At 36.7% G+C, this 72,089-nt stretch overlaps 2 protein-coding genes across 2 annotated transcripts; one reads left to right on the forward strand and one right to left on the reverse strand.

The window, feature by feature from the left end:
- Positions 1-4,886: 4,886 nt before the first annotated feature.
- Positions 4,887-9,068, forward strand: LOC133033358 (phosphate transporter PHO1 homolog 3-like). The gene is made up of 12 exons (XM_061108076.1): positions 4,887-5,872; positions 5,962-6,346; positions 6,448-6,496; positions 6,619-6,690; positions 6,819-6,948; positions 7,052-7,172; positions 7,266-7,524; positions 7,654-7,758; positions 7,854-8,048; positions 8,145-8,423; positions 8,526-8,662; positions 8,746-9,068. Exons 1-12 carry the CDS (start codon positions 5,281-5,283, stop codon positions 8,843-8,845), a joined length of 2,424 nt encoding a protein of 807 aa, XP_060964059.1. The 5' UTR covers positions 4,887-5,280; the 3' UTR covers positions 8,846-9,068.
- Positions 9,069-37,631: 28,563 nt separating this feature from the next.
- On the reverse strand, positions 37,632-39,257 carry LOC133033350 (uncharacterized). Its single transcript, XM_061108060.1, has 3 exons — positions 38,963-39,257; positions 38,459-38,912; positions 37,632-38,136 (listed from the first exon to the last, which is right to left on the reverse strand). The coding sequence occupies exons 1-3, from the start codon at positions 39,255-39,257 to the stop codon at positions 37,632-37,634; spliced, it is 1,254 nt and encodes a 417-aa protein (XP_060964043.1).
- Between the last annotated feature and the right edge of the window lie 32,832 nt (positions 39,258-72,089).

The raw sequence follows: 72,089 nt of genomic DNA on the forward strand, positions 1-72,089 counted from the left end.
GTGAAGCCAAAGACATGTATCTCGAGTTCTGCGCTTCCCAAGTGGCTTATGGTGAGCCCGATGCGACTGCTTCTTCCTCTGCCAAAATGCTGATGTACCTCCCGTTCAACTCTGAGATGGTTAGGTTCTAGCTTAATTTTATTACACGTGCTCTTTGACTTGTTTGTAACCAGCTTACCAATAGGACTATCGTGTACTTACATCTTGGGAACACGCTAGTGTAATTGAGTTGTAACGCTAATGATGGATATGGAATCTATAGCTTCTATAAGTACATAGAAGTGAAACAATAGTTTCCTTAGAGCTTGGGTAAATGAGTTTAAATGGTAGAGTACTCATTTTGGAAATTATATTAGTTTCTCGAAATAATATTTACAAGTAGTCAAGTATTTTAAGGATAAAATACATTGAAGGTTAAAACGGTAATTTTCTCCCTACTCGATGTAGACTATCTATAAATGATCATTGATTGGTTAGATTAAACAATGTATAATTATAACATATTTATTCTTGGTGAAGAGAGCATTCTATGTAATAAAGAGTGCGATTTCGAATCTATAGTAGAGTCAAGAGGAATTAATAAGACAGAGAATTTGCTCTTTAAATTCTAAAACTATCTACTGGGATCTTGATTACATAGACTCATAGTCCTCACACTATCTGAGATAATCTTCTTTTGTCATCTCAATTAATTGATTTATAAATCGATTATGATTTTAAATAAGACTATGTCATATTTATGAATTTTATTAAACAAGTGATTATTTGAGAAGAAAAGAGAATTTAAGGTTTGTTTATTAATTAAAAGACCTTGAATGTCTAATTAATAAATACATATAAATAATAGTTTTGTTTAATAATTAATTATAATTATTAAATAAAGAAAGTTAGCATTTATATACTTAGAATAGAAAAATAACAATTTTGAGGAAATATAATGTTGTTCCACTTTAAGAAACAAAAGTGGTAAAAATAAAACTCGTGGGCCTTCATAAGAAGTTCGGCCAAACGGTTTTCTTTTTGAAGCTTTGGGTCTTTTTCTTCAGCCCATTTTAGTTCTAAACCTACCCTATTGTCAGTTGGTATATTGTCTTGCTATTATCTTTTTGAATTTTTTAGTTTGCTGGTCTTTTTTTTGGGCTTAATTCTCTTGTGTCTTTTTTTGTTGTATATTGTGCTTTGTCGTTGATCATAATTTTCCAAGGGGAAGATTATAAGAGCCATGTTTTTGTTTGGCAAGTTATGTTGCTTTATTTTGGTTTAGTTGTATTGTTATTCTGGTTTTTGTCTTAGCTTTTTGAATTGTTCATAGTTGATCTCAGTTGCATCTGTTTTGTCTAGCTTATCTTACCTTTGCCAGGTCCACTTTTTAGTTTGTTTCTTAATTTAGTTCAACTAGTTACCAGCTGGCTTGAGCTGTTGAGTTAGTTAGTTGGGTCGGTTTTACCGAAGTGTGAGATACATTAAGCTTATTTTGCTTTTTTTTTTTTTTTTTTTTTTTAACTAACTCTCCATCTTTGATAGAACTCTCACATAGTTCTTGCTCTGCTAGGGCAGAATATTTCTTTTTTGTTTGTTTCTTTGATTATGTATTGCAGATCGTAATTCATTGGATCATCAAGGGTTGAAAAAGGAGTGTGAATTTGTAATGTCTGAGGGGAGTTTAGACTGATCAGCTGAAGGGAATTCAACTTGGTAGAAGCAAGTGGATCTTGTCTTCTCAAATCTAAGAGTTCTTAGATTTTTGTTCTTATTTGTATTCAAGTATTCAGTATCTCTTTGTGTAAGATCATTTAGATTATGTTGTTGATTTGTAAAATAAAACTGAAAAATGTACTCTGATTGATTTTATAGTGGAGATTACTTTGTCTAATTTTTAAGAACCCAAACACTACTCGGTTAGAATATGTTTTCAATACAGAGGAAGCTTATAAATTCTGTGTTCATTGATTTATCTTTTCAGCTTTAATTCATCAAGATTCATACTTTATTCAATTACTTAGCTTTCAGAATAACTTGGACTTTCAATAATATACATACCAAAAAAATATTAACTAATTTATTAAAAAAAATTATTTTAATTTATTAAATTAGAAAGTAATACACATTTCAAAACTAAATAAAATATCTTATATTTTTATTTTCTAAATTAATAATTAAATTATAAAAACACACTCAATAAAATTCGAAACTAGAACTTAACACACACATCAGAATAAAAATTAAACTATAAATGAGAATTTGTGTTACTATTTTTTCGAATTTCGGTATTTATTAGCAACAAATTTATTTTTTTAAGTATTAATTATGTCACAAATTTTTTAATATTAAAGTTAAAATTTTAATACAATTTTATTAAGTAATTATTATTAATTAAAATACACAATTTATTTTTTTATATATAATTTAAAATATTTTATATATCCGCTGCGAAGCGCAGGATGTTTACTAGTTTATATATATGCACGCATTTTTATATAATTATGGGATCGGCCATAGAAATCGATTGAGATAGTGGTAGGAGATTGTCGTCGGCCATGGAAGTGCGGTAAAGGAGGAGATTTCTAGCCACAACTATATCTTAACGACTTTTTGCAATTATTATAGTTCAATGGAATTTTTATCATTGATAAATTTTACAAGGATAATAATTTAGGAAGAAAAAAGCTCTTTGTTCATAAATAGTAAGAGAGTAAAATACGCACAACTATAAGTTAAAAAGGTGTATTAGTACTTTCTTAAAAAAAAAAAATGTGTACTAATATAGATATTAAATATAAGAAAAATAAACATTTTGAAGAGGCATATGCCCCTACGACCGAGGATACATGTCACCAGTCGCCACTCTAGTTATTATTATTATCTTATTTTTGAAATCAGCCACTGTATTTTTATATGGAAATTTGAAAGTTTCTTTATAAAAAAGAAAAGAAAGACTATGTAGTCGCCTTTAATAATAATAATAATTAATATAATTATAAAAAAAAAATCAATGCTTTTTTATGATAAGGTCAAGGTTTCATTCTTAATTCAGAAAAAAGTTAGGGTGTGGTATAATGGGTCCAACACGATTAACAGTTTATATATTTATAATAAGGAAGAGGTTTCAATGGTTACATTTTTATTGTAACCATCATGGTTACATTTTTTTAAGCCATTGGATTACTATTAAATGGTTGTGATTAATTTGGAAATTAAATAAAAATAAATAATTAATAACTTGTAACCTGAAAGTAACCTAATCATTTATTTCCTTATTAAACTTTAATTAAGATTAATTATATTTTAGAATTAAATTAATTATAATTATTAATTAATTTTTTGCAACTTATTACTATATAAGGATCTTTTAGCAATTTAATTTTTTTATACTTAAATTATTTAAAATTTTATAGCAAAGCTTTTTATAATTTAAAATTATACACATATAATTTCATAATTTAAATTTTATTATACTTGTAATCTTAATTTTAAATTATTTCACTTAATTATTTATTTTTTTATTTAAATATTTAAAAAGTAAAAAATGAAATAAGTTAAAGGGTTTTTTAGAAAAAAAAAATGCCTGCACTTGTTATCGATTGATTAGCTTGAGGCCTCATACTTAGTTCATATAATTGTAACAAAATAATTAAATATCATTTAAAAATAATTAATTATTTGAAATTTTATTATAAGAAGAGCATTTTAATTTGTGTTAAAAGAAGTTTAATTTTTGTAAAAAAAATAAATTTTATTGTAAATATTATAATTAAATGGCTTAATTATTAAAATAATTCAAGTAAGGATTTAAATATAAATATTAATTGCTAAAAGAGGTCTTGTTGAATATTTAATTAATTATTTTAAGAAAATAGTTATTTATAATCAATTAATTCTAAAAAAAGAATGTCTACTATTTAATTAATTATTTTAAGAAAATAGTTAATTATAATTAATAAATTCTAAAAAAAGAAAGTCTACCTATTGGTAACCTGCTATTATAGGTCAAAGAAAAATGTAACCATATGGTTACAATAAAAATGTAACCATTGAATAGTCACCCTTATAATAATTAGTTAAACTTAATATTTAATGCATAAAGCTAAGAAAGGAATTGAAAATGTGGTGGTTTTGTTGAGCAATCTGTTTTTCTATTCTTCTTTTAAAAAACAATTAGGTGCGGTTGGTCTGAAAATAATACTTAGTCCGTAAGCCGTTCGCATTGAATGAGAGCGAGGGTGACACGTATATATCTAATTAAACCTCAAATCAAAAAGTGGTAAAAGCGGTAAGGTTGGGCCTCACCTTGATTTATGTGTGCACAGATACTTTTACCATTAAGCAGTAGTAGTAAATTGTTAGCAGCAACCAAAGTTGGCGTTTCTACAGCTGCCACTGCTCTGTAATTATTTTTTTTTATTGCAGATATTTAACACGTTTTGCTTGCAACTTATTATAATTAAGTAGTCTTCACTAATATCGAAACCTTGTTATTAATCTTTATTTTATTTAGCGCAGTGAAACATGCAATCATCAACCTCATGTTGATAAGAAAAAGCTTAAAAAAATACATAAATAAAGTTTGGAGTAGCTTGGTATGGTTTGGAATTTAGTAACTAGCTTCGTCATTCCCCATATAAATGGCTAAGTGCTACCCACGAGTCCACTGTATGGATATTAATTATAGTTAAAACTGAAAAAGTATGTGTGAATATGTATAAAATAAAATTGAGATGGTGAAATGAAATAATAACTGTAGGGTGCGAGAGGCAAGAGAAACATAACAAAATATAAAGAATTATGACAGAAGTCCAAAAATTTCCACACTTTTTCTTCGTAATACGAATAATGTCAACTAGTGCTACTGTAGCAGGTAAAAAAGTTTGACTAAAGAGAAGCCCTCTGGCTTGTTCATCTTGAAACCCCTCCCCTTTAAACGCTTTATTTTTTTCTTTCTTTGAATGCCCAACTTGGTTGAATTTTCTACGAAGAAACCTGTGCCTGCGAACAATAAAGAAAAGGTGCCTCTCTCAGACTCGGACCCTCTCTTCTCTCATACACATGCACGTGTATATATAGGGAGGTTCCATCTAAACCAGACCATCATCTCTCTCTGTTGCTTTCATCTTATTACAACCAACATTGTCTTAGGTTTATTCTTCTCTATGTTTATCTCTTGAAGAAAACGACTCAGCCAATAAATATTTCCGCACCCACCAGACAAGATTAGTCCCAAAGGATTTCCTTTTCTAGCAAAAAGTTGTACTAATCTACCCAGGGTGTTAAAAAGGTAGAAAAATGAAGTTCGGAAAGGAGTTTTCGAGCCAAATGGTGCCGGAATGGCAAGAAGCTTACATGAACTATGAATTTCTGAAAACCCTTTTGAAAGATATCCAAGATTTCAGACACAAAAATATGCCTCCGGCAGCAGTGCCAACAGGGCTTAAGAGAAGGCCGACCCTTTACAGATCTTTTAGTGGTCTGATACACAGACAATTCAGCACGCACCAGTATTCGCCGACCACCAGCCCAGACATCGAAAGCCAAGCTATTCTGATTAACTCAACTAGAGAAGATGGCTCCCATGGTTACCATACCACCTTTCTCAGGACAGCAGAGCAAGGAGGAGAGTACGAGCTGGTATATTTCCGAAGGCTAGACGAGGAGTTCAACAAAGTCGACCGGTTTTATAAGTCCAAAGTGGACGAAGTGATGAAGGAAGCTTCAATGCTCAACAAACAAATGGATGCTTTGATTGCTTTCCGAATTAAAGTTGAGAATCCAACAGGCTGGTTTGACAGATCTGTGGAGATGACTCGTCTCGCTTCTGATATTGCTACTTCAACTGCTGTTTTGGCCGCCACCACTCCCAGTAACATTCGAGCTAGCAGTAAGTTTACCAAATTTATCTGACATGATATATATAATTTTTTAGTTATGAATTGAATGTTTATTTATTTTTTTTTTTTCTTGTAACAGGACGAGTTGATTTCATGGACAAAATTGAAGAGGGAGGATCAAACAACCATGAGGAGCAAACTGAAGAAACTAATGGAGATGATGATAAAGATGAGATTGAGAAGACGAGCGAAAGTACTACTGAGAGCCAAACTGTGACCCAAAGTGTTGCAGTTCAGTTGCCAAGGAGTGATAGGAGAACTAGACCAGCTCCATTGGAAATTCTTGATCGTGTGACAATGAATCACACACAGGAGACTCCTCGTTCCACCATTAAAAAAATTCTTAAGGTTCCTAAGCAGACAGAGCTGACTTTTAACAGAGAAAATCTTGCGAGAGTTGAAGATCAACTTAAGAAAGCTTTCGTTGAGTTTTACCAGAAGCTTAGGCTTCTAAAGAGCTTTAGGTAAATAGAGATAGTTTTGATGCTTTGTCTTTCTTGGATTATGTTATTGTCTTTTCTTTTAACTAACTATCTGGCTAACCATTATGCTACCAATTTCTCAGTTTCTTGAATACCTTGGCATTCTCAAAGATCATGAAGAAGTATGATAAGGTAATACTTTTCTTTACCAAAAATTAAAAATGTGCTTTCTAATATCCATATACTCGTGAACCATATTTTTTTTCTTCACATTGGCATATTACTAATATATTTGGATTTTCTCACTTTCGCAGATTACTTCAAGAGATGCATCTAAAGCTTACATGAGAATGGTGGACAACTCATACCTGGGCAGCTCTGATGACGTGAGTACAATACGCATTAAGTCACAGCTCCAGTATTGTGTTAATCTTATCAGAAAATTGTTATAATTTTACTCTAACTAATTCTGCCGCTCTCTCCCTCTCTCTCATATATATATTTATATATACAGGTTACCAAGCTTATGGAAAGGGTTGAAGCTACATATATCAAGCATTTCTCCAATGCAAACCGTACTAAAGGCATGTCCATCTTAAGGCCAAAAGCAAAAAGAGAAACACATAGAACAACATTTTCGACTGGTTAGACTTCAATACTGTTGTTTATTTCGATTATTGAATACCCATTTCAGTAACAATTTTCTTTTCTTGCATACTAATTGTATTTATTGGATAATATCTACAGGTTTCTTTGCTGGCTGTACTGCTGCTCTAATACTAGCCCTTATTTTGATCATCCGTGCTCGTAATATCATGGAGGAACCAGGGAAAAATCAGTACATGGAAAACATGTTTCCTTTGTACATGTAAGTTTTATGTCATGAATTAGTTTTTCAAGCTTAACTAAAATTCTATCAATTCCCAACAAATATATACTGATGAAACGTTTTCTGTTGCAGATTATTTGCGTTTATTGTCATGCATATGATCATGTATGCTGCAAATGTGTACTTTTGGAGGAAATATAAAGTCAACTACTCCTTCATTTTTGGGTTCAAACAAGGAACAGAATTGGGCTACAGAGAAGTTCTGCTTCCCAGTTTCATTTTGTCTGCTTTAGCTCTCGGCAGTGTTCTTTCAAATCTCGACATGGAAATGGACCCAAAAACAAAAGATTACAAAGCTCTAACAGAGCTTCTCCCACTCTTGTTGCTTGTGGTAAGGGCTTAATTTCATTACAAATAAACTAAAACATCTGATCAGCTTCATTTATATACATAACACATGTACATGTATTTATCATTGTATCATTAATTGTTCTGAAAGACTATTTTTTTCACTTTGCAGTTAGTTACTGCGGTTATGCTATGTCCTTTTAACATCGCATATCGATCAAGTCGATACTTTTTCCTCACCTGCTTGTTCCACGGACTCCTTGCTCCTCTGTACAAGGTAAGAATATTTTTTGCTTATCAAACATTCTCAGTTATTTTTTTTTTCTATCTTTAAAGAAAGCTACTTATGTGTACAACTTTGTTCTATTGCAGGTTACACTACCCGATTTCTTATTGGCGGATCAGTTAACGAGTCAGGTTCAAGCTTTAAGAAGTGTCCAATTTTACATTTGCTACTACGGTTGGGGTGACTACAAACACAGAGAAACAACTTGCAAAGACCACAGTGTATACAAAATTTTTCTTTTTCTTGTTGCTGCTGTCCCATACATGTCTCGCCTCCTTCAGGTAAACTTGGTATTTCTTTTTTCTTTAATTTCTCAATTCAAACTGTTTTTATTATGAAATTATACTGAACATTAGCAATTTATTTATTTTCTTCAGTGCCTTCGTCGTTTGTTCGAAGAGAAGGACCCAATGCAAGGTTACAATGGCATTAAGTACTTCTTGACAATTGTTGCTGTAAGTGTCAGAACAGCGCATAGTATCAACCATTCACTGAGCTGGAAAGTTGCGGCCTGGGTGTTCTCAATCTCTGCGGCCGTTATTTCAACTTACTGGGATTTGGTCATCGACTGGGGCCTTCTTCAGCGTAACTCTAAGAATCGATGGTTGAGAGACAAGCTTTTAGTCCCTTACAACAGTGTTTATTTTGTTGCAATTGTAAGTTATAATGAAATATGGGATTTTCTTAACTTTTTTATGCCAAATTAACTTTCATTTGTTTACTGTTACTGATCGATTTTATTTATTCGATAAATGCAGGGCATGAATGTGTTGCTTAGATTTGCTTGGCTGCAAACTGTGCTCAATTTCCAGGTCTCTTTCTTGCATACACAGACCTTAATAGCCATTGTTGCATTGCTTGAGATCCTTCGCCGTGGTATTTGGAATTTCTTCAGGTAATTAACAAGAACACACACTCTTATGGATACATATAAATATGTACAATTTTGTAGTAACAGGGTTTTGTGTTATTTATCAGATTGGAGAATGAGCATTTGAACAATGTGGGCAAGTACAGGGCATTCAAATCAGTGCCATTACCATTCAACTATGATGAAGATGAGGACAAAGATGAGTAGAGAGAATTTGATACGACGGAAAGGGATGGGAGTTAGTAAATTTCAAATCTTCTGTGTCTAGCGTCTACAAATGAGAGCCGAACACATTGACTTCACTTTTCTCATTATACTTTTTCTTCCTTAATGGACATTAGTAACTCCAATTACTATTCTTTAATTTTATTTTTCTTAGTTGTAAATGTATATTATTAGCGTTCCAAATAAAAATTTTGTATTTACCTTCGATTTGGTTTCCGAAATGATTAGTGTGAATCATATACACAAGCCCTCAAGCTTCAAGGAACATATTTAACTTTATCTGATAATAGTTATATTAAACGACAAAGTTCATCATCTCAGCCTTACAAGAGCAATAAATAGGTTCGTTCAGCAGTCACAATCGTATTCCATGCTTTCTCACCTAAGCATGATTTTATTATGAAAAATATATTCAGCCGGCTAGAATTTCTAGCACGGGTTCATGTCAATCAGAACCGGATACTTTCAAAAGTTAGAAAATTAAAACATTGAAAAAAATTATGGTACGTAGTCCCTATCTGTTTAATTTGGATAATTTATTTATTTATTTATTCATAATTGTTTTTATGCTGTACAGTTTTAGAATATTTTATAGCCCTAAAAATAAAAATATACAAAATTTTATCATGTATAAGGAAAAAAGTACTTACGTGTGTAATAAAATAATTAAATTTTATAAACTATTTCAAAATATGTAAAAAAATGATAAGAAATCTTAAATAAAATAACATATAGGATTTTAAAAAAAAATTAAACTCCAAAATTTCTCTCATACAGAATTAAAAATATACGATAACTTCTATTTTAAGGGGTGTGCTATAAGTGCTATAAAATTGCCTTATCGTATATCATTCCCCTTGAAATTTTTTTAAGAAATAACTTGACAACTAACCAACCATGTTCATTTTAATACTAATTAGTAATTAAGCCCAAACAACCAAATACAACCTTGGAAAATATGACCGATAAATGGTATCCATATTAATTTTCCTTTGATACTACTAGCTTTGCCAATGAATGGGCAGCCCCACTAGTAATTCTCGGACAGTTAGAAAAAGACATGTCATGAAATTGCTTAATAGTAAGAGTTGGATCATTCCTTATTAAGATTGATAACAACCAGACAATTTCACTACCCCACAAAAAGCTGAAGAAAACCCTGAAGAAAACCCTATCTTCACAGTTGTAAACTCTTCAATATATCCAAAGCTTCTATCCCTTCAGGTCTATAATTGGCTACAAAGCCAAAACAACTACATCAAAAGAGTAGTTTCTAGCTATCATACCAATACAGCAATACTCACCTTAGTGAAATAATTTCACTGTTGAGAACTGCATCATCATCAAAATAATCATTCAAATACAAATCATAGAACACTTCTTAATGGGTATTACCTATGAATGGTTACTAAACAAATTTAACTATAAATATTAATTTTAAAAATATCAAACCATCGAATTTTGATCTAATAACGAATAATGAAATCACAAATTTAAATTTTTATGCTTAATTTAACTACCTAATTAAAAAAAATATCAAAAAATATCTCTTTTTACACTATATCAAAAAATATATTCATACAAAAAATATTTAACTCAAACTCAATTTTTCATTTTCTTATTTTTCTTGCTAAAACACTTTTTTTCAAATTTTTTTTTTATAGATGTAACAATCTGAACTCATATGATATAAAAATGAGAGATAATTAATTATTTTTATTAATTATATCATATCCATAATTTTATTAATTATTTTTTATTGAAATATCACATTATTTAAGATATAATTTTATCTTTTCATACAAATTTTAATTATAATGTTCTTAAACAAATACTCAAAGTGTAGTCTATTTTTGTTTTAATAAAAAGAGATCAGGTAGCAATAATATCTATATTTCTTTTATATTGTTTATTTTTTCTCTTTATATTTTATAATTTTTTAGTTTTACTATTTTATATTTTAATCTTTCATTAAAATTCTTTTATGTTGTTAATTTTTATCAAACGGTAATTTTATATAAAAATTAAATAAAGTATTCAACTATTTATATATAATAAAGCTTCTTAGTTTTTGTTTTTGAGTCGCCTCTCAACTACTTTATCTAATTATTTTTTTTTAGGAAAAAAAAAATTAAATAATAAAACTACACCATCAATCACAAGCTCAGTTTATTAAACCTATAAACTTATAATTTGGCATTTTAAAAATACCAAATTATTTTTCTAATAACTTGAAAAATGTTACATTGTTTAAAAAAATACACATCAAAATGTTATATTTTCAATTATATACCAATTAGTAAAAAAAAATCAAATTTAAAAAAAATTACAAAAATTTGGCAACATCGCACAAAGCGCGGCTTAGTTCTCTAGTAGCACAATATTTCAACAATTACCAAAAAGTTCCTCAAGTGTACAAAATAACCAATTTCCCTTAAACAAAAACGGTAATGTATACTGAGATTTTTGAAAAATAGATATTTAGGAGCTTTAGAAATAATAAAATGCAAAAATAAATGATATGGTTCAAGTGTTAATTAACATTAGTCCACGAGTCAGTCTATCAGCCTCTAAGAGCGTGTTTGATGTGTTTACAATATTTTGCAAGAAACCGTACTCTGTATCCTTAGTTTCTCTTGAAGAAGAGAAAAGCTTAGAATAGTATTAGCAGAGCTTCGGCTATTAGGTTGTGATCCCCTCTTTGTGTAGAATTAGAAGGATATTTATAGGCTAAGGGCGGGTATGGACATGTTGGAAATTATTTTACCAGGATCTTAGATCTACTCAAAAGTATGTTGATTAACACCCTAAATATGAACTTTCTAAAATGATGAAATAAACACATATAAAGTTTAGGAAACCTTACATTGGGTGCAGCGGAATATAATGACTCCTTCCGTTCAGATATCTAGCCCTTGATTCCTTTCTGTAGCAGAGCATTATCAATATCTGAACCTGGATCTCTTTCTCTGAATCTTTGATGCTGAAACTCCTTCTTGCTGAAAGTCTTTCTTCACGATCTTCCTCACTATGATTGAGGTATCACTTGCTGTGTGTGGGCACTACTCATACACTAAGAATTTCGAAATTGAAGGAAGAAAAGAAGAAAGGGAGTGGTCAGCCAGATAGGGAGAGAGAAGGCTCAGTTTTTTCTGATTCAGAAAGTGTCAGAAAAAAGTGTAAATTTCCTGAAGCCTTCACTATCTATTTATAGCATTCCACTAGGGTTAGGTTTGAATTATTTGGCATTAAAATAATAAAAAAATCAGTTTAAATTTCCTACAAAAGTGGCTGGCCCTATACAAGTGGATTTGGGCCTCACTTTTTGCAATTTTGCAGTTTTATCTTTTCTGCATCTGATTTTCTCAAAAACGTCAATTTTCTAATTCAACCATTTAAATGCCAATTCTAACTATTTAATAACTATAAATAATTATTAAATAATATTGTCATTTATCATATTTATTAATTGAACCATACAAAGTATCATAATTAACAAAGATGCCCCTATAAACTCTTTCTTTACAATTTCGCCCTTACTTAGTGAAAAATTCACAAATAGACATAGTCTAAATTGAGAATTATAATTGATTAATCAAAACCAATTACATGAGTCTTACAAGCAATATTATCTCAACTAGTGCGGGGACCATGGGTCTATATAACCGAGCTTCCAATAAGTAGATCAAGAATTTAGCACTAAAATTCACTAACTTATTAATTCTTCGTTGAATCCACGCATAGAACTTAGAATTGCACTCTCAGTATATAGAATGCTCTATATGTTCCACCATATAGACACATCATTAGTTATCCATTGTTATAATCCTAATGTGATCAATGATCCTCTATATGAATGATCTACACTGTAAAAGGGATTAAATTACCGTTACACCCTACAATGTATTTATTCCTTAAAACACTTGACCCCGTATAAATGATATTTCAGCTTATGTAAAATGAGTACTCCACCATTTATGTTCGTTTGGTCAAGCTCGAAGGAGATCATCCTTTGCTTACTATTCGCCAGATAGAAGCTATAGATTCCATGTTTATGATAGCGCTCCCACTCAATTGCACTACCGTGTTCCCAAAATGTACGTATCACCCTGACCTAAAAGTAGGCTTAACTAACAAATCAAAGAACATGAATAGCCTCTCGAGATTGAGCCTAATCATAACAGGATTAAGATCATTTGATCTAGGATCAACTAGGCGATATTGACTTGAATAGATATGACGGTAAGTTTAATAAATCTAAGTCAAAGTTCAATATCGGTCCCTTCCGATGCATACTCCATGCATCCAACCTGAGCTTTACTTTTAACCAATGCTCTGGAAAGAACATAGCATTTCTCCAAATGCAAGTAAACTCTGTTGTAGATTATCATATCAGCAAAACCCTATGTCTGATAAATCTAGGAAACTTTATTCACATAGTCATGTTTACTTTCCAATGTGTTGACAGCACAATAAACATGATCAAGTATGTGAAAAGGGTTTTAGATGAATTTATACATTATGTACATATAATCATGAAATAAATCATGTGAACCATGCAACATTAAATGTTATTTCTGATCTATATTAATAAGTAAATCTCATTATATTGAAATGAGTTTTATTTAGGGCATAAAACCCAACAAACTCCCACTTGCACTAATATAAAACAAAAAGTGCGTTTCAAATAATCTCAACACCTCGATATACAAATCAAGTGTAGTAGTAGTAAACTCCTCGTAATAGGATCTGAAAGGTTGAATTTACCACAAACTTTCCTCCACTATTACTCTTCCTTAATCACAAAATCATTGATAATCTGAAATTCCTCTCTATATGTCTACTCTCTTGGGATACTGGATTCTATACTTTTGGCAACTACTTTTGGTTAATCAGGAAATTAACACTAGTAGTTTAGGCAATTTAGAATGGTGCCAAAAATGTATAGAACTTTCCTTAGACTGAATAAGTACCTTTCCTGCAGCTTTAACATTCAGTCCCTTTCTGGTAGACCTAGAGACTTCAGATAGGTTTTTACACTTCTCCAAAATCACTATTCCACCCCCAGAGTAACCACCATCTTATCAGAAAGATTTTCTAGCACAAAGGCAAATTTCGAAATCTGATATGGTGTAGTCTAAGAGTTTTAAACACACCCTTATAGACTAACATATAGTTCCTCTTCTTAATCTTAAGATTTACTTGATTGTCTTCCAATGTTCTTCTCCTGGATTAATCTGATACCTACTCATTACTCCCACTCAACAGCAGGTGTCTGGTCTAAGGCATACAAAAGCATATCTAAGACCTCTCACTGTTGATTTAAGAAATTCTTTCATGGCTTTATCTTTTCTGGAATAGTTGAGACTTTTCCTTAGATAAAATCTATGCCTAAGAAGTTGTGAAGCTTCTATAGATTGCCATTAGAAAGAAAATGCTTCCGCATCTTACTAAAGTAAGTTGCTTGCATTAGAGTAAGTAATTACCAGGTATACCACAAGCCATAGGTTTAGATAAACTCAAACCTATAATACTAGGAATAGGAAGTTTTGTTAAGTCCATCGAATAGGCTTATAAACGAAAATTTCCTTTTATGTCCTTGTAATAGAAAACTTAAGGTTACTCCATGTGAATGGATTAAACCATAGTTCTATTGGCTTTCCTCTTAGTTTCTTATCTTGACAATCCATTACTTGTTTAAACTCACAATGGATTTTAATCACTAGTGTCTCCCAAGTCATAAGAAGGTGAGTTCCTAGAAACTCTCCCACTACGATAAGGTACTGTGAATTATGTCGAAGAAAACTAAATGGTATTGATCTCTTCGGTTGTGACAAGACAACAAATGCAGTGGGATCATCATATGTCATATAAGATGATAGAACACTTTTGGAATCAAGAAAAATATCTCCTTTATTTGCTACTTGTTTTCAGACTTAGTCATTATCTTAGAAAAGTAGTATTTATTTGAACAAATACTTTCTTATCTATTGACTATGGGATAGTCCACCCCTAATCACTTAGAATAGCTAACAAACCATGGTTAGCAGTTCTAGCTTTTCTTAAGATTTTGATTAGGTCATCCATGAATCTAGTAATGATTTACATTAAGTATACAACCATTACATCATTCTGAAATTGTATTACCATAGAAGGATTTAGGCAACGACTAGTAACTAATCATCAATATGCAAATCGAAATTTCTGGGGAGGTAAGTGTGGATATAATTCAAAAATCAATTTAATGATCTTTGAACTGTATATCTACTAACTATTTCTCCACCCCTATCAGTTCGTAAGATCTTTAACCACTTACCTTAATGGTTTTAACCATTGCTAGAAATTAATGAAATTTTTTAAACATTTCAAATTTCTTTGCTAAAAGGTATAATCTAGAGTGATCGTTTTAAGAATACAACGAAAAACTCATATCCACCCCTGAATGTACATCCATCTGCGAATGAGATGAACTACTTTCAGTGGATATAGGCATATTAACTCTTTGCAGAGATTGATCTTGTCAAATCCACTATGAACAAGATACAAATGCCATAGATAAAAAAAATGTGGTAGTGTCTATTGATGACATAGGTTTAGTTACATCAAAGAGTTCTTAGAATACTGCAAGTGGATCCTGGTCACAGAATACCTAACTCATATTCCATACAGTTTTAATCCATTAATAGAAGATGGATATTAAACACTTGAGAAAGTGTAACTGTATTGTATTCTGGAATTAGAAATATAAGAAAATTTCTGTTTGGATTCTAAAATTAAAGTCAAAGACTTAAATTCAACCAAATATAATGAGTAATTCTTTCTTGGACCACCACTACTATTTAAACTCTAAGTCAGATTTGCCCATACAAGTAGGAGATCTCTAAGATTGAGGATTTATATCAATTGGGAATAGAATTTCGGGATTATAATCATATGCGTCATTTAATTTCTTAAGAGAAAATATAATGACATGAAATGATTTATAGACCATTCATCCAATGATATATTATTGAGCTAATTCGAAATGAATAAGCTAAGAGGAATTAGGATAGTTTCGTTTATAAATAAGAATCCAACGATGCTTCGATTAGCGAAAGACAAAGTAATCTTATTTATGTAATCTTCTTGTTTCATATTGTAAAAATACTAGTCTAAGGTGTCATCAATTGATGAATAGCTAGATGTTGCATATACAATATTTATCTTTTGAGATCTTAGACTATTATGTATGTCTAATGGTGAAAATCCATTAGGGATTTATCTCATTAGAAAAACAAACATGTTAGACCAACAATGAAGATTCGAAATTAAACTACAACTTAATAACAGAAAATAACATGGTTCAATATAAATTCATACACAATTCAGAAATTATAAGCATATAGCAAGTAGGAATGACAAGTGAAAATACTAAAACATACAACCCTAAATAATTTCTAATGTTTTTCAACAAACTGATGCAGTGTCCCGTTTAGGCGAGAGTCAAAGCATCATCCATTGAATAGAGTTGTCGCCTCATCTAAAATGATAAACATTCTAGCAACCTTTTATTCGATCAAGATTGGAATTCAGCGTTGTCCCGTTTAGGCGAGAGTCAAGGCAATTCTATCTTATGAGCTTCCACCATTGTTTCATAACTTGCAAGTCAAGTATGGTCGCCACCATTAGGGTGATCCATACCATACAAAACACTTACAAACTACTTATCATGCGAGGTTAAACGGTACGAAATTGCTAATGAACGTTCCTCCATTAGGGAGGATTACTCACTAAAACAAACGCGGTGTAAAACCCACAATGGAGATCGAATGTCTTAATAATAAAGCTCATTATTTAAAGTGAGTTGTATTTTCTTTGATTCTCTTTATTTAATCTATTTATTTTAAATATATATTTATTTAATTAAAATTTCAATTTAGAATGAAAAATTCTAAATATAAATTTTAATTTAATATTTATAAATTTTACTTAGATGGATATGAAAATAATATGAATTATTTCCATCTTAGTAATAATTTCCAATAAATATTTAGAAAAATATTCAATTTAAGTTGTTACAAAATTAATTTAAATTAATTTACAACTCAAATTTAATTTTCTATAAATATATATTGCATTTCGAAAAATTAAAGTATTCTAGGACACAATTTTCGAAAATGCATGTTAAAATAAAAAATTAATCCTGGAAAAATTATTCTAATTTAATGTTGGCCCAAAATTAATTAATAAAATTAATTTACAACAAAAAATATAATTTTCCTATTTAATTAAATATATATAAGAAATTTTTTCAAATATTTAAGTATGATGATGAAAATCAACTTAAATATTAATTTTTTATTTAATTAAATACACTAGAAAAATACTTCAAGCAAAAATATCACCTATCTAGATTTTCCTTTGACTAATTAATTCAATTTCTAATAATATATTTTAATACATTTATTTTTAAATTAATCAATTAATGAAAAAATCATTGATTTAAGTTGGTCCAAAATTAAAATAAGTAATTTACAACTTTAATCTTTTTTTTCAAATAAAATTCGAAATTCCAGCATTTAGGAAATGCAGTTTCGAAATTTGATTAATAAAATAAAGAAAAAATATATTTTGAAAATTATTTAAATTTAGTTGAAAAAAATAAATTTCAACTAAAAATAATTTTCCATTTAATTAAGTGTCATGAAAAAGAAATATTTAAGTATGATGATGAAAATCAACTTAAATATTTAATTTTCAAATTAATTAAATGTATTAAATTCTAGAAATAAATAATTAAGTGTAGAGAAGGCTTAATTATTAATCTCTAGTTTAATACTAGGAAAAATATACTTAAAATAAATTGTACCAAAATTAATTATTTAAATAATTAATTTCACAATGTATAATATTTTCCTTTTAAATATTAGAAATAATAAGTAGTCTAGAAATAACTATCTAGAAAATATCTTATTTGACTAAGTATCTTTTCCACAAAATTTAAAAAAAAAAATCTAATTTAGGTTGTATTAGAAAAAATTTAGAACCTAAATATTTTTCAAATTTAAATTTAATTAAATATCAAAAATTAAGTTCTAACCACTTAATTTGAAAATATTCCATTTTAAGTTAATATTCGAAAAGATATTAACTTAAAAAATATCTAAAGAATCTTAATAACCAATGCCTAAAATTTCTCAACTTAATTTTGAAATTTTTTAAATCCAAAAGATATTCAGAAAGATTTAAATTAAGCTCCAGAAAGAATCTAGATGGTTATAATTCTATATTTAATTAAATACAAGAAAATACATATAGTTTAGCTTAGAATAAAAAATTCTTTAAACTATAATTTTCTTAAATTAATTTCAAGATAAAAGAAATTAATTATGTTGCTAATCAATTTTATTAGGTTAAACTAGTTTAATTAACCTAGTACAGTTATTCAAATCAGGCAAATGGGCCTTCACAATTGGGGTGGTTCGTGTGATGGGGTGCTTGGTTCAGTATGTCGTACCCACTTCTATGGCTCCCAACTCTCACACAGGGCCCAAAAGAGAGGAATTTAACTTTAAAATGAACAACTGTTATTAATTGAATAAGCCCAAAAACTAAATGGGCCTAAATAAATTCTATCAAGAACTATGATAATTTATTTTAGCAACAACAACCTATATGCATCTATAATTAAATTAAACACATAGGCTCACACAGGCACACTTTGGATGAGTCCTATCATGTTGCCAGGTCATACACAGATGAAAGAAGATTGTAAATATACCTGTTACAAATTATTAACTTGACCAATGGAGCCAACAGATCATTAGATCTGGCAAAAGGTAACCATGGCTATTTGCAATCAAGTAATAATAGGTTTTGAAAACTTACACACAAGCTAAAATACATACTCCTGCAACAAGGTTAGTTGGATAGTTGGATGTAGGATTTATTTAATTTTTAAATTAAATAATTAATTTCGAAAATAATTAATTAAATAAAAAATAAATTTCGAAAAATAAATTTTAAAAAAACATTTTGAAAAATTTGAAATTTAAAAAAAAATTAAATTTAAAATTAAACCTACAATTTTGAAAAATTAGGTTTTGAACCAACCTAAATATCATTTAAAAAATTTGCTAACTACTTTTAAAATATAAATGTTATTTTATAAATAAAAATTAAATAAAAAATTAGAAAAGATAAATGAATATCTTTTTCAGATTTTAAATGTAATTTAAATAAATAAAATAACAAAATTTAAAAGTTAGCAAAATATCTTATATCTATTTAAAATTACATGATTATAGTTATCTTATTTTAAATTTAAAAAAGGTCAAATTATTTAAAAAAAAGATTTAATTTAAAAAATTTAAAATCTGACCTTAAATTTAAAAATAAGATAAGATATAATCAAATTTAAAAATAAAATAGATAATTAAGCAAAAAGATTGATACTAACTATTTTCAAATTCAAATTACACTAATATCTTGAATTAAATTTAAAAAATATTAAATTAATTCAAAATGATAATTAGAATTGAATTAGGAATAGTAATAGTATAAATATAGAACTGCACAAAAAATCGGAAGTTAATTCCATGAAAAAGCATGAAAAAACGAAGAAAAACGAAAAAATTGTGAGCTGTACGGACAGTTTTCGCGATCGCAAGAAAATTTCAGCACAGCTCCGATTTTTTCGAATCTTCAAAAAATCATAACTAATTCAAATTAAATCGAAATTGAGTTCTGTAAGAAAGTAACTTGCTTAATGTTTTCCATACTATCCAATAAAAATAATTCCAGAAACAGAATCGCAATTATTTTTCACGAAAATTTACAAACATCAATCAATCATCAAATAACACTCAATACAACATGATACCATCCAAAAACAAACAAACAAGCGTTTTAAAGTCCAAATTTCTTGCAAGTAAATCAATTACCATAGCTCTGAGGCCAGTTGTTGGAAATTATTTTACCAGGATCTTAGATCTACTCACAAGTATGTTGATTAACACCCTAAATATGAACTTTCTAAAACGATGAAATAAACACATATAAAGTTTAGGAAACCTTACATTGGGTGCAGCGGAATATAATGACTCCTTCCGTTCAGATATCTAGCCCTTGATTCCTTTCTCTAGCAGAGCATTATCAATATCTGAACCTGGATCTCTTTCTCTGAATCTTTGATGCTGAAACTCCTTCTTGCTGAAAGTCTTTCTTCACGATCTTCCTCACTATGATTGAGGTATCACTTGCTGTGTGTTGGCACTACTCATACACTAAGAATTTCGAAATTGAAGGAAGAAAAGAAGAAAGGGAGTGGTCAGCCAGATAGGGAGAGAGAAGGCTCAGTTTTTTTCTGATTCAGAAAGTGTCAGAAAAAAGTGTAAATTTCCTGAAGCCTTCACTATTTATTTATAGCATTCCACTAGGGTTAGGTTTAAATTATTTGGCATTAAAATAATGAAAAAATCAGTTTAAATTTCCTACAAAAGTGGCTGGCCCTATACAAGTGGATTTGGGCTGTAAAGCCCGCTTAGTTAATTTGGAAATTTGCAGTTGTTTATGATTAATTATGAAATTATTTATAGCTATTTAAATAATTTATTATACTGTTATTTATGGAATTCAGAAATGCATGGTTATGTTATTCAGTAGTTTTTATATTTTGCATTTCCGGTGCCCGGTATTTTGGAACTCGGCGTTTGGCTCAGTAGAAATCACAACTTAGTATGTTAGTAGTTTGGGGACGGGTTTTAGACATTGGGAATGTCGGGAATGGCCGGGAATTTAGAATTTCCCAAAAATACCCCTTTAGTATGATTTATGTGGTTTTATGGTGGAGGGGCAAAATTGTCTTTTTGCCCCATTAGTGCTTTATCTTATGTGAGTTTTAAATGGAATAAATGTTTAATTTAATGGATTATTTATGGCTGAAATGTAATAATATATGTGACTTGTTTCATTTATTCATTTTTCACAAAAAACACTAAGTTAAAAAGTTAGAAATTTAAAAGAAAAGCTCTCTTTTCCTCTCCATTTTCGGCTGGGTATTGGGGATTCAAAGGCTGGGTTTTTCAAGCTTGATTCATCACATTTTTAGGAACTCTTGATTGTGGTATGTATTTCTTACTTGTCCTTCTTTGTCTTCTTGGAATTTTTGATAAAAAATGAGTAAATGCATGTTAAATTGGATGTTGTTGCTGCTGTATTCTGTGGTTATTTTCTGAGGTTAAAAAGCATGATTTTTGGATGTTAATTAAGCTACTTGAGGTTTATGATTCCTAGGTTGAGCATGCTAGAGTTTTCTTATGCAAAAGTTTGGTTTTCAAAGTAAAAATTGAGAAATTGGTGGCTGTAGTTGTTGCATGAACTAGGTTTTGTTTTCTGCAGTGTTTCTATGCTTGATTATGTGATTCTAAGCTAGCTTTGAGGCTTGTGAGTGAGCTTTAGCCAAGTTTGAGTTTTAACTCAAAGCTTGGAGCTCACATGGTGATTTTTGTTTCTGAGTATTCTGGGTTGTTTTGAGGCCTTAGAAATGTTCTAGGGAAGGTTTAGAACAGGTCTGGAAAGTTTGAATCAATTTGGGGTTGAATTGGTCGAGTTATGATTATTTGATGTTGCTGCCTGCGAGGAACCGAAATTCCGGTTGTGCATCCGGAATTCCGGATGGGTGTCCTGAATTTCCCAGAACCGGAATTCCGGTTGGGCAACCGGTCTACCGGTTGGGGAATTTTCAGAACCCGTGTTTTTCCTCGTTTTTATGTTTTTAGGGGTATTGCCATGCTTTTTATCGATAGGGAAACTTTTAGTTCCTAGTTTAAGTCCCCGGGAAGTGATTTAGCGTGTCACTTATAGCGTTGTGATTTTTATGGTTTAGGAGCCGATGTCCGCCACTCGGCTTCGGTTAGGTCGGGTTGGCCAAGCACACTGAATTCGGAATCCGTGTAAGATTAGTATAACAGTATGCATATGTAGATTACATGTTTAGCGTGCATGTAGGAAGCCTGTTAGATTACATTAGTTATGTATATAGGCTTCGAACCATCCAACCCTGTCACGTCGGTACAGGCTGGAGTATGACCAGCAGCCGGAGTATGACCGGTTTGACCGATCAGGCTGACATTTGGTTGGTGGTTTTGTGCTATTGACCTATCCCGTCGGTACAGGCTGGAGTATGACCAGCAGCCGGAGTATGACCGGTTCGACCGATCAGGAGGATACTTGTCAATAGTACCGTCCCTGTGAACGTTCAAAACTCAGTACCATGTTGGACATGGCAGTAGTGGCTCAGTACCATGTTGGACATGGCAGTAGCGGGACTCAGTATCGTGTTGGACACGGCAGTTAGAATTATGTATGAGTATTATTATGCTTTTCTTACTGAGTCTGTCGACTCACAGTTTACGTTTATGTGTAGGTAAAGGCAAGGCTATAGCTGATGGACCGTGAGCGAGCTTATGAGATTGTACATGTCGGGACGGTTAGGCCTGGAGCGTACGATCCTCGGGACAACAAGGCTGATTTTTGTAACTAGTCGTTAGACGACCTTTATTTTATGTAACAGTTAAACAATTAAAAATTTTTGTAAATAAGTTTATAATCGGGATCCCGAGTCTTTTGTAATATTGTTTTATAAGTTTAATTAAAAATAAAAATTTTAATTAATCACGTTTTTCCATAAACCTCGTTGATTAGCATCGAGCTGCACAGTACGTTTAAAAATCACGTAATACGCCTATGATAGTTAGGGTGTTAGAATTTGGTATCAGAGCCGCCAGGTTGTCTTCCGAAGATCGTCACGACATGTACAATCATCATCAGCAGTTAGCTCGGTTCACGGTTCAGTAAGCCTTTATTGCTTTAGTAGTTTATTTTATTCAGTTATATATAAAAAAAAAAAAGCCTGTTAGGAAGCATGTTAGTAGCCTGATAGTAGAATAGGCGCATGTTTCGTTTTTAATTTCCAAATTAAGCGGCATTAGTAAGCTCTCCTTGAATACGACCTGATATGCCAACTCTTGGTTTCGCAGGCGGTTCTAATCAGATGGACGCCAGGCGGACTACCAGGAGTCAGGGCAACTCCGTAGGGTCGAATCAAGGACAGGGAGCTCAGTTTCCCCCACCTGCTAGGGGCCGAGGTAGAGGTCCCCGAGGCAGGGCTCGTGGTCGGGGTGATGAGAACCCACCACAGGCTGCCCAGGCTCCCCCAGCCGATCCGGGAGCCCCGAACTGGGAGTTGCGGTTTGCGGAAATGCAAGCCCGGATCGAAGAACAAGACCTCGAGATTCAGAGGTTGAGACAGCAGGGTGCTCCTGCAGTTCCTGTGCCCATAGTTCCAGTGGCACCTGCCCCTGCTGCCCAGGCCGAGATAGTGGTGGCGGCCCATAGATTGGAAACTCTGTATGAGCGGTTCCGGAACCAAGCACCTCCGGTTTTCCTGGGAGGTTCGGACGTAATGAAAGCCGAGAAATGGCTGACGGTGATCACCACGATTCTGAATTTCATGGGTGTCACCGGCAACGATAGAGTGGTGTGCGCCACATTTCAGTTCCAGGAGGACGCCCTGGTATGGTGGGACATGGTGTCTCAGATCCATGACGTCACCACCATGACCTGGGAAAGGTTCCAGGAACTCTTTAATGCAAAATACTACAATGAGGCGGTCAGAAGCGCCAAGAGGAAAGAGTTTGCTCACCTGACCCAGCGTGAGAACATGAGCGTCACTGAGTATACTACTCAGTTTGATCGGTTGGCGAGGTTAGCCTCGGGTATTGTGCCGACCGACTTCAGCAAGAAGGAGAAGTATCTGGACGGGTTGAATGCCAGGATTAGGCATGACTTGATGATCACCACCGATGACAGCACCACTTATGCTCAGATGGTGGAGAAGGCACTGCGAGCTGAGGGCGCAGTGGGGTGTATGTCAGAATCAGCCAGTACTCCGGTTAGTGGCGGGGCTCCTACCCCTCCTGCATCAGGCTATAGCAGGGGGAGTAGTGGTTCGGCCATTGATCAGAGGAAGAGAGCACCCACTGCTTCCGGTGGCTCGAGTCAGAACAAGAGGTTCCGGGGGAACCAGAACAGAGGGAGTCGTCCTGGTGGTACTGAGACCCGATTCTCCTATCCCGAGTGCCCTAGCTGCAAGAGGCACCATCGGGGCGAGTGCAAAGGTCAGGGATGCTTTCATTGTGGCATGCCCGGACACTTCAAGAGGGACTGTCCCCAGCTCCGACCAGAGGCACCGCGAGCTCCAGCGATACCCACTCCAGCCAGGGTATTCGCTATCACGCAGGCTGATGCAGATGCCAGCCCATCAGTTGTCACAGGTCAGCTTTTTATTAACAACTCGCTATATTTAGTGCTGTTTGATTCTGGGGCTACACATTCCTATGTGGCGGCCAGAGTCTTTAGTAAATTGGGTAGACCCTATGATAGATATGAATCAGGGTTTGGAACCCTGTTACCTGGCGGAGAATTGGTTATCTCCAATAGGTGGATTAGGTCTATGCCGATCAGGATAGATGGTAGAGAGTTAAGCGCTGATCTGATAGAGATGAGTTTAGTCGAATTCGATATTATTCTAGGAATGGATTTCCTATCTAAATATTCGGCGAGCATTGACTGTAAAAGGAAGATGGTGGTCTTCCAACCGGAAAGTGAAGAACCGTTTGTATTTGTGGGTTCAGTTCAGGGATCTCGGATCCCGGTGATCTCGGCTATGTCAGCGAGAGAATTGTTGCACGGCGGTTGCTTAGGGTTTCTGGCCGTGGTGGTAGACACCACTCGTCCAGATACCATTCGGCCAGAGGACATCAGGGTGGTTCGGGAATTTTTGGATGTTTTTCCCGAAGAACTTCCAGGGTTACCACCTCAGCGGGAGATTGATTTTGTGATTGACTTGGCACCAGGGGTGGAACCGGTTTCCAAAGCCCCGTATAGAATGGCTCCAGCTGAACTTAAGGAATTAAAGATTCAGCTCCAAGGGTTGCTTGACATAGGGTTCATTCGGCCCAGTTTGTCACCCTGGGGAGCCCCGGTTTTGTTCGTCAAGAAGAAGGATGGATTTGAATATGAGACAAAGGCGTTGGTTGGAATTAGTGAAGGATTATGATTGTGAGATCCTCTATAATCCCGGAAAAGCCAATGTAGTGGTTGATGCCCTGAGAAGAAAGGGTCCCGGGCAAGTAGCTAGTATGGTTCAGATCTCACCTCAGCTAGCAGAGGATATGGTTAGATCCAGCATTGAGTTTGTGGTAGGTCAGCTTCACAACTTAACGCTGCAATCTGATCTGTTAGAAAGAATAAAAGTCGCTCAGATGACGGATCCAGAGTTAGTAAAGGCCCGAGATGAGGTGTTGGCTGGTCAAGCCAAGGACTTTTCAGTGTCAGATAGTGGGATGCTTTTGTATAAAGCCAGGGTTTGTGTTCCGAACAGTGTGCAACTTAGAAATGAGATCTTTGAGGAGGCTCATTCTACCCCATATTCTCTGCATCCCGGCACCACTAAAATGTACCAAGATTTGAAACCGTACTTCTGGTGGAGCGGTATGAAGAAGAATTTGGTAGAATTCGTATCGAGGTGCCTCACTTGTCAGCAGATTAAGGCTGAACATCAGAGACCAGCAGGGTTGTTGCAGCCTCTAACCCTACCAGAATGGAAACGGGAGGATATTACGATGGATTTTGTGGTCGGGTTACCTAGGACCACGGGTTTATTTGATTCCATCTGGGTAGTGGTGGACCGATTTACGAAATCTGCTCACTTTCTGCCGGTTAGAACAACATTTTCAGTGGATCAGTTGGCAGAACTGTATGTCAGAGAGATAGTGAGACTTCACGGGGTACCGAAGTCTATAGTTTCGGACAGGGATCCGAAGTTTACCTCCAAATTTTGGCAAAGTTTGCAACGGGCAATGGGTATCAAGCTGAAATTTAGTACAGCATTCCATCCTCAGACAGATGGTCAGTCCGAAAGGACAATTCAGATATTGGAGGATATGTTGAGAGCCTGCGTTATGGACTTTGAAGGCTCGTGGAATAAGTATCTACCGTTGATAGAATTCTCTTACAACAACAGTTATCAAAGTACAATAGGGATGGCTCCCTATGAACTGTTGTACGGTAGGAAATGTAGATCCCCTATCCAATGGGATGAGACAGGGGAGAGGAAATACCTAGGTCCTGAGTCAGTTCAGCGGACCAATGAGGCGATAGAGAAGATAAAAGCTAGAATGCTTGCCTCACAGAGCAGACAGAAGAGTTACGCAGATCCGAAACGCAGAGATGTTGAGTTCCAAGTAGGGGAACATGTGTTTTTACGAGTATCTCCGATGAAGGGGATTAAACGTTTCGGGAAAAGAGGCAAGTTATGCCCTAGATTTACAGGACCTTTCGAGATTCTCGAGAAGATAGGTCAAGTGGCATATCGATTAGCATTGCCTCCAGCCTTATCAGCAGTTCACAACGTATTCCATGTCTCGATGTTGAGAAAATACGTTTCAGATCCCTCTCATATACTCAGTTATGAGAGCCTTCAGCTACAGCCAGACATGACTTATGAGGAACAGCCAGTGCAGATCCTGGATAGAAAGGATAAAGTCCTTCGGAATAAGACCATAGCTTTGGTCAAGGTTCTCTGGAGAAACAGTAAGGTGGAAGAAGCCACCTGGGAGCTAGAGTCAAATATGAGAGCTCAATATCCAGAGTTATTCAGGTTAGATTTCGGGGACGAAATCCTTTTAAGGGGGGGAATAGTTGTAAAGCCCGCTTAGTTAATTTGGAAATTTGCAGTTGTTTATGATTAATTATGAAATTATTTATAGCTATTTAAATAATTTATTATACTGTTATTTATGGAATTCAGAAATGCATGGTTATGTTATTCAGTAGTTTTTATATTTTGCATTTCCGGTGCCCGGTATTTTGGAACTCGGCGTTTGGCTCAGTAGAAATCACAACTTAGTATGTTAGTAGTTTGGGGACGGGTTTTAGACATTGGGAATGTCGGGAATGGCCGGGAATTTAGAATTTCCCAAAAATACCCCTTTAGTATGATTTATGTGGTTTTATGGTGGAGGGGCAAAATTGTCTTTTTGCCCCATTAGTGCTTTATCTTATGTGAGTTTTAAATGGAATAAATGTTTAATTTAATGGATTATTTATGGCTGAAATGTAATAATATATGTGACTTGTTTCATTTATTCATTTTTCACAAAAAACACTAAGTTAAAAAGTTAGAAATTTAAAAGAAAAGCTATGTTTTCCTCTCCATTTTCGACTGGGTATTGGGGATTCAAAGGCTGGGTTTTTCAAGCTTGATTCATCACATTTTTAGGAACTCTTGATTGTGGTATGTATTTCTTACTTGTCCTTCTTTGTCTTCTTGGAATTTTTGATAAAAAATGAGTAAATGCATGTTAAATTGGATGTTGTTGCTGCTGTATTCTGTGGTTATTTTCTGAGGTTAAAAAGCATGATTTTTGGATGTTAATTAAGCTACTTGTGGTGTATGATTCCTAGGTTGAGCATGCTAGAGTTTTCTTATGCAAAAGTTTGGTTTTCAAAGTAAAAATTGAGAAATTGGTGGCTGTAGTTGTTGCATGAACTAGGTTTTGTTTTCTGCAGTGTTTCTATGCTTGATTATGTGATTCTAAGCTAGCTTTGAGGCTTGTGAGTGAGCTTTAGCCAAGTTTGAGTTTTAACTCAAAGCTTGGAGCTCACATGGTGATTTTTGTTTCTGAGTATTCTGGGTTGTTTTGAGGCCTTAGAAATGTTCTAGGGAAGGTTTAGAACAGGTCTGGAAAGTTTGAATCAATTTGGGGTTGAATTGGTCGAGTTATGATCATTTGATGTTGCTGCCTGCGAGGAACCGGAATTCCGGTTGTGCATCCGGAATTCCGGATGGGGGTCTTGAATTTCCCAGAACCGGAATTCCGGTTGGGCAACCGGTCTACTGGTTGGGGAATTTTCAGAACCTGTGTTTTTCCTCGTTTTTGTGTTTTTAGGGGTATTGCCATGCTTTTTATCGATAGGGAAACTTTTAGTTCCTAGTTTAAGTCCCCAGGAAGTGATTTAGCGTGTCACTTATAGCGTTGTGATTTTTATGGTTTAGGAGCCAGTAATCCGCCACTCAGCTTCAGTTCCAGTCAGGTTGACCGGCACACCTGAATTCAGAATCCAGGTAAGATTAGTATAACAGTATGCATATGTAGATTACATGTTTAGCGTGCATGTAGGAAGCCTGTTAGATTACATTAGTTATGTATATAGGCTTCGAACCATCCAACCCTGTCACGTCGGTACAGGCTGGAGTATGACCAGCAGCCGGAGTATGACCGGTTTGACCGATCAGGCTGACATTTGGTTGGTGGTTCTGTGCTATTGACCTATCCCGTCGGTACAGGCTGGAGTATGACCAGCAGCCGGAGTATGACCGGTTCGACCGATCAGGAGGATACTTGTCAATAGTATCGTCCCTGTGAACGTTCAAAACTCAGTACCATGTTGGACATGGCAGTAGTGGCTCAGTACCATGTTGGACATGGCAGTAGCGGGACTCAGTATCGTGTTGGACACGGCAGTTAGAATTATGTATGAGTATTATTATGCTTTTCTTACTGAGTCTGTCGACTCACAGTTTACGTTTATGTGTAGGTAAAGGCAAGGCTATAGCTGATGGACCGTGAGCGAGCTTATGAGATTGTACATGTCGGGGCGGTTAGGCCTGGAGCGTACGATCCTCGGGACAGCAAGGCTGATTTTTGTAACTGGTCGTTAGACGACCTTTATTTTATGTAACAGTTAAACAATTAAAACTTTTTGTAAATAATTTTATAATCGGAATCCCGAGTCTTTTGTAATATTGTTTTATAAGTTTAATTAAAAAGCAAAATTTTAATTAATCACGTTTTTCCATAAACCTCGTTGATTAGCATCGAGCTGCACAGTACGTTTAAAAATCACGTAATACGCCTATGATAGTTAGGGTGTTAGGGCCTCACTTTTTGCAATTTTGCAGTTTTATCTTTTCTGCATCTGATTTTCTCAAAAACACCAATTTTCTAATTCAACCATTTAAATGTCAATTCTAACTATTTAATAACTATAAATAATTATTAAATAATATTGTCATTTATCATATTTATTAATTGAACCATAAAAAGTATCATAATTAACAAATATGCCCCTATAAACTCTTTCTTTACAATTTTGCCCTTACTTAGTGAAAAATTCACAAATAGACATAGTCTAAATTGAGAATTATATTTGATTAATCAAAACCAATTACATGAGTCTTACAAGCAATATTATCTCAACTAGTGCGGGGACCATGGGTCTATATAACCGAGCTTCCAATAAGTAGATCAAGAATTTAGCACTAAAATTCACTAACTTATTAATTCTTCGTTGAATCCACGCATAGAACTTAGAATTGCACTCTCAGTATATAGAATGCTCTATATATTCCACCATATAGACACATCATTAGTTATCCATTGTTATAATCCTAATGTGATCAATGATCCTCTATATGAATGATCTACACTGTAAAGGGATTAAATTACCGTTACACCCTACAATGTATTTATTTCTTAAAACACTTGACCCCGTATAAATGATATTTCAGCTTATGTAAAATGAGTACTCCACCATTTATGTTCGTTTGGTCAAGCTCGAAGGAGATCATCCTTTGCTTACTATTCGCCAGATAGAAGCTATAGATTCCATGTTTATGATAGCGCTCCCACTCAATTGCACTACCGTGTTCCCAAAATGTACGTATCACCCTGACCTAAAAGTAGGCTTCACTAACAAATCAAAGAACACGAATAGCCTCTCGAGATTGAGCCTAATCATAACAGGATTAAGATCATTTGATCTAGGATCAACTAGGCGATATTGACTTGAATAGATATTACGGTAAGTTTAATAAATCCAAGTCAAAGTTCAATATCGGTCCCTTCCGATGCATACTCCATGCATCCAACCTGAGCTTTACTTTAACCAATGCTCTGGAAAGAACATAGAATTTCTCCAAATGCAAGTAAACTCTGTTGTAGATTATCATATCAGTGAAACCCTATGTCTGATAAATCTAGGAAACTTTATTCACATAGTCATGTTTACTTTCCAATGTGTTGACAGCACAATAAACAGGATCAAGTATGTGAATAGGGTTTCAGATGAATTTATACATTATGTACATATAATCATGAAATAAATCATGTGAACCATGCAACATTAAATGTTATTTCTGATCTATATTAATAAGTAAATCTGATTATATTGAAATGAGTTTTATTTAGGGCATAAAACCCAACAGCACATGCCAATGACCTGCCAAAGAATTCTGTAAAAAGCCCACTAATAGGGTAAAATACATGCAAAAAGAGAGTTGACTATTGGGCCCCTTGGAAAGAATTGTGCCCGTGCATTGCAGTAGCTGGACAATTGGGGACCATTTGTACTTAGTGGACACGTGTCGCTAAAATTTTCCAACCTTTAAAAGTAGAGGCCTGGAATAACCGTCTAGAATAAAGGTGGATGAGGTGCGCGCACTGTTGGGAATATTTTACCAGGATATAGATTTACTAACAAGTATGTTGAATTAATATCCTAAATATGAATATCTCTATAACTATGAAATAAACACATAAGGGTTAAGAAAACCATACATTAATTGCAGTGGAATATAATGACTCCTTCCGTTCAAGATCTCTAGCCTTTGATTCCTTTATGTAGCAGAGCATTATCAAGATCTGAACCTCGATCTCTTTTTCTCCTTCGGGTTTTGTTACCCCTGTCTTACTCATTATGATTGAGTACTTGACTTGCTATGTGTGGGCATGGCACTCTATCACTCAAGGTTTTGAATATGGTGAAGAACAATGAAGGAGGTGAAATCTTTATAGAAGGAACTCTCTCATCTAGGTTGAAGGCCATAGTTAAATTGTCAAAAGGGGATGAGTGGGAGCATCATGTTCCTTTTATAGTATTTCAACTAGGGCTTAGGACTGAATTATATGGATTAAAAAAGAATAAAATATTGGGCAAAAATAACATTAAGGCCGGCCATATAATGGGACCATTCTCTAGTTACAATTTTGCCACTTTATTTCAACTAGTTATTCTTCTTTCAATAATATTATATTTTCTAATTCAATCCTATAAATGTCAAAACTATTTATTTAATAATTATAATTAATTATTAAATAAAATTTCCATTTATATTATTTATTAATCAGACCATACAAAGTCTCTTAATTAATAAATTGACCCCAAAACCTCTTTTCTTCACAATTAAGCCCTTGCTTAGTGAAAATTCATAAATAAGACATTGTCTAATTTTAGAATTATAATTGATTAAATAAAATCAATTAAGTGAGTCTGCAAGCAGTATTATCTCAACTAGTGAGGGGACCATGGGCCTATATAACCGAGCTTTAAATAAGTAGATCTAGAATTCACCAAGTAAATCCCCTAACTTATTAATTCTGCCTTACGCCACTATAGATTTGGAATTGAATACACTCTCAATTATATAGAACGCTCTATATATATTATAATATATATACATTATGATTATCAATTATTACAATCCTAATAGTCCAAGATCCTCTATAGATGATCTACACTGAATAGGGACAAATTTATCGTTCTACCCTTCAATGTATTTTATCCTTAAAACACTTAGCTACCTATAAATAATACTTCAATAAACTAATATAATTACTGAAATGAGGCCTCAATCATTTATCTCTATTCAGCCAAGCTCGAAAGAAATTATCATTTCACTTCTAAATACTTATAGAAGCTATAGATTCTATATCTATGGTTAGCGCTCCCACTCAATTGAACTACCATGTTCCCAAGATGTAAATATCCGCCAGTTACATTGGTTAGCTTCCACGAACAACTTGAAGAACATAAATAATACAACTAAGTTGAACCTAACCATAATAGGATTAAGATCCTTAAACCTAAGATCAACCATTGATATTGACTTAGAAAGATATAACGGTAAGTTTATGATATCTTATCCAAGATCAATATCGGTCTCTTCCAATGTATACTCCATACATCCGATATTGGTAAACTTTGTTAATGCCCTGGAAATGACATAACACTTATCCAAGGTGTAAGTATACCTTATCGCCGATTATCATGTCAGTCTAAATCTAGTGAACTGACAAATCATGGGATTTAAACTTTTGAACATATAATCATTATTATATTCCACTGTGCTGACGACACTATAATCATGAACAAATATATATGTTCTAGACTTAATAGGATTTATACATTAAGCATAATCATGAAATAATTCATGTGAACTATTCAACATAAAATGATTTATGATCTTATATTAATTAGTAAATTTGATTATATTGAAATGAGTTTTATTTAGGGCACAAAACCCAACAAACTCCCACTTGCACTAATATAAAAACTAAAAGTGCATTTCAATTAATCTTAGCACCTTGATATCCAGATCAAAAGTAGTATGTAGTATTATCTCCGTAATAGGATTTGACAGGTTGTATTCAATATAACCTTTCCTCCACTATTACATAACCTTAATCACAAAATACTTGACAGGTCCCTACTACTGGAGATACAGAGTTGGGTCTGCTGTCCTCTGCAGACATCGAGAGGATGGTGCAGGAACTCGCTGAACCAGGAACCATCGAGATCCGAGACAGAGAGTCTACGGTGTCAGTCCGTGATCATCTTATTCACTCCAGGCATGCTCCTGACATCGAGGTTGAGGAGACGGGTGAAGATTGGGAAGTTCCTGATCGTGGGTGTGACGAAGATGGAGATGCCGAAGGGAGTGAGTCTGACTCGGTTGACAACACGCAGTTAAATGAGCCATTCTCCTACGAAGACTTAGTCTCGCGGGTTACCAAATCTGACTTGACCACCTTTTCGAGGTTAAACCTATTGCGTCTTGGCACCATGCGTCCTCGTCCTACTCAAAGACCACACCTCCCTTTTACCAACCCTGCGATCATACCCTCAGAAGATGTCGTAGTGTCTATCCCTATTCTCCGATGAGGAGTGTCAATCTCCTTCCATCCATTCATCTCTGCTATTCTCAAACAGTACGATGTGTCCCCTTTCCAATTAACCCCTAACAACTATCGCATAGCCTTAGGCTTTTACGCGATGTATATGGAGTACGTGCACAGGGCACCCTCGACAGAAGAGTTTAGCTATTTCTACGACATAAAGAATGTAGGTCTCCACAACGACTTCTATTGTTTCAGCAAGTGGGCCACTTTTGAGATCAATGGGGTGGAAGGCATGGTTTCCAACATGGGAGATTGGAAATCCAAGTGGTTTTATGTATTTAAGGTTCCAGGGATTAGGACTGACTTTAACCGTCGACTTAGTATGTCCCGTGTTTCTTTACTTAGTCAATTTTTTGAGTTATCTTGTGACTTTAAGCTAACTCGCCCTTTTTATTGTCGCAAATAGACCGGCTCGACCTACACTTGACACGACTCGCAGAGAAACTGCTGAAGTTCTTGGAAATTCCTGTACAAGATCGTGACTGGCGATTACTGTGCACGACCTCAAAGCTGCGAGAACACAAGCTAATTCCAGAGAACGCAAGCCTTCAAAGGGAGCCAGTGTACAAGGAGCCATCTGAGAAGCAACAAGAGCAGATAGACAAACGCCTTTCCAAGCAAACTTCTCGGCCAACGTCAGGTAACATATCGCATGTTATAAACTAGTGCCTTAAAATTTATCGTTATTTATACTTATCTTTATTTGTCCTCGCAGAGATGACTTTTCTGAAGTCTGCACCGGTACTCAACCGCAAGCCAAAAACTACAACAACGATGACATCTCCTATCGTTCCTCAGAAGAGAAAGAGCGATGTGGTGGTCACCCCTGTCGCGGATTCCTCTAAGAAGCCTAAGGGCACGCAATACAAGGAGAAGAAAGTCGTGATCGATCCGGCCATCCGAGCTCGCAACATCTTAACTCTTCAAGAGAAGTTCGTTGGTGATGAGTTTATATCAAAGGTCGACAGGACCCCTGCTGAAGAGTTGCTGCCTCGTTCTGCGAAATTGGCTTCGCAGTTTATTGCTATGTTTTCGAGGGCAATTGTCACTGGATCCAAGGAAGTTGAACATGTGAGAAGACAGAATGTTCAGCTTCAGGAGGACATCAATAAGCTGAAGCAAGATGCGACTACCAAGGACAAAGAGCTCGAAGAACTTTGCAAGGCTAAGGAGCAAGTCGAGCTCGAACCCAAGAGCGCTCAGATGAAGGTCGAGGAGATGTCTCGCGACTTGGAGTTCGAGAAGGAGAACGGGAAGAAGAAGTATGACCAGGCGGTCTCTGACTATATTTATACCACTCTTTCCAAAATTCCGGACTTTAACTTCTCAATCCTCGGAGCAGAAGCCGCTGAGATGGCTGAGGCTTTCCAAGCCATGTCGCCTATGCAGACTCAAGACGGTGGAGGGAATCTGTTTCCCGAGGATGTTGATGCCGCGGACAATGAGGAAGTCGTGGTCGAGGCTATCAGCAAAGTCGTAGATGGATCTGCCCCTGCTGGTCCCAATGCTTAACTTTTTCCTTTAATATTTACTTGTGTTAGACTCTTTTTTTATATATATATATGCGATACAAGGGCACTCGCGATTTGTACTTTGGACAAGTTTATATTATTTTTCTTTTGAACGAATTTACATCCTCTCGGGGATATTTATCTATAACATTTTTGTAGTACTCGGGTACTCGCGTGTTTTGCTATTTATAATATCTCGATTGCGACTTAACTACAACTTGGTGTAATAAGTATTAAGGTAGGAAAATTTCAAAAATTGGAAATTTTCGAAAAATTTCATAACTTTTAAGTGATCAATAGTACATAGTTGTATATACCCCCTATACTTAGGATTTTTATGAAAAAATGACTAAGTACAAATACATAGTGAGTACAAACTATACAGTGCGAGTACTATTGATAATAAAATTTTAAGCTCTCTCCATTCCAGGCTCTTTGAATCGCAGTACGATCGAGTTCTGCGAGTCGGTACGTTGCGTCGCCAACCTTTTCTGCGATAAGATATGGTCTTTCCCAATTATCCCCGAAGACCCCATGCGCTGGGTTCTTCGTGTTTGGCATTATTCTTCGAAGGACTAAGTCTCCTACTGGCAGGAATCTTTCCTTGACCTTAGAGTTGAAGTATCTTGCGGTTCACCGCTGATAAGCCGCGTTTTTTCAAGTGAGCCTGATCGCGCTTTTCTTCTAAAAGGTCGAGATAAAGCGACTGCTTTTCTTCGTTCTGTTCAATGTTGAAAATATCTCTTCGTAGGGAACCTGCCCCAATCTCAACTGGTACCATAGCCTCGCATCCATAAGAGAGCGAGAAAGGAGTCTCACCATTCGTGGATCGGGGGGTCGTGTTGTATGACCATAAAACTTGCGAAAGCTCGTCAGGACATACCCCCTTACGTTCTTCGAGTTTCCCTTTGATGGTGTGCTTTATTATCTTGTTGACTGCTTCAGTTTGCCCGTTACTTTGCGAATGGGCGACTGCTGAGAACGCTTCTTTAATCCCCAAGTCATCGCATAACTATCGCATCTCCTTACAGTCAAATTATTTTCCATTATCTTAAATGAGCTTATAAGGGACGCCGAATCGACAGATTATGGAGTTGCAGACAAACTCGCGCAACTTAGTCGCTGTGATGGTGGCTAGTGCTTTGGCCTCAGCCCATTTTGTAAAGTAGTCGACTGCGACTAAAACATACTTAACTCTGCCTTTTCCTTTAGGTAGCTCACCTATCAAGTCGATGCCCCACACTGCAAAGGGCCAAGGGCTTGTGATGGAAGGCAAGTGGCTCGGAGGTTGATGGGTATATGTGGCTATCCGCTGACATTTGTCGCATTTCTTTGCGAAAGTGAAAGCGTCTTGTCGCAAGGTAGGACAGTAATACCCCTGTTGCATGATTTTTAGGGCAAGGGAATTACCACCAGTATGATTCCCACAAATACCACTGTGCACCTCGCGGAGTATGTAGTCGCGGTCTTCCCCGTCGATACATTTGAGTAGCGGCTGACTGAAGTTTCTGCGATATAATCTTCCATCATAGATGACATATACCGGGCAGTCCGCTGCCGCAACTTCCTCGCTTCCATTTTATCATCGGGCAAGATACCCTTCTCCAGATATGCAATTATTGGAGTCATCCAGATGACTTCTTGGGCGATATCTATTTCCATTATTTCTTCTTGGTTTATCGTTGGGTAAGTCAATACGTCAACAGGAATTACATCGAGTAATTCCGCTTCTCTAGTTGAGGCCAGATGGGCCAATGCGTCTGCGTGTGAGTTATGAGCACGCGGTACTCGGGACACGACTACTTTCTTGAATTTCTGCAACAGCTCGCATACTATAGCGAGATACTTAACCAAGCGCCCGCCTCTGGCCAAGTATTCGCCATTCACCTGGCATACGACGATTTGGGAATCGCTAAAAGCCTGTAAGTATTCGATTCTCATCTCGAGAGCTAGCTTCAATCCTGCGATTAAAGCCTCATACTCGGCTTCATTGTTAGATGCATAAAATTCAAAATGTAAAGCAACATGTACCTTAAAATTGTTGGGACTAATTAGTATGATTCCACCGCCAGAACCTTCATTATTAAAAGCCCCATCGACGTACAACGTCCATCCTTCTCCATTTGGTATAGCGGTGTTGATCTTGACGTTTATGAGTGCCACTTCAATACTTGGGAACTTGAGAATAAAATCAGCCAAGGCTTGCCCCTTGATCGCAGTTCTCGATTTGTATCTGATGTCGAACTAGCTTAACTCTACCGACCATTTGAACAACCTCCCCGATGTCTCTGGTTTTGCTAAGACTTGCCTCAAAGGGTAGTTTGTTAAAACTTCAATACTGTGGTCCTGGAGTTGCATCAACAAGTTGGTCAATGCTAGGAAGTGGAAAGCTGTCTTTGGGACAAGCTTTATTTAAGTCTGTAAAGTCAACGCATGTGCGCCATGAGCCATTAGGCTTGGGCACAAGTACAGGATTTACTAACCAATCGGGGTATAACGATTCCTGTATGAAACTGCATGCTAGGAGGCGGTCGACTTCTTCTTTTAGCACTTGGTACCTTGCGGGGTCCATTTTGCGGCGCTTTTGTCGGACACCTCGCACTTCGGGGTCAATGTTTAAGCGATGACACATGACCTGTGGAGATATTCTGACCATATCTGAATGTTTCCAAGCGAAAACATCAAGATTTTGTTTGAGAAAGGTCATTAGTTTTTCTCGTTGCTGAAAAGTCAATTTAGAGCCAATTTTCAAAACTTTACTATTATCTACGGGATCGATAGGTACCTCAATAGTGTCTTCCGCGGCTTGGGCCGTTGCGGCATAATCGAGGATCCTCAGATCCAAATCTGGCCCATCTTTATGCGACACTTCTTCTATCCTAAGGACCTCTTGGCGAGGAGGTGGTGCCTCTAACAGATAGATGACGTTAACCGATTTCTTCTCTGTGAGCTTGACTGCTGCATTGTAGCATTCTCGCGAGTCTGACTAGACTCCTCGCACAGAACCTACTCCAGTGGGAGTAGGGAACTTCATTGTGAGATGATAGATCGACGTCACGATCTTCATCTTTTTCAAAATTGGCCGACCAATCACGGCATTGTATGCCAAATATTGGTCGATTACCGCGAAGTCAGCCATCGACTTGGCTACTACAGGGGCAGTTCCCAAGGTAATCGGGAGCTTGATCATCCCTTTCAGTGCAATGACGTCGCCGTAAAACCGTATATACTCGACGTAACAGGTCGCAGATCATTCTCATGCAACCCCATTTGTTTAAAGGCTTGGAAGTTCAAGAGATTCACTGAACTTCCGTTCTCCACAAGTATACGGTGGACGTTGTATCCGCCAATATTGGCGACAATGACCATTTCGTCAGAATGCGGGTGATGGACCCATCTCGCATCACTTTCCATGAACGTGATGTCGTCGCATTCTCTTTTGAATAACTTCTCTGGTCGCTCACTGAGATTGTTCATGTTGGTGAGCGGCTTCTCCTTGGCTTCCTTTGCATATCGCTCCTGCGACTTTCTGGAGTCACCTGCGATATGGGGCCCGCCTATCATGGTCAATATATTGCGAGGTGTTCTCGAACCACTCGCGTTTTGATTTTCCTCTTTGTCATCCCCCCGGGGATGACTTTCCTCGTTCCTTTTATATTTGTTGAATTTTCCCCTCCTGATCAGTTCTTTCAATCTCATCCTGCAAAACCCAACACTCCAAAGTAGTGTGCCCAATATCTTTATGATACTTATAGAATTTTTTAGGGTTCCTTTTGTCGCGATTTCCTCTGATCGGGGGTGGCTTCTTGAAGACCTCATTCTTCTCCTCGATAGCATAGATATGGTCTCGTGGTACCGCGAGCTCAGTATAATTCACGAAGCGCGGTCCACCTTTTCTTTTCGGCGAGGATTCCTTTTTTGGAGGGGACTTGGCCAATTTCGGACTTCGCTGTCTCCGTGGACTACGTCTTCTTGGGCTTCGACCTCTGGAACTTTTCCCTCAGGGATTGCTGGATTGTGACCGCGGCACTGGTGACTTACGCTTGTCTTTGCCTTTCTCCAATTCTGCCAGAGAATTCTCAATCCTCGTATGCGATTCTGCCATGGCAAAGAACTCGACTAGCGATTCTGGTCTTCGGACCTGTAGCTCCTTCCAAAAATTTGTTCTTGGCAGGACACCTGTTATTAGCATACAAACTAGCGAAGACTCGGGAGCCTTCTCAACCTTTGTTACTTCGGCATTAAAACGTTTAAAATAGTACTGCAAAGACTCAACGGGTTCTTGCTTGATGTTAGCCAGAGTGGTATAGGGCGGCCTATAGGTCATCGTGGCTTGGAAATGCGTGAGGAACAGATCGAAAAAGGTCTCCCATGTCGAGATAGAGGCTTCAGGCAATTGGCTGAACCAATCGTGGGCATTTTCCTCCAGCGTTGCTGCAAGAATGCGACATTTTGCAAGCTGAGGTACCTGATCCACTTCCATAATAGTATTGAATTTTGTAAATAATCAATGGGATTAGAGGTACCTTTGTACTTTAGGGATTCGGATAATCGGAATCCCTTGGGAAGTTGAGCTTGTCGCACTTTCGTAGTAAAAGGAGAGGTCCCATGCAGCTTGTATATGGGCTTTCTCTGTTGTTCGAGTATTTTCAAAGCTTGCAAGAGCATGCTTTGATCAATACCTCCGGCTAAGGGAGCCAGCACTGCTGCGTCTGCAGGAGCTGTGGCTACTGCGGTGAGGTTTGCTGGGACATTAACCCCGGTAGTCGCTGCTGGTGCGTTAGGTAGGTTTGTGCGAGTGTTTACACCTTGATCGCCCATTTGGGGATCACAGGGTGCTTCCTCGTCACGAGGGGCGTGGGAGCATGCTCTGAAAACAGCGTTAAGGTGATCACGTAGATCACCCCTATGAACCTGATATCATCCTCCCTCCTGCGTCTCCACAGAACCGGACCTCGTGTACCCGCTAGGTGTGCGACCATGTGAGGACGAGGAGGTGGATTCTACGTCATTGTCTCGCGAAGGCCTGTTGCGAGGGTTGCATCGTTTGGGGTCTTCATCGATCTGTGTCTCCTGGTTGGGATACCTCGCAGATTGGTCTCTCGAGGTTGGCTGATTCAGGTCGAGTCCTTCGGGGTTGGCCCTTCGTTCCCTGCGAACACGGTTATTACGACGTCTAGAATTTGTTACGTGAGGGTTTTCTGTGCGAGTAGTGGGGGCTCGAGGAGGGCGTCAGGCCCTGTTTTGTCCATCTACCTCGGCCTGCAGGGCGCGTAGCTGGTCTTAGATCACGGTATACTGGTCGGTGGTGAGCTGGACGATTCCCTTGGATACTGCTGCCGGAGTGATGGGTGGAAAGTGCCCCATTGTTGCTGCTGGCGTGGAAGTTTTTCTGACATGGGGGCCAGCAGCTTCAGGGAATAGATTGAGAGGTATGACATTACCTCTACCTATTCCGCCATTGATGACATCCACAGGTGGCGTTCTAACTCTAGACAACAGAACGTTCATCATTCCGATGTTGATGGATTCGTTGTTAACACCTCCGTTTGCTTGGTTTCCAGCCATGATGATTTTTCTTCTTGAATTTAGTAAGAATGTATTTCTCGTTCCCACAGACGGCGCCAAATGTATCGACGGGGAAGACCGCGACTACATACTCCGCGAGGTGCACGGGGGTATTTGTGGGAATCATAATGGTGGTAATTCCCTTACCCTAAAAATCATGCGACAGGGGTATTACTGGCCTACCTTGCGACAAGACGCTTTCACTTTCGCAAAGAAATGCGACAAATGTCAGCGGATAGCCACATATACCCATCAACCTCCGAGCCACTTGCATTCCATCACAAGCCCTTGGCCCTTTGCAGTGTGGGGCATCGACTTGATAGGTGAGCTACCTAAAGGAAAAGGCGGAGTTAAGTATGTTGTAGTCGCAGTCGACTACTTTACAAAATGGGCTGAGGCCAAAGCACTAGCCACTATCACAGCGACTAAGTTGCGCAAGTTTGTCTACAACTCCATAATCTGTCGATTCGGCGTCTCTTACAATCTCATTTCAGATAATGGAAAACAATTTGACTGTAAGGAGATGTGACAGTTATGCGATGACTGGGGATTAAAAAAGCGTTCTCAGTAGTCGCCTATCCGTAAAGTAACGGGCAAACTGAAGCAGACAACAAGATAATAAAGCACACCATCAAAGGGAAATTCGAAGAACGTAAGGGGGTATGGCCAGACGAGCTTTCGCAAGTTTTATGGTCATACAACACGACCCCCCGATCCACGACTGGTGAGACTCCTTTCTCGCTCTCTTATGGATGCGAGGCTATGGTACCAGTTGAGATTGGGGCAGGTTCCCTACGAAGAGATGTTTTCAACATTGAACAGAACGAAGAAAAGCAGTCGCTTTATCTCGACCTTTTAGAAGAAAAGCGCGATCAGGCTCACCTAAAAAACGCGGCTTATCAGCGGCGAACCGCAAGATACTTCAACTCTAAGGTCAAGGAAAGAGTCCTACGAGTAGGAGACTTAGTCCTTCGAAGAATAATGCCAAACACGAAGAACCCAGCGCATGGGGTCTTCGGGGACAATTGGAAATGACCATATCTTATCGCAGAAAAGGTTGGCGACGCAACGTACCGACTCGCAAAACTCGATGGTACTGCGATTCGAAGAGCCTGGAATGGCGAGAGCTTAAAATTTTATTATCAATAGTACTCGCACTGTATAGTTTGTACTCGCTATGTATTTATACTTAGTCATTTTTTCATAAAAATCCTAAGTATAAGGGGTATATACCATTATGTACTATTGATCATTTAAGAGTTATGAAATTTTTTGAAATTTTCCAAGTGGGCCATTTATTTGTACTATTAAGCATTTATTTGTTTTTTTAAATGTCTTTTTCTTCTTCTTTTTTCTTTCTGGCTGACTTAACTGAATAATACTAAAAGTGTTCACCCAATAAAAGTGGGCTGAGCTAAATAAGATTTGTTAACCTATGATAAAATTAAAAATTGGTATTTTTCTAACAATATAATTTTTTTAAAAATCATGTTTCCCACTGTAAAAAATTAATATATGACAAAATTAAGAATTATATTTTTCTAACAAAATAGTTAGAGTAATTCCTAGTTACAGTAAATTAAAAATTATAATTGAAAAATTGATATTTGTCAAAAAAAAAATCTGTAACAGTAAAGAGTTTTAAACTAAAAGCATTTTTGTGCAGTGTATTACAATGTGCTACCGCCACCTCTTTCTCAAACTTCGACTAACTGCTAATTTCATTCTCCAAACCCATTAATTGATCACATATTTTTCTAGGTAAACTAAAAAATATGGGTGTAAAGAAATTACTCAACACGGATTTAGTAGAAATGGGATTTAACGCCGGCGATGGAGTCATCAATTGGTTCCCTAATCACATGGCCATTAGAAATCGACTCAAGCAAGCTGACCTTGTTGTTGAGGTCCACGATTCTCGAATACCCTTGTTCTCTGTAATTAGGATCTTCAATCTCACCTCTCTGCTAAATGATGTGTGATTTATCTCATTAAGAGAAGGCCCTTGCTAATCCCAATATTATGCTGGTAATCTTTCATTGAATTTTGTGTATTATCTTTTATTTTTTGTTATTTCTGTTTATTTGAATTCGTTTATGTAGAAATGGGTTCGCCATTTTGAATTGTTTCAACAAGATTGTATATATACCTATTTGTTATCCCAAAATTGGCACTCTGACGTGGCATCACGAGAATGGTGACACGTGGACTCTACTTAGAGCATCTGGTCGGATCAACATGTCGAGCAGGATCCCTCAATGGCATGTCCATAATGGAATACTCAACGAGCCGTGCAGAATGAGCAACACTTAGCGAATTCAACCAAACGCATCGTGAGTCACCAGCTCAATCCCTATAACTCAGGGATCACCATGCGTGGATGTGGCTTACACACGATCCCATTATCAGTGTATTCAGCCTCAATCCCACGATCTTAGCATTCAGCATTGATCACACGATCTTTCTGTTTATGCGCATTGTAACGAGAGAGGAAACTCTTTCTCCTCAAGTTTTCTGTCCTATAAATAGTGAGGAATGTTCACTAGGCAAGAGACGGAGAAATTGTACGCCGAAACGCTATAAGCTAAGGCTATCTAAGAATTATATATTCAGAGATTATTGTAAGAGCTATAAGAAAAGGAATCTTCTTCCTTATTCTTAAGTCAATACAACTAACGAGGATTAGGCTATTACCGAACTGCTCGGGGCTGAACCTCTATAAAATTTCTGTGTCTTATTATTACTTTACTATATATTCTTATTATGACATATCGTTTATCGCTTATCAAAAAGACTCATTGTCATTGGCTAAAAGTGAAGTCAACATTTTGGTGCTTTCATTGAGAGAAGAATCACAGATCGCTCTTTCGACACGATGGTGCAAACTCGTAGAGGCCTGTCCGACCCAGCAAACTCACAGACGCTGGATCCGACGTTGTAGGACCCAGGGAGTTCGAGGATTCCACCCACTGTTAATCCTGGACAGACGGGAAGCGTGGTAAATGATGGGACAACTTCTGTTACTGAAACTGTGCCTGGTGTGCAAGAGACCAGAAACAACGGTTCCGCACACAGTCAGGACATTCCTAACTTGACTATCCCACCAGGCATCAACGCCCAGACGACCATCGGAGACGCAACCGAATTGCAAAACCTTCCCGCTGGGCTTGGACTCATGCAGGGTCACAACAATGCCCTGCATCACGATCAGGAAGAATTACGTGCTGCAATAAACCTCGCGTTTGACGAACAGAGGCGTATGTTCGCCGAATGGAGGGACAAAGAGATGGAGGCATTAGGGGCTCACCATGGAGAAAACGAAGATCGTAGTCGGCAAGCCACTGTACTGATACGAAGAACCTATCAGACTGTAGGCCAGCAGGCGGCGAGCGTCATTCCCCTTGGACAAACCGAGGATGACTCGACGGTGAATGCTTCGCAAACAACCAACGGTCAGCCGTCCAATCCCCGGTCACGAGTTCCACTCGTGGGCCAAGAGGTAGGCGGACAGACCTTGTCTGGGAATTCATCAGGAGGAGTCATGCTCGACGGATCCACGCAAAATAATGGAGCCATTCCACCTGCCAACCAAGCGAACCAATCGCTAAGGCAGCCAGGTTCTTCTATGTTTGATAGGTTGGGAACAACCCATGACCTAAGGGACGATCTAAACAGAAGAAGGGGAACAGACAAGCAGAATACTACAACGAACGTGCAGTCTGGAGCCAATACTCAAATCCCCGCTCAGAAAGATGCTAACGTGGCCAAACCCGACCAGAATGCCAATCAAGTCAGCCCAGTCGTACAGGCCCAGCTTGACGAACTAAAGAATATGTTTCACGACATGGTCGGACAGCGTAACAACGATCTTGAGTTAGACCGTGCACACGGATTTCCCTTATGTAAAGCCCGCTTAGTTAATTTGGAAATTATCAGTTAATTATGATTAATTATGAAATTATTTATAGCTATTTAAATAATTTATTATGCTGTTATTTATGGAATTCAGAAATGCATGTTTATGTTATTCAGTAGTTTTCATATTTTGCATTTCCGGTGCCCGGTATTTTGGAACTCGGCGTTTGGCTCAGTAGAAATCACAACTTAGCATGTTTAGTTTGGGACGGGTTTTAGACATTGGGAATGTCGGGAATGGCCGGGAATTTAGAATTTCCCAAAATACCCCCTTTAGTGATTTTTTATGTGATTTTAGTGTGGAGGGGCAAAGTGGTCTTTTTGCCCCAATGACTTTTGTCTTTTAGTGACTTTATTATTGAAAAATAAATGTTATTATTTTATTATTTGGCTGAAATAGATTTTTAGTTAAAGCCTTCTCTTTATTTATTTCCTTTTCACTCAAAATCATAAGTTTAGAAAATAGAAAAAAATTGCAAAAAACTCTCTCTCTTTTCCTCTCTTTCTCTTTCGGCTGGAGGGTGTTCCAAGGGCTGGAAAATTCTGATTTCAAGCTATTTCTCTTGCATTCTAAGTGTTCTTCATCCTTGGTAAAGTTTCTAAACTTCTCTTTTTATAATTTTAGGAAAAAAAAATGTGTGAAAAGATGATGATGCATGCTTGATCTTAATGTGTTCTTGCTGCTGTGAATTGAGGTTAAATTCAGAGGTTTAAGCTTGTTAGATTAGGGTTATTTAAAGTTGTTTTGATGCATGATTATTAGGTTGAACAAGCTATAGCTTTTTATATGCAAAAATGTGATTTTTGAAGATATGTTGTGAATCTGTTACTGAGATGTTGCTATTGTTTTGATTAGTTTTCAGAGGTGATTTTATGTATATTTTAGTAGATTTGAGTGGGTTTGAATGCATGCTAGGTGGTTTTGCTCAAGCTTGAGTTTAGAACTCAAAGCTTGAGCTTTAATGGCAAATTTTGATTCTGTGCTTGAAGCTTTGTTTTATCACTTGGAAAATGTTTATTAGGGTCTAATTAGCAGGTCTGTAAAGTTTGATTGAGTTTGGAAACGTTTTGGTTGGTGAAATGTTTTTTGAGGTTTTTCTGGGTAAAACCGGTTACCCGGATTTTGCAGCAGGGTGAGAAACCGGTTTTTCTCAACTTTCCGTTTTGTGCTAGTTTCGGGTTTTCAGACAGTTTGTTCTCTGCTAGTTTGGGGGTATTTTAGTATTAAGTTACAGTAGGTTAAGTTTGGTTTTAAAACCTTTGTCCCTGTTGTGATTTAGCGTGTCACTTATCGGTGTTGTGATTTTTACGGTTTAGGAGCACATGTCCGTAAGCTCGGCTAAGTTCCACTCAGGTTGACCGGCACACCTGAATTCGGAATCCAGGTAAGATTAGTATAACAGTATGCATATGTAGATTACATGTTTAGCGAGCATGTAGGAAGCCTGTTAGATTACATTAGTTGTATGTCGGCTTCGAACCATCCAACCCTGTCACGTCGGTACAGGCTAGAGTATGACCACCAGCTGGAGTATGACCGGTTCGACCGATCAGGCTGACACTTGGTTGGTGGTTCCGTACTATTGACGTATCCCGTCGGTACAGGCTGGAGTATGACCAGCAGCCGGAGTATGACCGGTTCGACCGATCAGGAGGATATAGTAACACGTCGGTACAGGCTGGAGTATGACCAGCGGAGTATGACCGGCTCGACCGATCAGCCGTTACGTGTCAATAGTACCGTCCCTATGAACGTTCGTAACTCGGCACCATGTTGGACATGGCAGTAGTGGCTCAGTACCATGTTGGACATGGCAGTAGCGGGACTCAGTATCGTGTTGGACACGGCAGTTAGAATTATGTATGAGTATTATTATGCTTTTCTTACTGAGTCTGTCGACTCACAGATCTACGTTTATGTGTAGGTAAAGGCAAGGCTAAAGCTGATGGACTGTGAGCGAGCTTGAGAAGATTGTACATGTCGGGGCGGTTAGGCCTGGAGCGTACGATCATCGGGACAGCGAGGCTGATTTTTGTAACTGGTCGTTAGACGACCTTTATTTTATGTATCAGTTATTCAGTTAAATCTTTTTGTAAATGATTTTATAAATCGGGATCCCGAGTCTTTTGTAATATTATTTTACAAGTTTAATCAAAAAGCAAAATTTTAATTAATCACGTTTTTCCATAAACCTCGTTGATTAGCAACGAGCTGCACAGTATGTTTAAAAATCACGTAATACGCCTATGCTAGTTAGGGTGTTACAATTTGGTATCAGAGCCGCCAGGTTGTCTTCCGAAGATCGTCACGACATGTACAATCATCATCAGCAGTTAGCTCGTTTCAGGTTCAGTAAGCCTTTATTGCTTTAGTAGTTTATTTTATTCAGTTATGAAAAAGAAAAGCCTGTTAGGAAGCATGTTAGTAGCCTGATAGTAGAATAGGCGCATGTTTCGTTTTTAATTTCCAAATTAAGCGGCATTAGTAAGCTCTCGGTGATCGTGACCTGAAGTGCCAACTCGGGATTTCGAGGCGGTTCAGACTAGATGGACGCCAGACGAAATATTAGGAGTCAGGGCATCTCAGTCGGGTCAGATCAAGGTCGAGGAGCTCAGTTCCCCTCAAGTGTTTGTGGCCGAGGTAGAGGTCCCAGGGGCAGGGTTCGCGGTTGGAGTGATGTTAACTCGCCGCAGGCTGCCCAAGTCAATCAGGAAGCCCGGGGTGGGAAGTTACGGTTTGCGGAAATGCAAGACCGGATAGAAGAGCAAGATCTCGAGATTCAGAGGTTGAGACAGCAGGGTGCTCCCGCAGTTCCAGTGCCCGTAGTTCCAGTGGCACCGCCCTGCCGCCCGTGCCGAGATAGTGGTGGCGGCCCATAGATTGGAACCTTTGTACGAGCGGTTCCGGAAGCAAGCACCTCCAGTTTTCCTGGGAGGTCCGGACGTGATGAAAGCCGAGCAGTGGCTGACGGTGATTACCAAGATCCTGAACTTCATGGGTGTCACCGGTAATGACAGAGTGGTGTGTGCCATTTTCCAGTTTCAAGTAGACGCTCGGGTCTGGTGGGACATGGTGTCTCAGATCCATGACGTCATCTCTATGACCTGGGAAAGGTTTTAGGAACTCTTCAACGCTAAATGTTATAATGAGGCGGTCAGAAGCGCCAAGAGGAAAGAGTTCGCCCACCTGACCCAGCGAGAGAATATGAGCATGACGGAATATATTACTCGGTTCAACCGGTTGGCGAGGTTAGCCTCGGGATTTGTGCCAACCGATTTCAGTAAGAAAGAAAAATATCGGGATGGACTTAATGTGAAGATCAAGTACGACTTATGATCACTACCGACGATAAGACCATCTATGTTGAGATGGCGGAGAAAGCATGGTGAGCTGAGGGCGCAGTTAGATGTATGTGGAATCAGTTAGGACTCCGGAATGTGGCGGGGCTCCTACCCCTCCTGCGTCAGGTTTCAGCAGGGGAGGTAGTGGTTCGGCCATGGACTGGAGGAGGAATCATCCACTGCATCTGGTGGCTCGAGGCAGAACAAGAGGTTCCGAGGGAACCAGAATCAAGACGATCGTCAGGGTAGTGTTAAGACCCGTTATTCCTACTGGAGTGTCTTTTTAGTAAGAGGCATTCTCCGGGTGAGTGCTTGGGTCAAGGTTGTTTTTGTGTGGCTGCTAGAATCTCTAGTAAATTGGATAGACCGTATGATAGATATGAATCAGTGTTTGGAACCCTGTTACCTTGCGGAGAATTGGTTATCTCCAATAGGTGGATTAGGTCTATGCCGATCAGGATAGATGGTAGAGAGTTAAGTGCTGATCTGATAGAGATGAGTTTAGTCGAATTCGATATTATTTTAGGAATGGATTTCCTATCTAATTATTCGGCGAGCATTGACTGTAAAAGGAAGATGGTGGTCTTCCAACCGGAAAGTGAAGAACCGTTTGTATTTGTTGGTTCAGTTCAGGGATCTCGGATCTCGGTGATCTCGGCTATGTCAGCGAGAGAATTGTTACACGGCGGTTGCTTAGGGTTTCTGGCCGTGGTGGTGGACACCACTCGGCCAGATACCATTCGGCCAGAAGACATCAGAGTGGTTCGGGAATTTTTGGATGTTTTTCCCGAAGAACTTCCAGGGTTACCACCTCAGCGGGAGATTGATTTCGTGATTGACTTGGCACCAGGGGTGGAACCGGTTTCCAAAGCCCCGTATAGAATGACTCCAGCTGAACTTAAGGAATTAAAGATTCAGCTCCAAGGGTTGCTTGACATAGGGTTCTTTCGGCCCAGTGTGTCACCCTGGGGAGCCCCGGTTTTGTTCGTCAAGAAGAAGGATGGGTCTATGAGGATGTGCATCGACTACAGGGAATCGAACAAGTTAACGGTGAAGAATAAATATCCATTACCTAGGATCGATGACTTGTTCGATCAGCTTCAGGGGAAGACGGTCTTTTCTAAGATTGATCTCCGTTCGGGTTATCATCAGTTGAGAATCCGAGAGGAGGACATTCCAAAGACGGCTTTCCGCACTAGGTATGGACACTACGAGTTTCTGGTTATGTCATTCGAACTAACCAATGCTCCTGCAGCATTCATGGACCTGATGAATAGAGTATTCAAGGATTTCCTCGATATCTGTGTGATTGTGTTTATCGACGACATCCTCGTGTACTCTCAATCAGAAGAGGAGCATGAGTTACATCTTCAGATGAAACTGCAACGGCTTCGGGAACATAAGCTTTATGCCAAGTTCAAGAAATGTGAGTTCTGGCTATCTCAGGTGTCCTTCCTAGGGCACATTGTGAGTGAAGATGGGATCAAGGTGGATCCCGGGAAGATTGAATCCGTCAGGGATTGGGCGAGACCGAAGACAGTGACAGAGATCAGAAGCTTCTTGGGTTTAGCTGGGTACTATCGTAGGTTCGTCGAAGGGTTCTCCAAAATTTCAATGCCCCTAACCGAACTTACAAAGAAGAATCAGCGGTTTATCTGGTCAGATAAATGTGAAGCTAGTTTTCAGGAGCTAAAACAGAGGTTGATTACCGCTCCGGTGCTAGCTTTGCCTTCGGACAAGGAGAAGTTCGTAGTCTACTGTGACACATCCAAACAGGGTTTGGGGTGTGTATTGATGCAAACCGATCGGGTCATCGCTTATGCCTCCCGTCAGTTAAAGGATTATGAACAGCGATACCCGACTCATGATCTAGAATTGGCCGCAGTGGTGTTTGCACTGAAGATTTGGCGGCATTACCTTTACGGGGAGAAGTGTGAGATCTATACCGACCATAAAAGTCTCAAGTATTTCTTTACTCAGAAAGATTTGAACATGAGACAAAGGCGTTGGTTGGAGTTAGTGAAGGATTATGATTGTGAGATCCTCTATCATCCCGGAAAAGCCAATGTAGTGGCTGATGCCCTGAGCAGAAAGGGTCCCGGGCAAGTAGCTAGTATGGTTCAGATCTCACCTCAGCTAGCAGAGGATATGATTAGATCCAGCATTGAGTTTATAGTAGGTCAGCTTCACAACTTAACGCTGCAATCTGATCTGTTGGAAAGAATAAAAGTCGCTCAGATGACAGATCCGGAGTTAGTGAAGATCCGAGATGAGGTGTTGGTTGGTCAAGCCAAGGACTTTTCAGTGTCAGACAGTGGGATGCTTTTGTATAAAGCCAGGGTTTGTGTTCCGAACAGTGTGGAACTTAGAAATGAGATCTTTGAGGAGGCTCACTCTACCCCGTATTCTCTGCATCCCGGCACCACTAAGATGTACCAAGATTTGAAACCGTACTTCTGGTGGAGCGGTATGAAGAAGAATTTGGTAGAATTCATATCGAGATGCCTCACTTGTCAGCAGATTAAGGCTGAACATCAGAGACCAGCAGGGTTATTACAGCCTCTAACCCTACCTGAATGGAAATGGGAGGATATTACGATAGATTTTGTGGTCGGGTTACCTAGGACCACGGGTTTATTTGATTCCATCTGTGTAGTGGTGGATCGATTTACGAAATCTGCTCATTTTCTGCCGGTTAGAACAACGTTCACAGTGGATCAATTGGCAGAGTTATATGTCAGAGAGATAGTGAGACTTCACGGGGTACCGAAGTCTATAGTTTCGGACAGGGATCCGAAATTCACCTCCAAATTTTGGCAAAGTTTGCAACGGGCAATGGGTACAAAGCTGAAATTCAGTACAGCATTCCATCCTCAGACAGATGGTCAGTCCGAAAGGACAATTCAGATATTGGAGGATATGTTGAGAGCTTGTGTTATGGACTTTGAAGGCTCATGGAATAAATATCTACCGTTGATAGAATTTGCATACAACAACAGTTATCAGAGTACGATAGGGATGGCTCCCTATGAACTGTTGTACGGTAGGAAATGTAGATCCCCTATCCATTGGGATGAGACAGGGGAGAGGAAATACCTAGGTCCTGAGTCAGTACAGCGGACCAATGAGGCGATAGAGAAAATAAAAGCTAGAATGCTTACCTCACAGAGCAGACAGAAGAGTTACGCAGATCCGAAACGCAGAGATGTTGAGTTCCAGGTAGGGGAACATGTGTTTTTACGGATATCTCCGATGAAGGGGATTAAACGTTTCGGGAAAAGAGGCAAGTTATGCCCTAGATTTACAGGACCTTTCGAGATTCTCGAGAGAATAGGTCAAGTGGCATATCGGTTAGCATTGCCTCCAGCCTTATCAGCAGTTCACAACGTATTCCATGTCTCGATGTTGAGAAAATACGTTTCAGACCCCTCTCATATACTCAGTTATGAGAGTCTTCAGCTTCAACCAGACATGACATATGAGGAACAGCCAGTGCAGATCCTGGATAGAAAGGATAAAGTCCTTTGGAATAAGACCATAGCATTGGTCTAGGTTCTCTGGAGAAACAGCAAGGTGGAGGAAGCCACCTGGGAGCTAGAGTCAGATATGAGAGCTCAATATCCAGAGTTATTCAGGTTAGATTTCGGGGACGAAATCCTTTTAAGGGGGGGGGATAGTTGTAAAGCCCGCTTAGTTAATTTGGAAATTATCAGTTAATTATGATTAATTATGAAATTATTTATAGCTATTTAAATAATTTATTATGCTGTTATTTATGGAATTCAGAAATGCATGTTTATGTTATTCAGTAGTTTTCATATTTTGCATTTCCGGTGCCCGGTATTTTCGAACTCGGCGTTTGGCTCAGTAGAAATCACAACTTAGCATGTTTAGTTTGGGACGGGTTTTAGACATTGGGAATGTCGGGAATGGCCGGGAATTTAGAATTTCCCAAAATACCCCCTTTAGTGATTTTTTATGTGATTTTAGTGTGGAGGGGCAAAGTGGTCTTTTTGCCCCAATGACTTTTGTCTTTTAGTGACTTTATTATCGAAAAATAAATGTTATTATTTTATTATTTGGCTGAAATAGATTTTTAGTTAAAGCCTTCTCTTTATTTATTTCCTTTTCACTCAAAATCATAAGTTTAGAAAATAGAAAAAAATTGCAAAAAACTCTCTCTCTTTTCCTCTCTTTCTCTTTCGGCTGGAGGGTGTTCCAAGGGCTGGAAAATTCTGATTTCAAGCTATTTCTCTTGCATTCTAAGTGTTCTTCATCCTTGGTAAAGTTTCTAAACTTCTCTTTTTATAATTTTAGGAAAAAAAAAATGTGTGAAAAGATGATGATGCATGCTTGATTTTAATGTGTTCTTGCTGCTGTGAATTGAGGTTAAATTCAGAGGTTTAAGCTTGTTAGATTAGGGTTATTTAAAGTTGTTTTGATGCATGATTATTAGGTTGAACAAGCTATAGCTTTTTATATGCAAAAATGTGATTTTTGAAGATATGTTGTGAATCTGTTACTGAGATGTTGCTATTGTTTTGATTAGTTTTCAGAGGTGATTTTATGTATGTTTTAGTAGATTTGAGTGGGTTTGAATGCATGCTAGGTGGTTTTGCTCAAGCTTGAGTTTAGAACTCAAAGCTTGAGCTTTAATGGCAAATTTTGATTCTGTGCTTGAAGCTTTGTTTTATCACTTGGAAAATGTTTATTAGGGTCTAATTAGCAGGTCTGAAAAGTTTGATTGAGTTTGGAAACGTTTTGGTTGGTGAAATGTTTTTTGAGGTTTTTCTGGGTAAAACCGGCTAACCGGTTTTACACTGCGTGTAAAACCGGTTACCCGGATTTTGCAGCAGGGTGAGAAACCGGTTTTTCTCAACTTTCCGTTTTGTGCTAGTTTCGAGTTTTCAGACAGTTTGTTCTCTGCTAGTTTGGGGGTATTTTAGTATTAAGTTACAGTAGGTTAAGTTTGGTTTTAAAACCTTTGTCCCTGTTGTGATTTAGCGTGTCACTTATCGGTGTTGTGATTTTTACGGTTTAGGAGCCTGTAATCCGCCGCTCAGCTAAGTTCCACTCAGGTTGACCGGCACACCTGAATTCGGAATCCAGGTAAGATTAGTATAACAGTATGCATATGTAGATTACATGTTTAGCGAGCATGTAGGAAGCCTGTTAGATTACATTAGTTGTATGTCGGCTTCGAACCATCCAACCCTGTCACGTCGGTACGGTGGAGTATGACCAAGGTGGAGTATGACCAGGTTCGACCGATCAGTGACACTTGGTTGGTGGTTCCGTACTATTGACGTATCCCGTCGGTACGAGGCCGGAGTATGACCAGCGGCGGAGTATGGCCGGTTCGGCCGATCGGGAGGATATAGTAACACGTCGGTACGAGTGGAGTATGACCGGCGGCGGAGTATGACCGGTTCGTCCGATCAGTACATTGTTACGTGTCAATAGTACCGTCCCTATGAACGTTCGGTAACTCGGTACCATGTTGGACATGGCAGTAGTGGCTCAGTACCATGTTGGACATGGCAGTAGCGGGACTCAGTATCGTGTTGGACACGGCAGTTAGAATTATGTATGAGTATTATTATGCTTTTCTTACTGAGTCTGTCGACTCACAGATCTACGTTTATGTGTAGGTAAAGGCAAGGCTAAAGCTGATGGACTGTGAGCGAGCTTGAGAAGATTGTACATGTCGGGGCGGTTAGGCCTGGAGCGTACGATCATCGGGACAGCGAGGCTGATTTTTGTAACTGGTCGTTAGACGACCTTTATTTTATGTATCAGTTATTCAGTTAAATCTTTTTGTAAATGATTTTATAAATCGGGATCCCGAGTCTTTTGTAATATTATTTTACAAGTTTAATCAAAAAGCAAAATTTTAATTAATCACGTTTTTCCATAAACCTCGTTGATTAGCAACGAGCTGCACAGTATGTTTAAAAATCACGTAATACGCCTATGCTAGTTAGGGTGTTACACCTTCTCACCAGAAATCAACCTCCTGCCACTACCTCACAAGTTTAAGATGCCAACATGGAAGATGTACACTGGGAGAGAAGATCCTCTCTCCCATCTCAAGTATTTCGAGATGCAAATGGATTTACAAGGGGTACGAGGAGACGTATGTTGCAGAATCTTCCCCGCAACTCTGTCAGAGGCCGCACAGCAATGGTATTTCAAGTTGGCTCCTAGAAAGTTTAGTTCATGGAAAACATTCTCTTTGGAATTCCATGCACAATTCTCTTCCTCACGCCAACTCACATTGCATCTGGGAGATATGGTCGAAGTAAAACAGGGACCAGGCGAGCCACTCCGAGCATACATCAGCAGATTCATGACAGAAGCGACCAAGGTATCACGGGTAATCGAGGATGGAAAGTTATCTACGATACTGGGGGGCATTGAAGTCCTTGGCGAACTATGGAAGGACATAAGGAAAAATGGACCGGTCAACTCAATGAGTGATTTCCTTGACCGGGCCGAAGGTTTCATCAAGCTCGAAGAAGCCATTCAGCGAGCAGAAGGTGAGCAAAAGCCGAACAAAACGAAGGCTCCTTCTACTGGAATGTCCGCCCAGCTTCCCCAATATTCCAACAATTCAAGTGGCAAACGTTCAGGCAACAACCACAAGCAAGGGAACGGGAAGAACGGAAAGTTTGCCGAAAAACCCAGACAGGCTCCCCGTGATCGCACCAAACACACTGCATTCACTATCTTAACTGAAGATATAGAAAGTGTATACATAGCGACTCAGTCGCTAATTCCGTACAAGAAGTCTGGGCCCATGAGGAAAGATACCTGCAAAAGGGACATGACAAAGTTTTGTCGGTTCCATGGAGACTACGACCACGACACCAACGAATGCTACAACTTGAAGCGGGAAATAGAACTTCTGATCAAGAAAAACAACCCGCACTTACAGAAGTATGTCAAGGCCAACCAAGGTCAGAATAACCAAGATCTGATGCCTCCGCCAATAAATGGACACTTGCAAGTCATCATTGGACGCCCGCACATCGCTGGAGACACGGGCAAAGCTCGAGAGCGATATGCCCGCACAGCTCAATACGAGCAAGAAGAAGTCATCCTGGCCGTGGAAGAAAGGAAGCCCAAAGTTCCACGAGCAGGAGAGCCAACCATAACATTCAACGACGAAGATGTTGTCCAGATAAGATTTTCGCACAACGACCCGTTGGTCGTGGAAGTCCTGATAGCGAACAAAATGGTGTCCAGAACCATGATCGATAATGGGGGTTCTTCAAATATTTTGTTTAAAATTGCTTACGAGAAGATGGGGCTCCAGCTCAAGGATTTAACTCCATGCCTTCAGCCCGTCTATGGTTTCTCCGATTAAGGAATTGTGCCTCTGGGACAAATCCGCCTACCCCTCACAGTTGGACAAGCTCCAACAAGCATAACTATCATGGCACAATTCCTGATATTGGATGTTCCTTCAGCCTTTAACGTAATGCTAGGCCGACCAGCCTTGTATGACTTAAAAGCTGTCACATCAATAATCCACTCGTGCTTGAAGTTCCCAACCAAAAACAGGGTAGGGTGTCTTAGAGGGAACCAGCAATCTGCTCGGGAATGTTACAACCTTGCAGTGGCCAAGGATAAGAAGGAAGTATCCTCCAGCCAGAGCCCGGACAAGGGAATAAATATTCCCAAGTAGGAAATTTCCCAAGGCGAGGGTGAAGATGTGGATCCTCGACTTCGGGACCCAAGCAGCAATGTTGGACATGTGGAGGAATTAGAAGAGATCGAGAACGATCCAGCTATCCTGGCCAGAAAGCTGAAAATCGGAAAGGGTTTGTTGCTCAAAGTAAAATCGAAATTGATAAAATTTCTGAGAGCAAACCTAGACGTTTTCGCCAGGTCACATGCGGATATGGTCGGAATCGATCCTTCTATTATTTCGCACGTCCTGAATATCGATCCTAACATCCGGCCAGTTCAGCAAAAACGTAGATTGCTGGATAAAGAACGAGCAATAGCCCTGAAAGACGAAGTTGAAAAGCTGCGCAACAACCACTTCATCATTGAAGCCTTTTACCCGGCTTAGGTTGCGAACCCCGTACTCATGCCTAAGCCGAACAAGAGATGGCGAGTCTGTATTGACTTTACAGACCTCAACAAAGCGTGCCCTAAAGACTGTTTCCCACTTCCAAGAATCGATCAGCTCGTCGATGCAACAGCCGGGCACGAAATATTAAGCTTCATGGATGCTTATTCGGGCTACAATCAAATCAAGATGCATCCACCAGACCAAGAACATACAAGTTTCCGAACAGATATGGGTCTCTACTGCTACAAAGTCATGCCATTTGGTCTTAAAAACGCCGGAGCTACATACCAAAGATTGGTCAACAAAATGTTTAAAGATCAGATCGGTAGAAATATGTAAGTGTACGTGGATGATATGCTCGTCAAATCCAGAAAGGCTGGGGGGGCACATAGATGACCTGGACGAATGTTTCAAAGTCCTCAGGAAATAAAACATGAAACTAAATCCCCTAAAATGCTCCTTCGGAGTCAGCTCGGGAAAGTTTCTAGGCTTCATCGTCAACGCTCGAGGAATTGAAGCCAATCCAGAAAAAATTCAAGCCCTCTTGGATATGAACTCGCCAACAAAAACCAAAGAGGTACAAAGCCTAACTGGTCGAATCGCCGCACTTAGCAGATTCGTGTCAAAATCAACGGACAAATGTGTCCCATTCTTCAACATCCTGCTAGGAAACAAAAAGTTCGAATGGACAGAAGAATGTGAAAGAGCTTTTCAAGACCTAAAGGCACAGCTCGCAAAACCTCCCATCCTCTCTAAACCTCTGGACGGTGAGGAACTGGGGATATACATAGCGGTAACGGAGCATGCCATAAGCGCCGTACTAATCAGAGAAGAAGATGGCGTACAACATCCAATCTATTACATCAGTAAAAGACTCATCGAGGTCGAAGGCTGATACCCGTTGATTAAAAAGCTCACCTACTGCCTCATCTTAGCAACAAGAAAGCTAAGACCTTATTTTCAAGCTCATCCTGTTCGGGTGTACACCGACCAACCAATACGGCAAATACTGCAAAAGCCAGATGCCTCTGGGCGATTACTTTAGTGGGCGGTGGAATTGGGGCAGTACGAAATCAACTTCCAACCCCGAACAGCTATCAAAGGCCAAGCCTTGGCCGACTTTATGGTGGAATGCACAGGAAAAACTGAAAGCATCCCAGAAGCCAATCTCGAGCCAACACCACAGCCGAAAAGCAGTGAGAACAAGCCGACCTGGAAGCTTCATGTGGATGGATCGGCCACAGATCAGCTATCCGGCGCAGGAATTGCCCTTGTCACACCTGGGGGGCAACACCTGCATGCAGCGGTCGAATTCGGATTCAAAGCCTCCAACAACGAGGCCGAATACGAATCCCTAATCGCTAGACTTAAACTAGCAAAGGAGATGAAGGCCGAGCACATCAAGATCTACAGTGACTCACAGCTAGTGGTAAATCATGTATCTGGCGAATACGAGGCTCGAGGAGAAAAATGATAGCATATCTGAGCAAAATACATGATCTGGTCGCACAATTCAAAAGCTATAGCCTCAAGCAGATTCCAAGAGAGGAAAATACAACAGCAAATGCGCTAGCCCGATTGGCGAGTAGCAATATAACTAACAAGGCGAACCTGGTCCCGATCTAGTTTCTTGAAGAGCCTAGCATCACCGGCATGGAAGAAATCGAAATGATCGACACATCTCTGAACTGGATGACGCCAATAGTAGCCTATCTCAACTCTGGGGAACTCCCAGATAACCGAAATGAAGCTTCAAAAATGAGAAGAAAGGCAGCACTGTACATCATCGTAGACGGGATCATGTACAGAAGAGGATTCTCAATGCCATTACTCAGGTGCATCAGACCAAATGAAGGCCGCACGACTTCTATATGAAGTTCACGGCGGATTATGTGGAAATCATGCAGCCGGACAAAGCTTATCAAAGAAAATTCTAAGGCAAGGCTACTTCTGGCCAACGATGATTGAAGATTCGAAAGCTTACGTCAAGAAGTGCGACAAATGCCAGAGATTTTCAAAGATACCAAGAGCTCCGCCCAACGAGCTGACACAAATGCAAAGTCTGTGGCCCTTTGTCATCTGGGGAATTGACCTAATCGGACAATTACCTAAAGGTAAAGGCGGAGTGCGATGCGCAGTGGTAGCAGTCGACTACTTTTCTAAATGGACTGAAGCCGAACCACTCGCAACTATCACATCAAAGAAGGTGCAAGACTTTATAGTGAAGAACATCATATGCCGGTTCGGACTACCGTACAAAATAGTTTCGGACAACGGCAAGCGGTTCGACAATTAATCTTTCACTGATTTCTACAAGAACCATGGCATCATCAAAAGCTTCTCCGCAGTAGCACATCCCCAAGCAAATGGTCAAGTTGAAGCAGTCAACAAGACCTTGAAGGACACACTAAAGAAGAAACTTGAAGATGCCAAAGGAAATAGGCCGGAAGAACTCCCCGAAGTTCTATGGTCATACCGTACAACAGAAAAAACAGCAACCGGTCAGACACCATTCTCAATGGCGTACGGTTATGAAGCTATGCTCCCGTCGAACTCGAGCCACCATCCCACAGAAGGTTGACGTACAACCAAGGTACCAATCACATACTCCTTGCAGAATCACTTGATGAAATCGAAGAAAAACGAGCAACTGCTAACTTAAAGTTGGTAGCTCATCAACAAAAAGTAGCTCGGTATTTCAACAAACAAGTGAAAGCTCGGAAATTCTTTGTGGGAGATATGGTCCTAAGAAGGGTATTCCTAAACACCAAAGACAGCACGTCAGGCGTACTAGGACCTAACTGGGAAGGACCATATCAGGTGGTCGAAGTTCTCGACTCTGGAGCATACAAACTGGGTAAGTATGACGAAAAAATGCAACTCATTCTAGTACCACGATACTGGAATGGAGAACATTTAAGGAAATACTACCAATGAGTACTCAGGTCGGGTAGACCACTTCAAAGTACTTAGGTCAAATAGACCATTTCAAGTACTCAGGTCGGGTAGACCACATTAAATTACTATTGAACATTCGCTTGTAAGTGAATGGCCTCTTGGGCGGAATACGCGCAAAGGCTTCAGAAACAAAAGTACTCAGGTCGGGTAGACCACTTTAAAGTACAGTTTCTTATTTGTTTTATGTCATGTTAAGCTAAAAAGATCTATTAGATCACTAGCTCTGATATAAGTTACTACGGTAACAAATACATTTTCGATCAATAAAAGAATAAAGATAGTATTTCCAATTCTATTGAGTCGAAAAAATCAGCATAATTATAATTTACCTAAAGTGCGTACAAAAGGTTCAGTCGAACCCAAAACACCGAACAGAAAAGCAATATATTTGCAAAAGACAAGTGACCAAGAGTCATATGTCTGCTCGGTCACTTGGGGGCACCTATACCTGTACAAAGCATTTGGTAAACATAAAACAATCACAATTGCACTGCAATTATAAACAGAGAATGAAATTCATTAAGGATAACAAGAGCATATAGTACCGAGATTAAAAGCTGCTCGGTCAGCCCGTTGTCCAAAAAATGAAAAATAATTCTAAGTTTAAAGACCGCTTGGCCGGTCATGATGTCTTAAAGGCCTTAAGGCCATATATAATATATATATATATATAAACAGGAGAGATAAAAAGATCAATGTTCAAATGGCTGGAGTCCCAGGCTCTGGGTTTGGTTCTTCTGAGCCGACTGGAGCAGGAGGATCTGTTGTTCGAGCAGGAGAAGCATCAGCAGCCTGGACAGAAGCCTGGTCGGAGGTTGAAGCAGCCACCTCTTTCCCACCATAAGCAACTTGGGCCGCGCAGTACTCGAGGTACATGTCCTTGGCGTCGCCCAAGTAGTCGAAGTTGGCCTGGGGATTAGCCTTCCAAAAATCAAAGAAGAGCTCGAGGCCGGCAGTCTCCAAAGCATTGACCTTCTCCTTCAAGCGGTCTGCCTCGGCCGCCTGAGCGTCCTTATCTTCTTTCAACCGAAGAAGGACCTGCCGCAGAGAACTCCTCTCATCCTGAAGACGATCAACTTCAGCAGACAAGGTCTCGATGGTTTCCTCAACGCGATCAGCAGCCTCGAGGTCCTTTGTCAGCACGGTGATCTTTTTCTGGGCGGCAAACAGCTTCTTGTGTGCCTCACCCAACTCATGACGAACAGTTGTTGTCTCTGCCCTGGCCTCCTCAACTTCCTTCTTGGCCAAGTTCGCCTCCGCCCTCAAGGTGTCGGACAGAGCTGCACTCTTGGAGGTAGCAGATTTAGCCCGGGAGTAGGTGTAAGCCAACTTCAAACCAACCTGCATAAAGGAAAAAGTCAGCATATGGAGCTAAGTATGAAAAGCTAAAAGGGAAATGTCGAAAAGAAAAGACTAACCCTCGTAAGCTCCTTCAAGACTCCGCCCACCAACACATACAGAGATGAGTCGTCAGCACCAGCCAGTTGCTCACCAACCTCAGGAACCAGGCGGTTCATGTAGTGAGCCATCACCTCCTTGCCCTTCTTGGCCTCCAGAAGCACGGGCATGGGCGGAGTTGGTGCCTGCACCCGCTCAGGAATCCTCCTGACCAGCTCGGACCCAGATGTTGGTGGCCCAGACTCCTTAGACTTGACAGATTTGGGAGTGGGAGGATTTGCAGTAGTCAGCTCCTCAAAAAGGTCAATGAACTCTCCAGAAGGCCTCTTCTCTGAAGACCCCTCTCCGCCCTTAGACTTCTTGGCCGGAGGGGAGGCGCTAGAGCCCCCGCTCATCCTCTTCCTTAAAGCGTCGATCATCTGCCGAGACATGTCTGCACAGAATAAAAACAACATGTTTAGCAAAAACCAGCAAAAAATACAAAACATAAAGGGAATCAGAAACTTACTCAAAGATTCGAGTGTCTGAGTTCAAGCAAGCCAGAAATCGTCTGTAAGCTCTTCAACAACTTTGAAGCCAGAAAGCTCTCTCTTTTTGCTTTGAAGTTTGCTTAACAACGAAGGGTGATGAAATGAGGTAATGTGCCAGTACTCCAAGTATTTATAGGCAAAGGGGTAGCTATACGTAAAGGAATCTTAGACGTCTCGACTTCCCGTCTTGAAAGCAAATATGGGAAATCAAAATAATCGAGTGCAACCGTCAGCCGTGGAGAGAGAAATTCAGATTTTCAAAATATTAATTGTCAGAGCATTAATTAGCCGAAAACTGAAGGGACGCCCAGTCAGCTTCACATCGAGTCTCGAACGGTCATGCTCGACATGTGTCCCCTTACAAAGGCAGAGCCAGCTCGGAATAAGTCTATACGCAACCTCGGAGGTACGGCATAGACTTGGGGGGCAAATGTTATCCCAAAATTGGCACTCTGACGTGGCATCACGAGAATGGTGACACGTGGACTCTACTTAGAGCATCTGGTCAGATCAACATGCCGAGCAGGATGCCTCGCTGGCATGTCCATAATGGAATACTCAACGAGCCATGCAGAATGAGCAACACTTAGCGAATTCAACCAAACGCATCGTGAGTCACCAGCTCAATCCCTATAACTCAAGGATCAACTTGCGTGGATGTGGCATACACACGATCCCATTATCAGTGTATTCAGCCTCAATCCCACGATCCTAGCATTCAGCATTGATCACGCGATCATTCTGTTTATGCGCATTGTAACGAGAGAGGAAACTCTTCCTCCTCAAGTTTCCTGTCCTATAAATAGTGAGGAATATTCACTGGGCAAGGGACGGAGAAATTGTACGCCGAAATGCTATAAGCTAAGGCTATCTAAGAATTATATATTCAGAGATATTATTGTAAGAGCTATAAGAAAAGGAATCTTCTTCCTTATTCTTAAGTCAATACAACTAACGAGGATTAGGCTATTACCGAACTGCTCGGGGCTGAACCTCTATAAAATTTCTGTGTCTTATTATTGCTTTACTACATATTCTTATTACGACATATCGTTTATCGCTTATCAAAAAGACTCATTGTTGTTGGCTAAAAGCGAAGTCAACACTATTAATGCACAGTAAGACTTCAGTTAGGTGATTAAAATTTCTTTTCCGGCTTGAGACAACATAGTAAAAACTACGTGCGAGGCACGTATACTAAATTTTATGCTAGTTTCTTTCTATGTTATTTGAAAGTGATACAATTAAAAATTAAAGAAAAAATATTATTAGTTATTAGGTGAGATTATTATTATGTGTATCTAAATATTATATTTTATAATGTTGTCAATTAAAAGTGAATACCGAATGCAATATGTTAGTGTTTAAGAAAGGTTGATGATTTAAATATGTTCTTAAGTTAATCCAAAAATAAATTAAAAATTGATATTCCAATACTTAAAGAAACATTACTTAAATGGGTGTAAGATAAAAGAAAATTAAAAGTCAATCTCTAAATTGTTGATAATTGAAGATAGCATTTGTCTAAAAATGGTAGATAAGAAAACTAATGATAGTCATTGGTGGATTTCAATCTTCATTTGCTTCGATAGAGACAATAGTATAATTTTTGTATTTTGCACTTTTCATTCTAGCCGGGTCCGCATATATTTGGATTGTCTATTTTTTCGTTGATAAATTGAATATGAAAGTGTCGACAAAAAGTGAAAACCATGTTTAACAAAAAGTGATAGTATTCTATAACAAAATACTATTAAATTATTTGAATTTAAATTATTTTAAAATACTATATTTTATTAAAATAAAACTCTATACGATTAAAATTTCATATTTATCTTTATTCAAAAAGAAAAAAACAATTGATAAAAAAAAATGAAAAGTTTCTATTATTATCTCTACAGCCTTTCTAGATGTGAATATTGGTATATTCTTTCTTCCATATTCTTTTTTATTTTTTGTACATTGTGTTTGCAACATATATGTGAATTATTACGTAACTTTTATTAAAAAATTTTGCTCCTGGAAACTAATGCATATGTCGAGCACTTAGAGTCATTTGTTTTTTTTCGCTATTGATGCTTGGTTTTTTGAACTTTGATAAAAGTCACGCTTCTTTTTTTATTATTATTATTACTTATATATTTTGTTATTAAGTTGTGAAGAAGAAAAAAGAGAAGTGTGGATTGGAATATTACGTGTGATCCCAATGTCCAAATTCTAATAGGAAAAGGAATACAATAAATAATTAAAGAAAACTTAATTGTAGATGTACAACAGCAAAAATCCAATCGTATTTTTTTTTTTGGATTTCATGAGATTAATTTTATTATATTTAAATAAAAAGTGACCCATGAATTTCTCATAAATTATTTTATTTTTAATAATAAACCATTTTATTTTTAATATAAATAAAAAGTGACCCATGAATTTCTCATAAACCAAGAATTTTGTTATATTGGCACACCTTATATAGAATAGATATAAAGGAGAAGTATGAGGTGGTGACGTGGCGGTCCAAAATCACTTCAAATAGCACCATTCCTACTCTCCTTAATTCTCTCATTTTTTTAATTTTTTATTAATATTTATCTATATATCATAAATCTAAATTTAAATTAATTCTCACGTTTTGGTTTTTTTATTTAAAAAGGATTTTTTTTTAAAAAAAAATCAATATATATAAATATATATTATTAAGTTTATAATAATATGTTATTAATCTATCTATATATTTATCTTCAAATATCTACTCTCCTTAATTCTCTCATTTTTTAATTTTTTTATTAATATTTATCTATATATATATCATAACTCTAAATTTAAATTAATTCTCACGTTTTAGTTTTTTTTATTTAAAAAGGATATTTTTTTTGAAAAAAATCAATATATATAAATATATATTTTAAGTTTATAATAATATGTTATTAATTAATTAAAAAATAAAATTTGAATTGAAAAAAAAAACTACACGTGTAGTTATTATCATCTTCAATAGACCATTCTAGTTCAGATTTTATAATAGTATTACCTGAAGAATCTGTCTCAACTGGAGGAGACCAACCTGATAGAACCATTCTCCACGCCTTCTCATCTTGAGATTTGATGAAGGCTCTCATTCTAACTTTCCAGTAAGGATAGTTAGAGTCATTAAGCAATGGTGGTCTAGAAATAGAACCTCCTTCTGCAAAAAATGACATTCTAACAAAAACGTTATAGGACCACACTAAGAGTTTAGTGTCCCGCTCTGATACCAAATGAAAAACCGTGTTTTTGCAAATGTCAGTTGTATATAAGAAAATATAAAAACTGTACGCGTTTGCAGCAGCAGAAAATAATTCTGCTACAGCAAAACTGAACAGGCAGAATATAAAATATTTGCAGAAAAATAAATAACTTGACACAAGAGATTTATACGTGGTATCAGTGTTCTCCCGAACACTCGTAGTCCACGGGGCCACGCCCAGAGAATGAAATCAATTAATAAAGTATCAAAATTACAAAGACAATTGACTTAAACAAGTTTAGACTCCCTCTAAAGTATTGCCGCAATCCTTTGTAATCCACTTTATGAATCTGACTTCTTGAAACACCTTCAAGCCCGAACTCCCTTCGTCTTTGAAGTGTGAGTGCTTACTTCCTCCCGAAGTAAGGCTTTAGCAAGTCTTCTCCCGAAGACCAAGTGCTTACTTCCTCCCGAAGTAAGGCTTTATCAAGTCTTCTCCCGAAGACCAATCTCTTGTTCAGTCAAGTAGTTCTTCACAACCTCTAGGATAGAGTAAGAACAGAAATAGAACAACTAGAACCTGGGTGAACAACTAGGCTCTCACAAAACAAAGAAACACTCTCTTCTCTCAAAAGATAAATGTAAAAAATGAATAATGGAAGAGGTAAGTCGAATGGTTGCTCACTAGGCTCTATTTATAGATCATAGAAACCAAAGAGGCAACCACAAGTTCGAATTAGCAGCTGTACAAAAACTTTCCAAAAGAAACACGATCTGCTACATCAGATTCGGTTGCTGACGAAGCGGATACGCGAAACGGAAACTTACTAAAATCGGGTCCGATCTTCTTTCAATGCTTGATTCCTCGCTAAAAAGCAGTTAGATATTCTGATTGTATCAAGATACAATCGAAATCAATAAGGAAAAGGCAATAAACAAGGTTTCCCTAAAAAAGACAACTTTCCAAAAGAGAATTCCTTCTCTTTTGAGAAGTTTTCAACAAAGGAAAGTTCAGCTGAAAGTGCAACTTTCCAAACAAGGAAAATGGCAACTAAAACCGAATAAAGGAGGTAAGATTTCGAAAATGAATGCATAGCAATCTTACCATAAAAAGGAAAAATTATTTTGTCACCTAACTTGCCAAAAAAGGACTTTACAGGGGATGTGATAATCATTCTTTGCATTCGTTTTCTCCTTTTTAGCTTACTATATAGTTACATACGTTTATAGTGATTATCGCTTTGAAAAAATGACCTTTAAACAAATCCTTCAATGAATAGTTTTTTTAGCCCTTTTATAGTATATTTTCCTTATTAGCTAAATTATTACATTTGGTATCATTATACTATTGATTTATTGGTTTATTATTAATAACAATTTACATATCATAAATTGTAGAAACAACTATCTTACACTAACCAAATACACTGACACAAATTTAATTTTTATAAAAACAAGTCGTTCATATAATCATTTCCTTAGTTACATAAACAAAAATAAAAAAAAAACTATAAAAACCAACACTTAAATAAAATTAACATTTACGTGGCTCGGCACGTAACTCTCAACTAGTATATATATATGTGTGTGTATGAAAAGATTATAAAATTTAGACAACACCGCGCAAAGCGCGGCTTAGTTCCCTAGTAAATATATATTTTAAATATACTCAAATCAATTTTAAAAAAAAAACAACATAAACATTTGGCTATATACATCTCTCATAAATATTAGACAAAAGACAACAATAACATTTCATCACAATCAATTTTCACAACCATGGCCAAAAGTCCCCAAAACCTCACCACTCTACTCCTCATAACACTAACTATTTTCTCCTTCTTCATTAGCCTTAGCACTGCACAACTCTTTCTCGAAAGACCTATCTGCCGAGAAGGAATTAAAACATAAAAAACAGAAACTATTTTTTTCCTATTTATTACATTAAAGTAGGTACCCCATTTTGAGGCATGAGTCTTGAGCTTATAAGGATAACAACATAATAATACTTCTTCCTCTCTCTCCAAAATCTCCATATAAAAATAGAGATTCACTCTCACATATATATTGATCATGAATGAATGAATAAATATAAACAAAATTTCTTCTTTTACGTACTCTTACAGTCTCTTGGGCATATACATATACCCATATACATACATATATATATATATATATATATTACATTATATTAGTGAGATATGGGAAGAGGCAGAGCACCTTGTTGTGATAAGAGCCAAGTGGAAAGAAGTCCATGGAGCCCTGTTGAGGATTTGAGACTCATCACTTTTATACAAAAACAAAATGGCCATGAAAATGGAGAGCTCTCCCCAAACAAGCTGATAATTATTAATTACTTCTTTTTATATATTTTCAATTTAATATTTATATCATGGCACACAAAATCTCTGTTTTGGTACTTTAATTCTTTCCAATTTTCATCATGTTCTTATTCTAATTCCAAATGGTTTATTTTATTAGTTGATATTCATACATGATCAACATAAATATACAGTGCAATATATATTGGAAATTATTTATTCAACTTTGAAAAGTCTTCTTCATATTTTTATATTAATAAAAGAAATCTAAATATACCAAATTCTCTTCTGTATATATACATATATGTTAGGCCAAAATCATATTATATATTATATATTTTAAAAAATCAAAGTGTGGTTACCAATTATTTCTTTATACCAAATTAATAATGCTTTCTTTCTCTATAAATATATATATTAAAATATTTGATTATATATATATACCTCTGGAGGAGCAGAGGTCGGCAACGAAGAGGACACCAAGGAGGTATTGTTGGGTCGTCGGGCTGGTGGTGGTGGTTGTTTGGGCTACGGGTTGCGAAGAAGAAGGCGAAGGGGAGAGAGATCCAACGGAGAGGGAAATAGAGTGGAGAAGGTTGAAATGGCCTTCAAGATTCGGTGGTGCGCCGCTGGCCTAGTCAAGAGAGTCTTCGTTCATCGAGCTTGAGGCAAAGAGAGGATCATGGAGTTTTGGGCGCGAGAGAGAAGAGAGCAATGAGATATTAGGTTTTCTGAAAATGAAATGTCTAAGTTAGAATTAGGGATTTTGTGAAAAAACTAATTAATTAGCCACTGTTTTTATTAAACGCTAATAGTATTTGCGTCAATTTCCAACCAACGCAATAATTATTAGCGTCGGTTGGTAGATGACGCATAAAATATTTTTCTAAAAAAAAATTAAAGTTTGTCATCGGTTTAAATTTTAGCGTCGTACAAGTAACCGACGCAAACTCCTATTCTTTTGCGTCGGTTTCCAACCGACACAACAACTTGGCTTCCACTTTTTGCGTCGGTCCTTGCTGTTGACCGTCCCGTTGACCGACGCAAAATGTACTTTTTTTAGTGGTCCTCATATTTACATATAATATATAGATGAGTTGAAGATATAAAAAATACAAATACTTTGACACGTATATGAGGATGGAAAGGGAAAAGGATTTTAATAAGATGATTAAAAAGAATGGAACAAATTGCCATGGATGACCATATATGCTAAAAAAATAGCATTTTATATGAGGTGTCTTTCTAATTATTTGTTTTTTCTAATTTTTTTATATTTATTTCATTTTTTAATTATTATTTTCATCATCGTTCTATAATGTCACGTATTCATACTTTTCTCTTCTCTATGTAAATATCTCAACAACATATTTGTTTTCTTTGTTATCTTTTTGTACTCTATTTTTTTTTATACATGTTAAATATTACACACCTTTGATGCTATATATAAAATAGAGCCTAAATAAAGGTTAGGTATGATATTTTAAATTTATTTCATTCTAAATTATTTCATTTGTCCTTTTCTCTAACTTCTATAATTTTATGTATTTAAGTTATTTTAGCTATCAATAATAATGGAAAGCAAAAAAAAAAAAATGTTATTGATAACTCTATTTTGTTGGCTATATGACCTTTGGAATTCTAAGGCTAGTATTTTGTTATTATTAGTGGAAAAAATGTAAGTGATAACTTTTACGGAAAAAAAAAAATAGTTGACCCTAATTATATATTGTAGAGGTCAATAGACTTTTCCTTTTTATTTGTTTTTTTCTGAGATTTTTTTTTATTTAATTATATATAATACATATCACCTTAGGACTTACATCTACATATACTATTAAAAGAAATATTTTGTGGCTTATCATTCTCAAGTTCCTTACTTTTATTATTAATTATTTTTATATATTAATAGCTCTATGATATTTTATATTTTTAGCTGTTTTTTTTATATATGTTATGTGGATTTATATTTGTTTTGACAGAAAGATTTCAAGAGAATTGGTGTTATGGGCTCACTCAATAAACATGACATCTCACAAACTTTTTATACTTGAAAAAAACTAAGAATGATTTTTAGAAAGAGGTTGTTTGAATTTGAACATAATACAGTGACATTATATAGCCCATGATTTATGTATCATCTTAACATTAACAATATTAATTTATACTTATTATATAGTTGACTTTTATATTTTTTGAATTATAGCATGTAATTGATTTTAATTAAATAAAATTTTATTTAATTGATTGTAGTAACAATTCTTATTTATTTAGTGTAAGTTTTAAAAGATGAACTTAAAAAAAATCCTATAAATGTTATTTTAAAAAGAAAAAAAAAGATTGCTAGCTCTCTTTAAATATGAGTCCAAAAAAGTGATTAGGTGGCATCTCTTTTTAGTCTTCTATTTTCTTTAATTTATTATTTTTTTTTCTAATGTTTCCTATTTAACCTTAACAAAAGTCACATTTTCTCTAATTTTTTTTTTCCTATTAGTTTTATTTTATACAAATTTTTTTAATAAAGATAGAAAATTGTATTTATAAAAAATAAAGTAATAAAAAAAATAATAATTTTACAATTAAATGTTTCTATATGTATGTGCATTTATATAAACAAAAAATATTAATTTAAAATAATATTTATTTTTATTTGATACGAATAGATAGCTAAATTATTATTAAATAAAATTTTAATTTCTTTAAATAAATAATTTTGTAAAAAAAAAAAAAAAACTTTATACATTTTGTAGTCATGGTAATCATAACCTCCCTTTCTATAATTACACTTACAAATTTTCAATTCCAATATTTATTAAAATTAATACTCAAATTTAAAATATTTATATATTAATTGATGTGGCACTCTTAATCTTATGTTTTATTTTCTCTAATTTACATTTTTTTTTTATTTTTTAGGAAAAAAATAGGAAAATACAAAAAAAAAAAAAGAAGAAAAAATTACAAATATATTATGGGCCGGTCCATTAAACAATTATACAGCCGGCAAATAAATATTTACAAAAATACCATCTCCTCTAAACCTTCAGCCGCACAGAATAAAACGATGAAGAACAACAGTCATCGATCATTCAAAGCAGTAACACAATCGAAATGAAACTAAAATTGAGGGGAAGACCACTATTAATTCCGCCGAATCCACTGGAAAATAAGATATGCAATGATCTAAACGGAAAGTGACGAAAAATAAACTAGAAAAACTGTGAAGAAACTGAATTTACACATTTGTTTTCGGTTTTATTCGATCAAAACAACTCCCCCTAATATCAAAATCCAGATTCATGAAATGTAAATCTCTAACAAACAGATCTTGAGCTCCCCACCGAATCCAAAACCAGGTATGATGTGAAAAATTAAAAAAAAAAGGTCATGAATAATAGATCTAAGTTATATACAGTTGCATTTTGGTTGATTTTTGATTTCCAATGTGGAATATATTTATTTATAAACACAATATGAATAGCAAATTCGAATCAATCTACAACTAGTTATGTATGAGTGTGTTTATTTTTTTTTTGTTGCCTTATAGTTGCATTATCATTTCATAATAGATTATCTATTTTGTAGGAATTTTCGTTTGACGGTGAAAAAGAAAAATCACTTCTACAAGGTGAGTTTTATGAAAATAGTTACATATTCGTTTTATAATAGTTACAAAAAAATTTTGATACAAATAAAACTAATGAAAAAAACAGGGTTCACAATTGGCAACAACTGACTTGAAATAACGAAAAGATCAAGAGCTCCTAATCAATCCAAATCAGATATAAATAATAAAGATAAGGTATATTCAGTTGTATTGTTGTTTTTTTTTTTTTTTGATTTCAAAATGGGCTTTTTTCATAAATGTACAACAAAAATAAAATAATTACAAAAAATGTGCAAAAGAAAATTATTTGAAAAACTTATACATTTTGAAAATTTATTACATAAAACCATACATTTTAATCATTAAATAATATAAATCATTAATAATTAAACTAATTACCATAAATAGAAAACTATAAATTAATGTTTTTAATATTATTTTGTAATATTTTATCCTTATGTTTATTATATTAATGTTTTAAAAATTATTAATAATAAAACATGTTTATTAAAATTCAAAACAAAGAATTCTGTAAAATTAATTAAATAAATAATAAACAGTTTTATAAAAATAAACAAATTAAATATTTTTTTTATTAAAGAAAAAATATTTATTATCTATTTTAGTATGAATTATTATAATTTAATAAGTTTTTTTCAATAAAATACAATATCAAAATTATAAATATTAATGTATATAAATATAAATCAATGCTTAAAATTACTAAAAATAAACATGACACACATAGTGATATAATAAACATATGTGAATATTATTATTTTGTTTATTAAATTAGTAGGTTTAATAAATAGAAAACAAAATAAACATATATACACAAAGTATTTTATATTATTAGTATGTTTATTATAATTGTAAATATAAAAATAGACATAGCCAATTTATACTATACTAAAATAAATATATTTTCTTTTTATTGTTTCTATACATTCATTATTTTCTAATGAGTAAGTAAACGAATTAAATGCAATTCTTACATCAGAAAATAAATAAACAAATATAACTTTATAAACTTCAAATATTATTTAATTAAAAAAAATAAACAGGACACAATAAACAAAAACAAAAGAAAAATACAAACAATTTTTTATATATATACATATTATTTATTTTATAAAAAATTACTAAAAAATAAACATGACACACATAGAGTAATATAATAAACATATGTGAATATTATTATTTTATTTATTAAATTTGTATGTTTAACTAATAGAAAATAAAATAAACACATATATACATACAAAATATTTTATATTATTGATATGTTCATTATAATTGTAAACATAAAAATAGACATATCTAATATTTATACTGTACTAAAATAAATATATATTTTTTTTCTATTGTTTCTATATGTTGATTATTTTCTAATGAGTTAGTGAACGAATTTATCTATTGAAAAACAATTCTTACATTAAAAAATAAATAAACAAACATATATAACTTTCAAATATTATTTAATTAGAAAAAATAAAATATAAATTGTAGATAAGTGGAAATTAAGATTTTTAAAAATCAGCTAATAATGATATTGGACATAGTTAATCAAAAAAATTATGATTATATATGTTTTGAATTTTAAAAATATATCATTATGTTGTTGACGTGATTTGTATGATAAATACAAATTTTATTGTGTATTATTAGTATCTTATTATGTTTTGTAATTATTAATTTACAATTTTATGTAATTAGTAGGCTTACTTATTAATACTATATAAATTAGTCATAAAAATAGTTATACAAATCTAAATATAGTAAGTTAACTCATTAATATATCTATTATAATTTAATTAAGAATTTGTATGAATTTTTGTAAATATGTTTTCAAATGTGTACATTTTTAAAATTGTGTTTTTTTACACATTTTTTTGTAATTATTTAAGAAAATGTATACATTTATGTAAAATGCCCTTTCAAAATAGACTCAAGATACACCCATGTTAATTGGAGTTAAGTTCCTAATTTTTCAAGTTGATTTATAGTTGCATCATCATTTCATTATGCTTTTATTCAATATTGCAGGAATTTCTTTTGACAGAGAAAAAAAAAGAAAAACACTTCGACAAAATGGTTAGTTTGTTTAATATTTTTGAATATGTTTTATAATAGTTGCATTTTAGTTTTTTGATAGTTGCATAACAGTATTCAAACAAAAAAAATGAAAAATACAGGGTTCAGAATTGGAAATACAAGACTTGAACAGAAGAAAGGCAATACAAGTAAGTTTCTTTTCTATTTAATAAAGATAATTTTAATTTTTGTTTTAAAAATTAGCATAAAAAATGTTCAGAAACATTACTCACAAAAGCAATAACAGATTCAAAATAATAATTTCATATTCACAGGAAAAAGAAGACATTCCATTCCTAGTCTTTTGCAATAGACAATTTGATGATCGAATGAATTATGAAAATTATGAAACTAGTGAACAATACATCTCAATCGATTGTAAATGTTATACCCAAAATTTGGCTGCCATCTCAGTGGAGGACACGTGTCAAGATAAAGGAAAAATGGATCGATGCAATCGCTTTTTATGGAATAACTCATTAATTACGTAAGCATCAGAGTATATTTGTAACCTACTTACTGTAAGGTCTTAGGCAAGGAATCAATATACAAACTGGTGCTTAGTATATTAGCAAGAAATCATATGTGGCTGAATGCGAATAGCAAGGCATCAA

This window comes from Cannabis sativa, unplaced genomic scaffold (assembly GCF_029168945.1).
Source record: "Cannabis sativa cultivar Pink pepper isolate KNU-18-1 unplaced genomic scaffold, ASM2916894v1 Contig4, whole genome shotgun sequence".
Classification (NCBI taxonomy): domain Eukaryota; kingdom Viridiplantae; phylum Streptophyta; class Magnoliopsida; order Rosales; family Cannabaceae; genus Cannabis; species Cannabis sativa.

Bases quoted from the DNA above. Each gene is read 5' to 3' on its own strand.
- LOC133033358 (XM_061108076.1), top strand. From the start codon at position 5,281: ATGAAGTTCGGAAAGGAGTTTTCGAGCCAAATGGTGCCGGAATGGCAA. The intron at 6,347-6,447 runs GTAAATAGAGAT...CCAATTTCTCAG, and splicing joins AGGCTTCTAAAGAGCTTTAG to TTTCTTGAATACCTTGGCAT. The intron at 7,759-7,853 runs GTAAGAATATTT...GTTCTATTGCAG, and splicing joins TCCTTGCTCCTCTGTACAAG to GTTACACTACCCGATTTCTT.
- LOC133033350 (XM_061108060.1), bottom strand. From the start codon at position 39,257: ATGGGCGATCAAGGTGTAAACACTCGCACAAACCTACCTAACGCACCA. The intron at 38,913-38,962 runs GTACCTCTAATC...CTATTATGGAAG, and splicing joins CGAATCCCTAAAGTACAAAG to TGGATCAGGTACCTCAGCTT. The intron at 38,137-38,458 runs GTCACAATCCAG...TGGGTTTTGCAG, and splicing joins CGTAAGTCACCAGTGCCGCG to GATGAGATTGAAAGAACTGA.